This window comes from Heterocephalus glaber, unplaced genomic scaffold, assembly GCF_053883595.1.
Source record: "Heterocephalus glaber isolate CG9 unplaced genomic scaffold, H.glaber_assembly_v1.0 deba00001537, whole genome shotgun sequence".
Classification (NCBI taxonomy): domain Eukaryota; kingdom Metazoa; phylum Chordata; class Mammalia; order Rodentia; family Bathyergidae; genus Heterocephalus; species Heterocephalus glaber.
In genome coordinates this window covers 677,232-743,382 of record NW_028258332.1, presented here as the reverse complement: position 1 = coordinate 743,382, position 66,151 = coordinate 677,232, and the positions used below count along the sequence as shown (strand labels likewise).

Here is a 66,151-nt window from a genome sequence, read left to right as displayed (position 1 = left end):
GCCTCTGTCCCACAGGCCATGAAGTATCTGTCCTACCTCCTGTACCCTCTGTGTGTCGGGGGTGCTGTCTACTCGCTCCTCAACATCAGGTACAAGAGGTAGGTGGCCCTGTGCGTCTCCCTGTCCTCACTGCAGTGCAGCACACATCGTTGGAGAACTCAGATCTGGGCCCCAGGCGCTGGGGGCACTGCCTCAGCCACAGCCCGGCTCCAGAGGGCAGACGGTCCTCCCTGTCTCCTCTGGTGGAGGTGACAGAGCTCACCTCGGCTTCGGGGTCCTGGGCTCATGAGGAGCAGTCTCAGGCTGAGCTGGCTTTGGGAGCAGAGGCACTGTGTCACCCTGTGTCGCCTGGAGAGGCAGCTCGTCCTGCTCTGGCTTTTTGGGAGACAGAGGCAGCAGAGTGTAGTAAAGGAAAAGCCACTATAGACCAGTGGCTGAGTGTCTTGGGGCTTCCACCAGAGAACTCACACAGGGTCAGGGTCAGAGTAGGAGGGACAGGTGGTGGCTCTCTGGGCAAGATGAGGGGGCAGTGGGGTGCAGGCTAACAGCTGTGTGTGGGCAGCAGCTGTGCCCTTCTGCCATCTCGAGGAGCCCACGTTTGCGTGACCGGCCCCTGGGGCAGGTCCTGCTCTGGCCAGGCACTCGGGAAGGTTGTGCAGGGTGAGGGCACAGGGCCCGGACCCACCTTGTCCCAGGGTCCTGGAGAGCGTGGGTGTCTTATGGAAGGGTGGCATTTGCCTGTGGGACAGACGTCCCGCGACTGCTTGAGCTTTCCCGAGGGTCACAGCTCTTTCCTCCCCTTTCAGTTGGTATTCGTGGCTCATCAACAGCTTTGTGAATGGTGAGTCCTGGGTTCCCTGTGTCTGATGTGCCCCCTTTCCTGCGCCCTGAGTCTCACCCACTCCCCATGCAGTGCTTCTGCCCTGCTCAGCTCTCTGGTGCCCGGGGCGGCACAGGTGCCCAGTCTGTTCCTCCTGGAATTGGACCAGAGCATTCTGACGCCACCCAGCCGTCTGATTCCCCGAGCCACTCAGACCCCTAGGCACAGTGCGGCGTGCCACCTGTGTGACGCACGGGACACCCGCCAGTGTCCTGTGTGCGGGCCTGGCGCCAGCCATCCACAGGGCCCCTCAGGGTAGCTTCGTGTCACTTTGGGGAGGCGCGTGTGAGCATGGGGGCCAGTCTGCCTCCTGTAGAGCAGGCTCCTGCAAAGCCCTGTACCCTGAGTGAGTCCCAGACCGGGCCCCAGCCCCCGGAGGACAGCACACGCTGGCCCTTGCCACCTTCCCACAGCGCGGCGCCGTCTGTGCCCACAGGAGTCTACGCTTTCGGCTTCCTCTTCATGCTGCCGCAGCTCTTTGTGAACTACAAGGTAAGGCCGCGTGTCCGGTGTGGGCAGGGCCGTGTCTCCGGCTGTCGGACCGACCCGAGCGCTCTCCCTGTCGCAGATGAAGTCCGTGGCACACCTGCCCTGGAAGGCCTTCACCTACAAGGTCAGTGCTCGGCGCCAGGCAGCAGCGCTCCGCCGGGTCCCTCTTTGTCTGGGTCCCGGGACAGAGCCCAGGGCTCAGCGAGCCCCCTCCCTTTTTGAGTCAGGGTCTCGTTCCCTTGCCCATGCTGGCCTCAAACTGAATCCTTCTGCCTCAGCCTGAGTAGCGGGAATTACCTGCATTTGCCTCTGCACTCTCCCGGTCCTCTTCTGTGGTTTTGAAAAATATGAAGAAGTCCTTTGAGAAAATACGGAGGGCCACAGAGTAACCGTCACTGCCGTGCTGGAGGAGATTCGCTTGAGTGAATGGCCAGGGTCCTCTGGCAGCATCGTCAGAGCACAGCCGCCCGGCACAGTGACTTGGGGTCTGGGACCGCGGGCCTGGGCCCTCGACAGCGCCCCGCACCCGTGTGCAGCTGGAGTGAGAGCTCGGCACGGTTTTCCAGAGTGAGGGGAGCCCCAGCGGGAGTGCTGCAGCTCCGGGTGTGGAGAGCCCACCCCTGGCGCTGGCTGCGGTGTTTGTCCCCTTGCTTTCCCTGCCTTCATTTCGTTTTTTCCCTCAGTACAAGGGATTGACACCAGGCCCTTCCCGCTGAGCTACATCCCAGCCCTTTTATTTTTTACTTTGAGACCGGGTCTCCTAAGTCACTCAGTGCTTAGATTGGGCTCAGACTCGAGATCCTCCTGACCCAGCCTCCCAGAGTGCTGGGGTGATAGGCCTGCACTGCCAGGCCTGGCTTCTCGTTGTTCTTGTCTGTCACAGCGACAGGCCCGCACGTGTGTCTGCTGTGTGCAGCCCGCTGCCTGGGCTAGAGAAGCAGCAGGACTGCGGCCCGGCGCATTCTCACAGCCGTGCGCTGGCTTTGCAGGCCTTCAACACGTTCATTGATGACGTCTTTGCCTTCATCATCACCATGCCCACATCCCACCGGCTGGCCTGCTTCCGGGACGACGTGGTCTTCCTGGTCTACCTGTACCAGCGATGGTAAGTGGCAGAGCCCTGCCCGGCTGTCCTGCACAGGCAGTGGCTACCTCCAGGGGGTTCTGGTGCCAGTGGGGGCTGTGTCACCCTGGCATGGGAACGCCCTGCCCTGCCCTGCCTGGCTCCCTCTGAGTTGTGGTCCCTGCCCAGGCACATCCTGCCCCACTGCGGTTCAGTGTCTGGCGGAGGTCACAGCACGGCGTCCAGCGGGTGCAGGCCAGGCCCCCAAGGGCTGTGCGTCCTGCAGGTAGGGGCATGGTCTGCAGAGGGACTCGCCCACCTGGCCCTGCCGCTGCCAGCTCTGTCCAGCTGGTGTCTGGGCATCCTGGGTGTCCATGTGGCCCTGCTCTGTGCCGTGCCTGGGGCCAGGGGAAACGGTATCTGGGACAGGCCTGGCCCAGGTATGGGACACTGCAGAGGCCAGGGATGATGCACTGCCCTTGCCCCACCCTGACCCCAGGTCTGTGTCTCGGGATGAGTGCCACTTACCCCTGGTGGCCACTGAGTATCCACACTTCACCTGGGTCCCTCTTCCTCCCTGCCACCCTGGAGGCCACCATCTGCCCACTGAGGGAGGCAGCATTGCTTCTCTGCAGGCTTCTAGGCCATGGCTGTCCTCCGCTCAGTCCCTCTGGCAGGGCCTGCTCTCGGCTGGTGTGTCCGGGTGAGGGGGAGGCCGCACCTGCACCCTGGTGTTCGGGTCCACACAGTCCCCTGAACGGACAAAGGTAGAAAGGGCCTGTAGAGGGCTTGGCACCGTACCTGCTCCTGTGGGGCCCCACCTTGGGACTGGGCCCTGTCCTCACAGGCCCCAGGAGCCTCCACCCCTCCAGCTTCTCCTGCAGCCCTCAGGCTCTGCATGTGCAGCCCCTGGGCCCTGTGGGAAGTGGGTCAGGTTTTAAAGCGCTCTGTGGCCCTGCGTGGAGCAGCGCTATGGCAAGGCCCCGTGGTCCTGGGTGAAGGGAGCGACCGCCTGCAGGTGCCTGGGCTGGACAAGCAGGGAGGATGCCGCCCTGAAGCCCAGCTGGGCACCCTTCCGTACCGCTCAGACTCATTGGGCCCAGCCGGGCAGGGACGGCCACCCAGAGCAGGCGGCTCTCGCCTGCCCTGCAGGACCTGGGCTCAGGCGGGCTCTGTGTGTGCTGCAGGCTTTATCCTGTGGATAAGAGCAGAGTGAACGAGTTTGGAGAGTCCTACGAGGAGCAGCCCATGCAGAAGCCTCACGCAGAGTGACCACCGCCAGGTGCTGTAGGCAGGCCCCGCTCGCCATGAGGGGAATTCCTGACACCACCTCTTCCTCGTTGCCAAATCCCTCGGGACATCTCTGTACCTCCACAGCACCTCTGCCTTTGGGAGGCCGCAGAATCGCAAGGGTGCCCGATTCGCCTGTGAGCCTGTGTCTGGCACAGCGGCGCTGGCGGTCACCCCGGGCGGCTCTCGGCAGGAACCCTGGGGGCTGGGCTGGCCTCCTGGTGTCCCCACCCCACAGGCCCCCCAGACACTGCAGCCCTTGGAGGATGTGGGGTTCCACGTCGAGTTGTTTTAAGTGCTCCTTATGTGAACTTCAATGCATATGGAAAGTCATTCTAATACTCTGGGATCAAATGGCTTTTTCCTTTTTGTTTAAAAGTTGTTTTAAAGCTTAATGTATGTATGTTTCTATTTTTAAATAAATTTCTCTGGCTGTGATATTTTCTGACCTGGAGTGACGTGGAAAGAATTTCAGGTGTTTCGTGGTCATCCTTTCCCGTGGGTTAGCCCAGTGATGGCGAACCTTGTGGAGATGTCAGTGGAACAGCCAGCCTGCTGTGGCACACGTGCCACAGGTTTGCCACCCCTGGATTAGCCCATGAGCTCTGTCAGGCCCCGAGGCAGCAAACCAACCCCTCCTGGCTGAATCTCAAGTGTCCAAACCCCGGCTGCTCCAGTTGTGGCTGCTCACAGCACCGCTTTCTGTTGGACAACCACCGGAGAGCGCAAGTCGAAGGGGAGGTGCAGAGCCAGGACATGCTGGGGTGTCCCAGGACAGACGTCGTCCTGTCCCTGGCTGAGGAGCTGTTTCCAGAAGTGTGGCCAGGACTGCGCCTGGCACCTCTGCCCTCTCCAGCCCAGAAGTGCAGGCCCACAAGTGGCTGAGGCTGCTGGTGTCCCCGACTCTCCTGGGCACTGGGTCTGCTCCAAGTAGGACCCACGCGACTCCAGGAGAGTCCACACCAACACCAGATCGCGGTCCTGGGCAGGGAGTCTGCACTGACCTGTCACCAGAGGACTTGGAGGGAAGACCTGGGTCTCAAGGTGTCTCTGGTTTTATCAAAATGCTAATGCAGGGCTGGGTGTGTGATTGGCCCTAGGTCCCACCCTCAGCGTGGCAAAAACCAAACATATGGTCTGGAACCATTCTGAGTGGGGCAGCCTGTGGGATCCAGGGGTTCCGTACACCGGGTCGGGGCAGGATGGGGTGCGTGGGACAACGGGCCCGGCGGAGGACCTGCTGGGCGAGGCTGCAGCAGCAGCTCCCATCTCAAAGCCTTGGGGTAGGAGCTGTGGAGACCCCAGGTCCTTGCCCACACGCGTCCCTCCACCTGTGGCCTCCAGAGGGTGTTCTCCGGGCAGGGAGGCCTCACCGCGTGACAGCACGGTGCCTGTGAGGATCTGTCCAGCGCCTCGCGCCAGCTGTTAAAGCCTCTTGGCCTCGGACCAAGAGAACCTGGGTGGGCTGGCAATGCTGTGTTTCTACACTCCCCCGTCCTCCTGCGACTGTTCCAGTTCCCATCCCTTAACCTTACGGCCGGCTTGTTTTTGTCTCTTCTACACTCATCCCTTGTGGTTTTTCTCTGATGTGTTTGCAGATTCTTGATACTATGTTCAAAGTGGGCTATACTGAACCCGTACAGATCCTGAGCCCTAAAACGGCCTTCTCCACCAGACGAGTCCTGCGTATCGGAGGCACCAGGCTGGCTCAAGGGACCTAGTTACTTTCAGAACTTGGCAGGGAGGCTGCAGGGGACAGCAACACATTCACAAGGGGCGACGAGGAGCTTTCATCCCATGAGCAAACTCAACCTTTCCAATGCGAGTGGATGATTTTATCGCACTGCTTTGTTTGCTTGAATTTCATCCAATAACTTTAAACAGTCCAAAAATCCAAAGATGTAAAACAGGAACCTAGTGATATTTGCCAAGGTGCAAGGATTAAATAACCACATTGAGAGGGATTTTTGCCCTAAGCACTTTTTATTGGTTTTCATAAGGCAGTTTAAGGGGCAAGAGAAAGCAAACACGGGGATACACCAGGGGCAGCCAGATTAACCTAGCAGAGCCTTGCTGCTGGGGCTGGGACTCGGAAGACCCACTCACTGTGCCCCCCCAACTTGCCAGGCTGTGTGGTACTTCAGGAAGCCAGAGGCCCTGGCCTGCGACCACACAGAACACCTGTCAGTGCACTTCCTGGTTGTGCATGACAGTGAAATAATGTGCGTGAGACCGCAATGACAAAACTGTATAAATGAAGAGCACTGCTCCTACTATTATCTTGGCCACTGAGAACTGGAGAAGCACCTGGTAACCTCTGGTCCCCAACCACAGCAGGACAGCAAGACACAGAGCCCCGCCCAGGAGCCGAGAGGAAGGAGTGGGGCCTCAGCAGGGGCCGGAGCTCTCCATTGCCCCGGATTGGAGAGCAGGGAGAGGACTTGAGGGTCCCGGGCTGAGGGACAGACCCTGCTCCCCGCGTGGATCGCCTGTGCTGGGGGCAGTGCTGTCATCTCCTCTACCTTCTTCCTGGCAGGGAGCTGTGGTCCCTGGGAACCTCCTGGGGGTGGCCCTGGCCCCAGCCTGGCCCTCCTGGAGTCCAGGACCCACCTCCCACGCACTGGGTGGTGCAGGGGCCACGGGCTCAGGACACTGTCCTCAGTATGTTCCTCTTCACTGCCAGTCACCCACACTGAAGAGCAGTCAAGCCTGGGCCCAGCTCAGAGCCCATGTAGGTTCCTGTGCCAGCTGCAACTTCCAGGTGCCACCTCCTCCTGCGAGGTGTGCAGCTGTCCTCACGTACTACAGGTCTCATGCCTTCGTGGGTGCCTCTCTCATTGCATGTGGGGTGCCAAACGCCACAGCCCCTCTGCCAAGAGCCTGCCCACACTCCCCGAACCTGTCCAGCAGCTGCACTCCAGGACTTTTGCACATCCTAGGGCCACGGAAATCTGTCCACCCATACATCTGGGAAACAAGGCAAAAGGATTTATCCCAAGCTCGGGCTGAAGAGATGGAGGGCCCATTTGCCACACTTCACCGTCTCACCCTGCACAGGCGGGCCCCTCTGATTGGCCGGCATCAAGCAGAACTTTTGTACACATGAACTTGAGCAGCTGCTAACACACCTGCACTTCTCTGGCAACAATTTCCCGTATTAGCCAGCTTTCCTGTTGCTGGGCCAAAATACCTGACACCTGCAATTTACAGGAGAGGTTGAATTTGGCTCACAGTTTTGGGGATTCAGCCCATGGTCAGGTGATCCTAAGACAAATAGAGCAGAAGGGCCTGGTGGTGGACAGCTGCTCACCCCATGGCAGCAGGAAGCAGATAAAAGGGAGGAGTGGGGGACAAGGACGCACCTCCCAGCAGGCCCCACTCCTGACAGCACCTTCAGGCATGCATGAGCTCATCCATGGTGAGTGCGCGGATGACCCACTCACCAGCCCAAAGCGCCCACCTGCAAACACAGGAGGCTGGGGATCCAGACATAAGCCTAACGCGGGCTCCAGAGCTGGAGAGCACCTGTGACGTCCCCAGGGCCTTCACTTTCCTAATCTGCTGCCACAGCCATAGGAAACCAACACTGGGCTCATAATTATTTCAGAACACAAGTTTAAAGAGGCATCAGAGGGTTAGCACTGAGATCCTAGCTGGGCAGCAGGCAGGCACAGGGGCCACCTCACCCCTTGCGAGGGTGATGAGATTGCCGGCCTTCTCCACTTTGCTCTTACACCAGCTCGTGGTCAGCCCAGGAAGACAAACGTGCATGCATCCTGTTAGGTGCAGGTGTCGTGGGAGCCCAGGCAGCCAGCTGAGATGTGCCAGGGTCTGGGTGAGGCTCGTGCCTGCTGCTGTCCAGCTCCAGCCAGCTCCATGTAGGAGCAGCCTGGAAGCTCCAGCACAAGTGGCCAGGTCCGCAACCGGTGACAATGGCTTAGCACAGGAGGAGGCTGCGGCCCCACTCAGACCCTTCCACTTGCTGAGTGCATCCCGGGGCTCCAGACACTCCCCGGGCAAGAGCTCCCAGAATGCAACCCTCCGGTCTCAGATCCACGTGTAAGGCTTGCTGTGGTTCCTCACAGACAAGGACCCATCTGATCTCTGCAGTTTCCCAGAGCAGCCTGGAACACAGCAGTCCGAGTGCAGGGCCACAAGTGTCCCCTCCAGGGACAGGAGCCCAGCGTGGACCTGCTACTTGGTAGACAGCCCCAAGTGATGTGTGGGTACACGTGGATGTCACCACACACACAGTGACAGCACGGCGGGGCCCTTCTTGCCACATGGAGCTCTGTCCGAGGGTTCAGTGAGGGGCTGAGGAGCTGCACCTTAGGGCTCCTTGCTGCTGGTGCATCACCGGGCGGGAGGTGGGAAGCCCACCATCAGTCACTGGACTGGAGACATAGGACTGCACTGTGCTGTTTATTTTGCAGCACTTGGGGCTGAATCTAGTGCCTTTGGACTAAGCTACACTCCAGTTCCTTTATCTTTTTGAGACCTTTTTGAGACAAGGTCTTAGTTTCAGCATTGCTCAGGCCAGGCTTGAACTGCAATCCCCCTGCCTCAGGTCCCCGAGTGCTGGCATTACAGGTGCACACCACTACACCTGGCTCGTGCTGCTGTATTTTTTTTTTTTTTCCGTACCGGGGCTCGAACTCAGGTCCTTGCGCTTATGCAGTAGGAGAGGAAACTAAATCCCCGGCCCTCGTGCCGCTGTATTTTAAGCCAACACAATGTTTTCCTCTGAATGTTTTTCATGTTTTGCAGTATGATGGTTAAAGACTATCACTGCCTTTCAGAAAAGCACTGATGCCCAGGAGATGCTGGGGAGGCAATTCTGCTATCAGCGGTTTTCACTGAGGGCCCGGACTGCGCAAGGACACGGCACACATCTTGCCAGTGCAACCCGAGGCCTATTTCTTCCGTTCTTTGGCTTCCCTTTGCGGAGATCGCGTGCATACCAGGCAGGTGCTCTAGTGCTGAGCTACACCCCAGCCCTCTTTTACTCTTATTTCTGAAGTTACACTTTCTTTGCTGGTTTCTCTGGGGCACCAGAGTAATTTCTGGTTGTTGGAAAGAATTTTCCAAGCCAGTGGCGAAATGAAGCGGCCTCAAACACAGCTCTTAGAAGAGGAAGCGCCTCGTAGTCGGCTTCCCAGAACATTAACCTGTAATCCCGGTATTTACCAGGCCTGGCCGCTGGAGGGAGGGCAGGAACTTGGGCTGACTGCTGGGGAGGGCGCGGCGTGTTCGGAGGCCACTTCCGGACAGGCAATTCCCTCACCAAGTTCTTAGGCCTGAAGGGTTAGATCGGTCAACATTTTAGTGTTTGCCCAACCCAGGTCTGGCCCCACCTACCCTCCGGAGACCCACAAGTTGCCGCCTCTCCCAGGATTCGACCTTCAGTGGCCCAGCGCGGGCTGCCGGCGGCCTGGCCACCAAGTCCCCTGGGCAAAGGCCCCCACCCCCAGCCTCGGGGCAGGGGGTGAGGGTCCCCGCGCAGGAGCATCCGGACTTCCGGCCCTCTGCGAGGCTGCAGCCGGGTCCCTCGGGGCGTCGCTCTCCCACTCCGGCTGTGGACAGAGCGGCGGCTCCGGGCGGACCCCTTCATCCTTCAGCGCTGCTTGGTGGCCGGGAGTGGCGCGGGCGCAGTGCTCATGGCTGGGGCCCAGCAGCCGCCCAAGAGCCCGCAGAGGAAATCCAGCCTGGGGCCCCGAGACCCGGCCGGGGGGGGGGAGCCACGTCTACCCCTCCCCCGCTGGTGCGGGGCGCGCTGCCCGGCCCCTTTTAAACTCTTCTTACGGACCCCAGGGCGGCCTGGATGCTCAAGTCTCGGACCCCGAAAAGGTCGAAGGAGGGAAGCACGCACCTGATTCCCCACGCACACGATCCCCCACGCACCCCTCGTCACTACCGCCCTCCCTCCGTCCCTCCCTCCCTCGGCCCATCCTGCTCCCGGAAGGCGGACGCAGCGCGGCCGGCCACGCCTTGAAACCCCACAGGCCGGGGCGGGGCCAGCGGCGAGCCCGCCCTTTCCTCCGCGCGCGCCCCGCCCCGCCGGCCTCGTCTCCCAGTCCCTGCGCACGTGGGCGCTGGGCCTCCGCGATGCCACGCGCGCCGCGGTGCCGGGCCGTGCGCGCCCTGCTGCGCCGCCGCTACTACGAGGTGCTGCCGCTTGCCGCCTTCGCGCGGCGCCTGGGGCCCGAGGGCGCGCGGCTTCTGCGGCGCGGGGACCCGGCGGCCTTCCGCGCGCTGGTGGCGCAGTGTATGGTGTGCGTGCCCTGGGACGCGCGGCCGATGTATCCTGGGACCCCCTCCTTCCGCCAGGTGGGCCGCCGCAGGGGGCGAGGCGGGCCGGCCCGGGTCTTCTGACGGCCAGGTGACTCGGGACCCTCTCCTCGCCCAGGTGTCCAGCCTGAAGGAGCTGGTGGCCCGCGTGGTGCAGCGGCTGTGCGAGCGCGGTGCGCGGAATGTGTTGACCTTCGGCTTCGGGCTGCTGAACGAGGCGCGCGGCGGGCCGCCCCTGGCCTTCACCACGAACGTGTGCCACTTCCGGCCCAACACGGTGACTGACTCGCTGCGCGGCAGCGGCGCCTGGGGGCTGCTGCTGAGCCGCCTGGGCGATGACGTGCTGGTCCACTTGCTGTCGCGCTGCGCGCTCTACCAGCTGGTGGCGCCCAGCTGCGCCTACCAGGTGTGCGGGCAGCCGCTACACGAGCTTGGCGGCCTCACGGCGTCCCAGCGCTGCGCGCCACATCCCCGCCCGGTCCTCGGGTCCCTGCGCCGCGCCCCCAGCTGCAGCGCAGGTGCCAGTCCGACCCCGCCCAAGAAGCCCAGGCACGGCCTGGGAAACGGCGAGCCGCGCGTTGTGTCGCCCGGAGCTGCGTCCCTCGAAGGCGAGCCGTCGCGGTCGAGGGACAGCAGAAGCACTACCGGGCCCCGTGAGGCCACCGAGACCAAGCGCTTCCTCTACTCGCGGGTGGGCGGCGGCGCGGAGCGGCTGCGCGCCTCCTTCGTGCTCAGCGCGCTGCCACCCAACATGACCGGGGCGCGCAGGCTCGTGGAGGCCCTATTCCTGGGCCCACCGCCCGTCAGGCCCGGGCCACCCTACCGCTCCCGCGCGCGCCGCCTGGCCCCGCGCTACTGGCGGATGCGACCCCTGTTCCGTGAGCTGCTGGCCAACCACGCGCGGTGCCCCTACGGCGCGCTGCTCCGCGTGCACTGCCCGCTGCGGGTCTCGGTCGACCCCGAAGGCGACGCGGGCGCACAGCGCCTGGCTCAGCTGCTGCGCGCACACTGCAGCTCTTGGCAGGTGTACGCCTTCCTGCGAGCCTGCCTGCACCTCCTGGTGCCCGCCGGCCTCTGGGGCTCCAGGCGAAACGAGCGCCGCTTCCTGCGGTGCACCAAGAGGTTCCTCTCCCTGGGCAAGCACGGCAAGCTGTCGCTGCGGGAACTCACGTGGAAGGTGAAAGTGCGGGACTGCGCATGGCTGCGCGCGAGCCCAGGTGGGTCCCGGCGGGTGGGCGGTCTCCTTCCCCTCGGTTTCACAAACCCAGGCGATTCGGGTTCCTGCTTGCCTGGGCTGAGGCAGGTTCCAGGCCCGGGGCACAGGTGACGGAGCTCTGCTGACAGTGGCAGGTGCTTGGGACCCGGCGACCTCAAGGTTGGTCCGGGGAAGTGGTGCCTGCCCCTGTGGCAGAAGTGGGAGGTGCACACCTCTGAGAGTGGGAGGAGAGGCTCCTGGATCCCAGGGTGCCTCTGCTCACCAGTGTGCAGCTGTGCGTCCGCGCTCTTACGTGCGGGGCAGGCTGTCCTCGAGCAGAAGCCCTTTCTTTAGGGAAGCGCGGGAGCAGCCACTGCCTGCTGTCCGGACTGGTGTTTATGCTGAGCCTCTCAGCCACCCTGTCAGCCTGCCACGCCACATGTGGCACAGGGTCACCTCCCACCACACGTGCAGCGGCAGCCCAGACAGACCTGGTCGGTTGGATTTTCTGCCTGGCAGTCTGCCTGCCTGACTGCTTTCTGGCAGCCCTGGGGTACAGCTTTGGAGATGTCTGGCCTCACCCCAAAGATATTGGTAAAGGTCCCAGTCTCAGCCTGGCTCTCTGCTCAGGGCTCCCTGGTCACTTCTTTACCCTGTGCTGTGGCTACAGGACTTTGCAGGCCCTTGCCTCTCACCGCCTGGAGGTCCACGCGGCATCAGGCCTCCCACCATCCCGCTCCTCTAGGCTGAGAAGCTGCCTGCTGGCTCCTTTCCTCAGCCTCCGTGGACCGTGTCGCTCCCCGCTCCAGCATGGGGGCCCTGGGTCTCCATGGAACCTCGCGGTCCTCAGTTAGGGTCTGTTTGGAATCTTCGCTTTTCCCTGGTGTTTACATCCTCCCGACTTCTGTAGGTTTAGTCATTCTTTTTCTGACTTCTAGAGTTGCGGGTGTGGCTCTGTGCTTCCCTCTGAGTGTCGCCTGGGCTGTGCTGTAGTCCTTTCAACACCAGTGGATTTGGGTATTTTCTAACCCCTGATTTCTTCTTTGATCAGTGCGTTATTTGAGGAGTCTATTTCCAAATCCCACAGAGCATCTGGATTAACTTTTGTGACTGGTTTGGAACACACCGGTGTAGCGCTCTGTGTAATTCCGGTTACCCGACGTTGGTGGAGGCTTGCTCAGCAGTCTGGTGTGTGCCCCTCTCCCCAGTTTTTGTCCTGTTCGAAGCTCTGCGGCTGGGTTCCCCGCATCCCCATGATGCAGCAGCTGCGCAGAAGCTCTAAGTTCAGATGCGCCACAGCGCCCCCTTGGGGCGTGGCGGGCTTGCTGCTTGTGCCCCAGCCTGTTCAGGGTGGGTGTCAGCAGGTGCACGTGCGTGAGGGCTTGTGTCTGGGCGAGGGGAGCCCGGATCACAGGACCCTCGCTCACCCTCGTGCTCTAAGCTGCCTGGTGCTGCTGTGCCCGGCTGGCTTTTGCTTAGTATCTTCCTGTTGCATTTTTTCCTCCCCTAGTTTTTTGTTTTGTTTGGTTTTTGGGTTTTTGTTGTTGTTTTTTGAGACAGGGTCTCGCTTTGTAGTTTAGGCTGGCCTCGAACTCGCAGCAATCCTCCTGCCTCTGCCTCCCGAGTGCTGGGATCACAGGCGTGTGCCACCACGCCGGGCTCCCTAATTTTTATTTTTAACTTTTTCATATTTTCGCAGTTCTTTTTAATGTCTTTTTAATGGCATACCTTCAGATGAGTTTTATTTATTTATTATTTTTATTTTTAAAAAATTCTTCTATTGGTACATTTTAGGTATACAATACGTTTACATTTATCACTGAGTGCTTGTACCTGCACATGATGCATCTTGATTCTTATTTTTTTCCCCATTACCTGTGCGCCCTTCACCCCCCCTTCCCTATTTACATAGATTTCTTTTCCCTTTTTTTTTCTTTTCTCATAATTTTTCCTTTCCCTTCTTTCCCTTTCCCCTCCTGCCACCCCTAGACCTTTGGACCTTTTCTTATTTCAAATTATCAATTATTGATTTTAATCATTTTAATCCTTATTTACACTTTCAGTTTCTCACACTAGAGAAACTATTCAGTATTGACACATGTGTGTCCTATTTATTTCACTTAAGAGTATGGCCTCCATATGCATCCATTTAGCTATAAATGACTAGTTTTTTGTTCTTTATGGCTGAGTAGTACTCCATTTTATTAAAAAACCACATTTTCTTTATCCAGTCTCCAGTTGATGGACATTTGGGCTGTTTCCCAGCTTTAGCTATTACAAACTATGCCTCAATAAACATGGGTACACATATATCGCTGTGGTATGACTCTTTTAATTCTTTTGGGAAGATCCCGAGCAGGGGAATAGCTGGGTCAAATGGGACCTCTAATCCTGGTTCTTTGAGGTGTCTCCATACTGACTTCCACAGTGGTTGCACCAGTCTGCACTCCCACCAGCAATGGAGAAGGGTTCCTTTCTCTCCGCACCCCCGCCAGCATTTGTTATTTGTTGATTTCTTGATAGCAGCCATTCTTTGTGGGGTGAGGTGGAATCTCAGTGTTTTCATCTGCATCTCTCGAATGACCAGTGATGTGGAACATTTTTTCATATGTTTATTTGCTGCTTTTACTTCTTTGTCTGAGAAATGTCTGTTCATTTCAGATGCCCATTTTTTAATTGGGTCTTTGAATTTGAGGGGGCCTGATTTTTTTCAGTTCTTTATATATTCTAGATAGTAGTCCTTTGAGGTACAGCTGTTAAAATTTTTTTCCCACATTGTAGGTTGTCTCTTAGCTCTGTTGGTGGTTTCTCTTGCAGTACAGATTTTTGCTAAGATGAGATCACAGTTGTAGATTCTTTGTGCTAGTTCCTGTGCTGCTGAAGTTTTGTTCATAAAGTCTTTTCCTATGCCAATGTCTTCAAGAGTTCTACCTAACTTATCTTCCAACAAGATTAGTGTTTCTGTCTTAATATTTAGATCTTTAATCCACTTTGATCTTAGTTTAGTGCATGGTAATAGGTATGGGTCTTGTTTTCATCTTTGGCTAGTTGAAACCCAGCTTTTCCATTTTTTAAATAGGCTATCTTTCCTCCAATGAGAGTGGATGGCTCCTTTGTCAAAGATGAGGTGGCTGAGTATGTCTGAAGTTGTTTCTGCATTTTCTAATGTATTCCACTGATCCTCGGGTCTGTTTCTTTGCCAGTACCATGCTGTTTTTATCACAGTAGCTTTGTAGTATAGTTTCAAGTTGGGGATTGTGATACCCTCAGCCATGTCTCTGTTGCCTAGAATTGCTTTTGCTATTCTAGGTCTCTTCTGCTTCCAAATGAATTTTTGGATTGTTTTCTCTAGCTCTGTGAAGTATATTGTTGGAATTTCAATCGGCATTGCATTAAATGTATATAGTAGTTTTGGAAGTATGGCCATTTTCACTATATTGGTTCTTCCTACCCAGGAACAAGGGATGTCTTTCCATTTTCTTATATCCTCCTCAATCTCCTTTTTCAGAGTGCTGTAGTTTTCAGTGTAGAGGTCTTTTACTTCCTTTGTTAGGTTGATTCCTAGATATTTCATTTTGTTGGATGCTATTTTAAAAGGAAATGTTTCCCTGATTTCTCAATGAGTCTGTTATTTGTATATAAGAAGGCTATTGTTTTTTGAGTGTTGACCTTATATCGAGCTACTCTACTGAATCTGTCAATTAGGTCTAGAAGACTTTTGACCGAGTCTTTTGTGTCTTCTTTGTAAAGTTTCATATCATCAGCAAATAATGACAGTTTCACTTCTTCCTTTCCTATCTTTATTCCTTTTATTTCTTTCTCTTTTCTAATTGCTGTGGCTAATGTTTCCAGAACAGGAATGGTGACAGTGGGCATCCTTGTCTTGTTCCTGATTTTAGTGTGAAAGTTTTCAGTTTTTGACCATTTAGTATGATGTTGGCTGTTGGTTTTTCATAGATAGCCTTAATCAGGTTGAGATAAAGACCTTCTATTCCAATTTTCTGTAGTGTTTTTATCACGAATGGTGTTGGATTTTGTCAAATGCCTTTTCTGCATCTATTGAGATGATCATATGGTTTTTGTCCTTGACTGTTAATATAGTTTATTGCATTTATTGTTTTATGAATATTGAACCATCCTTGCATCCCTGGGATAAATCCGACTTGGTCAGGGTGTATGATCTTCTTGGTGACCCTCTGTATTCTGTTTGCCAGTATCTTGTTGAGGATTTTTGCATCTATGTTCATTAGGGAGATTGGCCCGTAGTTCTCTTTTTGGGTTGGATCTTTCCCTGGTTTTGGAATCAAAGTAGCACTTGCTTCCAGGAATGAGTTCGGAAGCCTTGCTTCCCTTTCAATTTCTTTGATGAGTTTAAAGAGTAATGGTGATAGTTCTTCTTTAAATGTTTTATAGAGTTCAGCAGTGAAGCCATCAGGACCTGGGCTTTTCTTTGTTGGTAAATTTTTTATTACATTTTCAATTTCACTCATTGTAATTGGGGTGTTTAGAATTTCTATATCTTCTTCATTTAACTTTGGCAATTTGTATGTATCTAGGAATCTGTCCATTTCTTCTGTGTTTTCCATTGTATTAGAGTACAGGTTCTCGAAGTAGGTATTGATGATGCTCTGAATTTCTGCTGGGACTGTTGTGACTTCACCTTTTTCATTCTTAATTGTATAGATTTGAGCCTGTTCTTTTCTTTCCTTTTTTTGATAAGGTTGGCTAAAGGTTTATTGATTTTAATCATTCTTTTGAAAAACCAACTCTTTGATTCATTAATTTTTTGTATCGTTCTCTTAGTTGCCATTGCATTGATTTCTGCTCTGATCTTTATAATTTCCTCTCTTGTAGGAGCTTTGGGTTTATTATGCTCTTCTTTTTCTAGGAGATTGAGGTTCTACATTAGGTTATTTATCTGAGTTCTCTCTTGTTTTTCTAATATGGGCATTCACTGCTATGAATTTCCCATGTAGAACTGCTTTCATTGTGTCCCAGAGATTCCTGTATGTTGTACTGGGATTATCATTGACTTCTAGAAACTCTAATTTCTTCCTTAATTTCCTCTGTGACCTATTGGTTGTTCAGGAGGGTGTTATTCAATTTCCATGTGTTTGTGGAAGTTTTGCAGTTTTTTATGTTATTGATCTCCAATTTTATTGCACTATGGTCTGATAATATACAGGGGGTAACTTCAGTTCTTTTACATTTACTTAGACATGTCATATGAGCTAGTATGTGGTCAGTTTTGGAGAATGACCTGTGTGTAGCCAAAAAGAATGTGTATTCTGATTTTGTGGGGTGGAACACTATATACATCTATTAAGTCCATTTGTTCAGTAGCTTGGTTCAGCTCTAAAATTCCATTGTTAATTTTTTGTCTAGATGATCTGTCTATTTGTCATAGTGGGGTATTAAAGTCCCCCACTACAATTGTATTAGAGCTTATTTGGCTTTTCATGTCCATTAATATTTGTTTTGTATACTTGGGGCCATTCATATTTGGTGCTTATATATTTATGATTGTCATCTCTTCCTCTTGGATTGTTCCCTTCACAAGGATGTAGTGACCATCTTTGTCTCTTAATTAGTTTTGGTTTGAAATCTATTTGGTCTGCAAATAGGATTGCTACCCTTGCTTTTTGCTGGGTTCCTGTTGCGTGGAGAACTGTTTTCCATCCTTTTACTTTCAGTCTTTGTATTTCTTTTTGAGTTAGATGTGTTTCTTGTATACAGCATATTGCTGGATTTTGCTTCTTAATCCATTCTGTCAGTCTGTTTCTTTTGATTGGTGAATTGAGGCCATTACCATTCAGAGTTATAACTGATAGATATTGACTCATTCTTGTCATGATATTTTCCTGTTGTTGGCTCTTCTGTTTCTTATTTTTCCCCCTTTCCCTTCAGTGTCTTACCTCGCCTGGTGGCTTCCCTCTGTTGGGCCTCGTGGAGTTGTGACCTTCATTGTCTTTTTCTAGGATATTGCTTAGAATTGTTTGGAGTGCTGGTTTGGTGTTTATGAAATTTCTCAGGTGTTCTTTGTCATGGAAGTATCTAATTTCCCCATCGATGTTGAAAGATAATTTTGCAGGATACAACAGTCTAGGTTGGAAATTATTTTCTTTTAGGGCCTGAAATACTTCACTCTAGGCTCTCCTTGATTTGAGGGCTTGTGTTGAGAAATCTGCCATGATTCTGATGGGCTTTCCTTTGTAGGTGATTTGTTTCTTTTCTTTAACTGCCTGTAGGATTTTGTTCTTCAGTTGGGTTTCTGGTATCTTCACAAATATTATATGTCTAGGTGTAGATTTTTTTTTTTGATCATGGCTAGTTGGGGTTCTATGTGCCTCACTTATCTGTATGTCCAATTCTCCACCTCTGTCTGGGAAATTTTCTATTACTTCTGTGAACAGTTTTTTTTAATGTCAATTGTACTTTCTCCTGTTTTTTTGTGGACTCCTATCAGTCTTACGTTATTCTTCTTTGCATCATCTAGCAGCTGCTGGATTGATTTCTTGTGGTCCCTTACTATCTTTAAGAAATTTCTGTTTTCATGGTCCTTAACTGCAATCCTGTCTTCTATATCTGATATTCTATCTTCAGATTCCTTTAATCTGCTGTGCATGCTTTCAATGGAGTTTTTAATCTCTTGAATATCTGTTTGAATCTGTTTCATGGATTCCATTTCTTATGTTGGCCGATCATGGTTTCCATTTCTTTCTTATGCTGGGCATTCATGGCTTCCAGCATGGTTCTGAGCTCATCTATTTTTTTATCTGTTTCTGTTCTAGAGCCTCTAATCATGTCTTTCACTCTGCTCACCATCTCTGTAGTTACCTGGGAGATTATTTTTGCTTTGATTTTTTTTTTACTAGAGCCTCATTCATCTGTTTTGTTACTTTCTGTGCTATCAGTTCAGGGTGTCCAGATGGTTGATTATCACACTTTTCTACCTCTTTTCCCCCAGAATTTGCCTTTTGTGGGGTAGAAGCCTGAGTTTGTGCCTTGCTTAAATGTCTTCTCCTTTTTGTTTTTGGTACTGTCCTTGGTTTAATTCCTGGGTTGATACTTTGAAGTTGTTTATTGTAAGTGTCTTTGTTGATGTATTTAGAACCCTTATGGAATGGTTGCTTCTCAGAGGTGTCTTCCAGCTACAGCTGGTCTTTAGGTTTTGAGTCTCTAATGACTCTGAGGCTGTCTCATTTTCATTATACCAGGAAGGACAACTGATTAGATCAATCACAGCACCTTAGCCCAAGCGATACAATCAGCAACACAATAGCATCAAGTACCTCTTTGAAAATGACAATTTGTGGTAGTTATTAACCTATCACCTTTAACTGTGTGAATTAAATAAAAATCAAGGACCAACCCAACATATGTTTATAGTGAATAAACTCTTCAACATAGCAACTTTACCCTTCGGGATGGGAAGTTGGAAGAAGTTGGGGAGGGAGGCATGGGTAGGTAGAAGGATCAGGAAAGATTAGCAGTGAGGCCAGAGGGCACAGCTGAGAGAAGGAAAGAGAAGCAAAGAAAGATAAAGAAGAAATACGAATTAGGGGCAGAGCAGGAACACAAAGGGAGATGAAGAACAATGTGGGACAGCAAGGGAGTGAGGCAGAGAGAGAGAGAGAAAGAAAAGAGAAAAGAAAGGAAAAAAGAGAAAAAAATTTTAAAAGAGTAGCAAAGAAGAAAAAAAATAAGAAAAAAATAGTGCTAATTTTGAAAATAACAAATAAAAGATAAAAATAAAAATGCCCAGCCTCCTTCAGGGTGTGTCTCTGCTGTCACAGTAGACAACGTGGGCAGCAGGGTGCAGTTGTAAGTCAGTGAGTCTCAGCGAGCCAGTAGCAGACCCCTGAGATTCAGGCAGATTTCTGGCTGCAAGTCCCAAGCTGAGCTCCCTGTCCTCCTGCAGGGTTGAACTCTGCCAGGTTCTACTGCAGGTTCCAGCTGCCCTTCCCCTGAACATAGTCCAGGTTCCGATGAGAGGTGGTGATCCCTCTAACTTACCAAGCACGGTGGTCTGGTGTGTCTTTGTTGCAGAGATTCTCTTCACTTTTCCAGTGGGCTTCAGTTTTCACGGAGGAGCCTGAGAAGCCCTCTTTCTGCTGCTCACTTCTGCTCTATCTTCTGGAGCTCAGGACAGTGGCCTTTATGTGCCTCTGTAGTGTGGATCCAAGTAGCTGCACAGACAAGAGGCCAGAGGCGGGGCGGGGGGGGGGTCCACGCTGGAGACTGGTGGCCATACCCAGGCGTCCTCACCTGCCCGGTCTCTGGCTCAGACTCCTGGTCGAAAGTGGGCGGAGCGAGCCAGATGGAGCAGGGCGCACTCAGCCCGCGCCTGCTCTGCCCGCGCACACGGCCAAGCTCCACATGAGTTTTAGTTGTCCCATAATGGGCTGATGTAATTTGTTGCCAGTTCCATGAGTAGAAACACGTCTGGATGTGTTGTTCCGTCCTCTTTCCTTGCCATCTCCGGGGTCATGGTCTGAATCCCCACCCAATGTTTCCATTCTGGTTTTGCCTATGCGTGGTCAAGGTGTCTGCACTGTTCTCTGCATAGTGGTTCCCAAACTTCCTCCTGAGCCATGGCCCTGCCTGGGCCCACCCCCGGGCACCCTCCTCCAGAGCGCATCCCTGCTGACCTGGCCCCACCCCAGGCCTGCTTGCCGTGGGGAGCATCTGTTATCCTTGCTGTCCTAGGCCCTCGTCCCTCTCTGCTCCCGTCTGCTGCCGCCTGTGACTCCCTGACCTCTCTGTTCCGAGCTGATTTCTCATTTGCTGCCGCTGGTAAACCCGGCTGTATCTGGGCCGTGGCTCCCACTGAGGCCCGTGTGGGGTCTCGTCACAAGCCACAGGGTCGGACCCAAAGGACCGTGGAGGAGAACAGTCCCCTGGCCTGTGGCCATGTCCAGAGAAGACCTCACCAGCACGACGGGTGTGTGCTCTGCTGGGGCTGCCCAGGGTGGAGGCCCCAGGTGTTTCTGGGTCTCGCAGCCCAGTGGTGATGCTCTTGTGTCCTGCAACCCAGCAGTGTCCCCAGCACTGCCCAGGGGTCCCCAGGGGAGCGTGTCCTGCCCTCTCCATGGGCTCACAGACAGGGCCAGTGATGAGACCCGAGTCAGCATCACTCAGTAGGAGCAGAACCTGGGCCACGTGTGAGGTTTTAACATTCCAGCAGCCCTGCTCAAACAGCGGGAAAGGTGGCACTGGTTCAGCAACGCCGTTGGCATCTCACCAGACCCTGTCACAGCACAGTGTCTTCACTGAGAACCTCCCTGGGCTCCGGAGCGCGGGCCGTGTGTGCTGCACCTCAGGGTGCACCTGCTGCTCGCCCAGTGCTGGGCGCCCCAGGGCAGGGTGAGGTGCTGGCTGGCGGGTCAGGTGCCCGTGTCCCTCGCTGCAGGGGATGCCTGCGTCCCGGCTGCCGAGCACCGCCTGCAGGAGCGGCTCCTGGCCACCTTTCTGTTCTGGCTGCTGGACACCTATGTGGTTGAGCTGCTCAGGTCCTTCTTCTATGTCACGGAGACCACGTTCCAGAAAAACAGACTCTTCTTCTACCGCAGGAGCCTGTGGCGGGAGCTGCAGAGCATCGGCGTCAGGTGTGGTGGTCATCGCGTGACTGTCCTCGTGGGGTTCTCGGTGTCCGCGGACGGTGTCGACTCGGGGTGTCCCGCTCGCCCGGCCCTGTGGGTACCGACTCGGAAGCAGAGGGATGTGTACCGAACAGCAGCCGCGGTAACGAGCCACTGCGGTCCCAGCCACGGCTGCAGCTGTGTGACCCTGCGGTTAGATTCCGTGCTGTCTGCAGGAGGGGCTGTGGCAGAGCAGGCCACCCGTGCACCCAGTTCGGGGTGCAGACCCAGCAGCCACTTCTCTGTCCTGCGCTTCGGTCCTCCGTGCTCCCGGGTCCCTGGCAGCCCGATCGCGGCTTCTGAGTCTCAGTGCCTGCAGCTGGGTCTCTGGGGCTCCCACTGTGTGAACCAGGACGTCGGCAGAAGGAGCCTGGTGTCCTGCTGTGCCAGAGGTGTCGGAGACACCATAGCCGGCAGGGACCGAGATGGGTACTGTGGACGGACAGATGGACGGAGGGGTGGGTGCCGGAGCTTGCTGGGGCCCCCATCTGCCAGGCTCCATGCTGACCTCCACACCCGGGAAGAGCCCCCGGGGCTGACCAGCGGACTCCTGTGTGCTCACCACTGTGCCCACCATGTGCCCCGGCACCCTCTGTTCCAGGCAGCACTTTGAGAGGGTGCAGCTGCGGGAGCTGTCGGCTGCGGAGCTCAGGCAGCACCAGGAAGCCCGGCTGGCCCTGCCCACATCCAGGCTGCGCTTCGTCCCCAGGCTCAGTGGGCTCCGACCCATTGTGAACATGGACTGCATGGTGGGCACCGGAGCCACCCTCGGGGAGAGGAAGTGACTGTACATGTTCCCTCACCCCGGGTAGGGCCGCGAGGGAGGCAGGGCTGGCTCCTCCAGGTGTGGGGGTCGGCATGGGGACCCCGGCGGGAAAGGGCAGCCTAGAGCCCAGGGGGCTGCTCCTGCCATGGCCACGGGCCTCAAGGTGCCATGGAGCCCTGCCATGAGGCAGCAGGCACTGTGGGTTCTCTGGCCACCAAGGGCTATGTGATGCCCCAACACCAGGCCCAGCAGTGCACCCCACGCATCCGGACCCTGTTCAGCGTGCTGAATTACGAGCGGGCACGGTGGCCCAAGCTCCTGGGCGCCTCTGTGCTGGGCCTGGATGACACCTACAGGGCCTGGCGGGCCTTCGTGCTGCGCATGCGTGCCCAGGACCCTGCACCCCGGCTGTACTTCGTCAAGGTGAGTGCTGCCCCCCTCCCACATCCGTACGGGGCACCAGGGCTCTGTGGAGCGACCAGTGCTGGCGACCCTGGGGTTCCTCCGGCACCGGGCATGCTGGGCTTGGATTCTGCCCTGAGCAGGGCACAGGGGACCCATCCCCTTCTGGGCACACTCAGCCCCAAGGACAGACACTTTGATCTTGCACGGGGGCCTGCATCTGGCCCCCAGCTTCTTGGGGTCCCCCGGCTCAGGCAGGATCTCCTGGACACCGGACCACTTCGGAGGAAGGACCGCTCAGCCACCAGGCTTCTGGGAAACTTGGGGTCAGAGAGGGGCACGCCCTGCCCCACCTCAGGGTGGTCAGCATGGGTGTGGCTCCGGCAGAGCCCACAAAGGCACGCGTGTGTGTGCACTGTGGTCCCCGCCCCGACGTGCCCTTCAGGGTTCCACAGTGGGCTGAACATGGGCCTTGCACTCCTGACACTGAGGCGGTGCTCAGCGGCCCTCTTGCACCCCGCAGGCAGACGTGTCTGGGGCATATGACGCCCTCCCACAGGACAAAGTGGCAGAGGTGGTGGCTAGTGTCCTCAGGCCCTGGGAGAACACGTACTGTGTCCGCCGCTACGCCGTGGTGCAGAGAGCCGCCAGGGGACACACGCGCAGGGCGTTCCGGAGACACGTAAGGCAGGCGTGGACCCTGCTGGGGACGTTTGTGACACATGTGCTCAAGTGCAGGTGTCCTGGGGGTGGCTGTCACCGCGACTTTGGTCCAGGCGCAGGCATGACCGTGGCGTGTGTGTCAGGTGTGGGCATGTGGGACCTGACTCTCTCCGCTGGGGTCGTGGTGAGGCGCCCTCTGTCCCTGTCCCAACATGCTGGTGGCCCAGTGGTGCCACCCGGGTCCTGGTCCTCTTCCAGCCCTGGGACCTGCACTGTGGAGGGCTCCCAGGCTCAGGCCGGGGCGGCACAGATGGCCCCAGGTGCTCTGCCTTTTCCTGAGACGAGCAGGGCAGGAGTTCCAGACCCGAGTGTGCCCAGCTGTGGCGCTGCCGTGGGGGCTGTCTGAGGCCACTGATTCCCGGGGTGAGCACTGGCTGTGGTCGGTGCCCCCACCACAGTGGGCGTGTCCCCCTGGGTTGGAGGCTGGACCAGGAGTGGAGCCGCCACACTGGTTTGGGTAGCTGTGCAGTTTCCCCTCCCGCCTGTGCTGCACGCACCCCCACATGATGCACGCACTCGACACAGGCAATGTGTTGCTACCTCAGTCAGGCCCCAGGCACTGGGAGCCACTGTGCATCCTGTTGACCATCTTGCCGACTGTCAGGTGCTGAGCCTGCCGCGTGTTGTGCCCACTCCGGGATCCCGTGTCCTGTCGGGTGGATTCCGTGCATCGTGACAGCAGGGCCTGTTGCTGATGGTGGTTTGTGGTGCTTGTTACACCTTGTGGACCCAGCCTCCCATCAGTCCCCTGCTCGGTGTGCCTGCTTTGTCAGTCCTGGGCAGAGTCCTCCCATGCACACAGCTGCCAGGCCTAGGGACGTCCCTGTGTCTGCTCATGGCTGAAGCCTTTGTTCTGCGGGGGGGACCCAGTGAGGCAGCCTCACCTTCAGGCCTAGGAGTCCTTTGCGCAGTCTCTGTGGGGTGGCACCTGCACCCGTGTGAGCCTCGGGTGAGTCGGAGTGTGTGGGCTCCAGTTCCGCTTGGGAGTCCTTGCTCTGGGACCCTGGGCTCCACTGGGTTCCCTGGAACCATGGATTCGCTTCCCTTAGATACTGCAGAGTCCCACGCACCCCCCTTTCGGCCCCAACACCAGCAGTCCACTTCGTGGCCCAGTGATTGTGGCCAGGGCTCCCACCGAGTGGTCTTGGAGGATGACCTTCCAGGTTTCCTTTCTCCTCTTCTCTACGCGGTTGGGCTTTGCCCTGTTCTCTTTCCTGTCTTCTTCGGGTTAGTGTTGTCCTCCTCGATTCCCGAGGTGTAGCCCTGGTGTGGGTGTTAGAGCTTCCTTTCCTGAACAAGCTCCAGAGGGACCCTGGTTGCTTTGAGAGGCACATTCTTCATGGCCTGGGAAGCAGTGGCTTGCCGTCGTGGCCCAGCCGCTGGACGGGGCAGCCGGTCTGAGCAGAGCCGGCCTCGGCCCTGCTGCTTCTGCCCAGTTCACAGCAGGAGCCTCTCATGCCATCCCCACCTCTGCTCCCATCGGGCTGGCCCCTTGGGGTCCACGTGTGCCCCCATGTCCTCCCTCCTCTGGCTGCAGGTCTCCACCCTCCCCGACCTCCAGCCGTACATGAGCCGCTTTGTGGAGCACCTGCAGGAGGCATGCAGGCTGAGGGACGCCGTGGTCATCGAGCAGGTCCCACACTCCCGCGAGGGTCCGCACCCCGGTGCTCTACTCGCCAGGCCCACCTGTGGCATCTGGCATGGCACCGGGCCTGCCGCTACAGGACCCGCCCTCTTCCCGCCTTGCTGCCCCATCCCCTTATTAGGGACTTGGTGACAGTGTCTCCCTCGCTCTCGGTCTCCAGGCCACAGGAAGGGGTCTCCTTCCTTGGGAGGACCAGGTGGATCTGACCGAGGCCCTGCAGTTTGCCCGAGCCAGGGGTGGTGGGGTCCACCCAGGGCCCCACAGCCTTCCAGAACCTGCATTGGCACTCGTTCCAATGATGGGGTGGTCATGCCCACTGAGGATGCTGAGGCCCCCAGAGACCCAGACACAGGGCCCCAGGGTTGAGATGGCACCGTTCAGTGTACAGCAGACTGTGCAGCCTGTGGCAGACCCTGCCCACCCACACCCAGGACCTGGACGCCTGTCCCAGCCCAGAGGGGACGTCTGTGACGGCCGTGGCCACGGGTGCTCACAGCTGGGCCTCTGCCGTTTGCTTCTCCAGAGCTGCTCTCTGAATGAGACCGGCTGCAGCCTGTTCGACTTTTTCCTGCGCTTCCTGCGGGGCAGCATCTTGAGGATCGGGGGCAGGTGAGTCGGGCCAACCACCCCCTTCCCTTGTGGCCCTGCTCGGACCCCAGGGCCCTCGGGCTCCCCTGCCTCGGTGTCCTGGCTAGAGGCGAGTGTGCACCCATGTGCATGTACCTGTCTGCCAGCTGTGAGCAGCAGCCCCTCGGTGCCCGCCCACTTCTAACTCTGTCGCCAGGTGCTATGTCCAGGGCCGGGGGATCCCCCAGGGCTCCATCCTGTCCACGCTGCTCTGCAGCCTCTGCTACGGGGACATGGAGAACATGCTGTTCACCAGGGTGCAGCAGGACGGGTAAGGGCCCCTCCCGTTCTTGGGGCCGTGTGACCCACAGAGCATCCTGGGTGCTGGTGCTGCAGTCGCTTTGTCTTGAGTCAGGCCAGGCCGTCGCCCCTTCCTCAGGGGTTTCCAGGGCCGTGGCATGCAGCCTTGCGTGGCCCCGTCTCTGGGTGGCAGGCGGGACAAAGACACACAGGTCAAGGACATCTCTCCCATGTGCCTTTCGCCTGACTGTTTGTGGGACCTGGGCCCAGTGCCGGCTGGTCACCGACCCATCAGAACCGGGGTTTCAAACCCAGCCACGTTGTGCTCCTGCTCATTGGTTTGTCCCAGTGGCTCTGGCTGACAGCAGCCGACTTTGGTGGGAGCCTGTGGTCTGGGTGGACGTGGGTGCGCCAGAGGGAGCAGGTACACTCAAAGCGGTCATTTCCAGTTCTGGGTTTCCAGGGCATCCTTTAAAGCCCAGTTCTAACGCTTGCGTGTTGACGGAGGGGTTCTTAATGCTCGAGTTCCAGGTTGGCAAACGTTTAGGTAAAAGGGAAAAATTGAACTCTGCCAATGCAGCCTGGTCAGGAGCATGGAAGGCTGTGTCCCCAAGCTGACCACGCAGCGTGTGGCCATCAGCTGGGACGAAGGCCTGAAGCGGGACCCCCACGACCCTGGGCGGGCATGGGGGGTCATTCTGCGCTCACCCGGCGTGGGCTGCAGGCTTCCCAGGACCACGCAATTGTGTGGGCAGAGGCCCCACGGGGCTTGGAAGAGGGCAGGGCACCCAGCTCCGCACAGCCCGGCTCAGTCATTTTCCCCTGTGAGGTGGAGTTTCAAAGGGCAGCTTTGCAAGTCTGTCTGGCCAAAGCAGAGTCCCACGCCTGAGCTCCCCTGGGCGCCCATTTGCACATAACCCCTTGGTTTGGCAGTCAAGGACATTGGTGTCGGCTAAAGGAACTTGAGGTGTTTATTTCAAGCACAGCCTTTTATTCTTTGCGGTGTGAATTCGGAGGTCTGGGCTTTGGGCTCCCTGGCAGGCTGCGTCAGGTGTGTGACCGGAAGCCTCTCCATGCCTCCTCGTTGTAGGGTGCTCTTGCGCTTGGTGGATGACTTCCTGTTGGTGACGCCTCACCTGGCCCAGGCGAGAGCCTTCCTTGGGTAAGGACCCCACCCCTGGGTCACCCTGCGTTTATGGCTTGCATGTGCAACCCTGACTCGTTTCATTCACGAGTGTTCTGTACACCGGGGCTGAGCTGTTCCCGGGGCTGGCAGTGTCCTTCCTGCACCATGCGGGCACCTCGCCTGCACAGAGAGAGGCCTGGGGTGCCCATGGGCACCAAGGATGGTGCGGCCCACGCCTCCCCTGAGTCTCGTGGGAGCTCACTGGCTGGAGGCTGGGCGAATCTGGACACTGCCCAGAGCTCCTTCCTGGAGGGGCTGTGTTCGGGGAGCCCAGACACACCCCGGCCTGGCAGGCACAAGGTTTCATTCTACACTGTGAGCAAGGAAGTGGCTGGGAGGCTCCTGCAGCCCAACAACCTGGGTTTTCTTTATGGGATCGGTAGGACTCACTGAATGGTGATGATTTGCGTTTAGGGGTGTTCGGGAGTCTTTGCACAATGATGGGTGCAGTGTGGCATTTCAGGACAGTGCAGTGCACTGGTCACTGCATACCCCAGGGTTGGCCTTAGAGTTGTCAGCTCACGTGACCCTGCCAGGGAGCAGGGCTTGTAGCGTGAGCCCCCTTCCAAGTAGCCTCGGGCTCTGTGGCTCTGACCTTTTCGGGCTGACTTTACAAGAGGAGAAACTTGGAAGTGCTGAAGGTTCACCTCCAAACTGTTGCCACCTGAGAGGTGTTTCTGGTGGCCACGAGGCATCTGCGGTGCAAACACACTGGGTGCTGGGCTCTGTGTCCCCCTCCATGCCCTCGAGCACAGCAGGCCACACAGGTGGTGCTTGATGGGATTGGTGAGGGGGATTGGGGATGGGGTCAAGTCCAGGTGGCCCTGCTGTGTCCACCGGGCACAGGCCAGTGACCTCTGGGGACAGAGGACACTAGAGAGTTCTGGGGGCAGCTCTGGGCTGAGGGTCTTGGTCCAGGGTGTGGCTCTGGGTGGGTGTTTGGTCCCCAGAGGTGGGCCAGCTGAGGGCCCGAGGAGGACACACGGGAGATGCAACGCAGACCCGATGCAGTGGCAGAGGTGACTGTGCCGGGCAGTGTCCCGAGCTGGTGGCTGCACGGTGGGTGCTGTCGGCTCCAGGGAAGGAACGTGCAGGGCACTCACCGAGGAGGCCCGTGCTTGGGGAGGAAGTCCCTTCCTTAGGGCAGACCGAGGTGGACGCTGGCCACGCACGGTGCTCACAGTGGTGCCCGGGTGGGACTGTGTGGGTCACTGGGGACAGGACCCCACAGCCCTGACAGGAGCGTGCAGGTCACCGGGGACAGGGCCTGCCGTGTGGACATCTGAGACCCGTCCGAGGTCCCCTGGCCCCCCATTCTCAGCTGGTTCGCTGCTCAGTCCTCCCCTCTTACCCGAGTGGGGAGTGGGGCTGTGTCCGCCTCCCACTGCAGCCCTGCAGTTCTCTGCACCCAGGACACCCTGGGGACCCACGTCATGGCATAGAGAACTCGCCCTGCAGCTCACCCCCACTCTGCCCCAGGACCCTTGTCCGTGGCATCCCTGAGTACGGCTGCACACTGAACCTGCAGAAGACGCTGGTGAACTTCCCCGTGGAGGACGGTGTCCTGGGTGGCCCTGCCCCGCTGCAGCTGCCCACGCACTGCCTGTTCCCCTGGTGCGGCCTACTGCTGGACACCCGCACGCTGGAGGTGCGCTGCAACTATGCCAGGTATGCGCACCTGGCGGGGGCAACGGGCAGAGGCACTGCGGACCGGCCCTGTCCTTGTCCCCTTTTGTACACAGCAGGCAACCATGGGCCTCGGGGTGACCCTTCCCATCTGGGGGGCAGAAGATGTTGCACAGACCTGGGGTATACCATGTGTCCCCAGAGATGCAGCCCGACCCTGAGCCGAGGTCCCGGCACCCGCCTGAAGCTTGGGGAATCAGATGCAGAAGTCCAGGCTGTTGCTTTTAGGAGTGAAAAATACAAAAGCCATGGTGGGGCCTTGCTGCTCTTCACATTGGCAACTCTGGCTGTCTGGGCTTCGTCACCCAGAGCTGGACTTGCTGTCCCCACCGTGCTTTCGGGAAGTGGCCTCCTGAGTGGAGGGAGGGTGGGTGTGGCGCTGCTGGCCCCCGGGCTGGAGTCCTCATGCAGGGGCGGGCCTGGTGTACTCGGCACACTCAGCCCTCCCGCAGCCGGCCCGGTGCTCCCTCGGGACATCAGGAGGGACACCCAGGCAAGACGGCCAGGTAGCATCTGCAGCGGGAAGAGTTTGGCATTTTATCCTGCCCCGAGCATGGCTCAGGTGGCAGTGTGAGGGACACTTGACCGACAGGACAAGAAAACAGTGGAGCGCCACAGCCCCCCGTCAGGGCTCGGGACTCGTGCCGGGATCCCCAGCCATTTAAGTGACGTGTCCCCTTGGCCGTCGGGTGGCTCACAACCCCTGACGCACTGTGGGTGCTGTTGGCAGTGGCTGCGCTGTGGCGCTTTGGGAGAGTGAGCAGGGGAGGCAGCAGCATCCAGAAGAGACGCAGTCTTTCCCGACTGTCCCCACCCTGCAGCTGGCATGGTCTGTGGAGGGCGACCTGGGTCGGTGGGCTACGTGGGTCAGTCCGTGAAAAAGGGGTTGATGGTTGAATTTTTTCCAAAGAAAGCTGATGGGAAGAAACTACGTCTTTCACTGGCTGCATAGACTAGAACAAACCCTGGTAGAAGGGTCTGAATACAGACAAGGACAGTAGGAGGAAGAACAAAAAAGACTCAGAGAAAGCAAGCAGGTGTTCCCGCTGTGGTGTCAGAAGGGGAGGCAGCAGCGTCTGGCAGGAGGGGAGCGTCCGACGCCGGCTGTCATCTCCGGTCTCCTGCGGGGGAGAGCGGCTGGGCCTCGGTGCCGGGCGCCATGGTAGCCCGGTCACCCGGCTGCTGTGGGCTGCGCCCCGTCGCCCCATCACCTGGATCCCTGCCCCCACCCCCCATGGCCTCCCACGAAGGCCCAGGGCAGAGGCTCACGCCAGCTGGGCAGGTGGGACTGCGAGTGGTGGGCGGTCGCGGAGCTGCAGGAAGGAGCATCGCGTGTGTGCGCACCGTGGTCGTGCCAGCCTGTGGGGCAGTCTCTCAAAAGTGGCTCCTGGGGCGTTTGCATGCCTTCCAGAGCCTCCATGCCAGCGAGCAGGTCCTAGACAGGTGCCCGGCCACCCCAGTGCCAGAGCCAGCCGCGCGCCCAGCCAGGGAGACAACTCCGCGGTGTCCGGCCATGCAGGGCTCGTTTGGTGCTCCTGCCGTCCACCTCAAGTTTCCAGGAGCGCTCAGTCACACGAAGGAAGCACGTGTCGAGCCCGGGCGCACGCAGGCTGGCTGCAACGGAGCGTCTCCGAGTGGATTGTGCACATCGGGCACAGTGCGCGCAGGCGGGCTGGGGGCTGAGGGATGCCCACGCGCCTCTCCGTGCTCTGTGCGAGGCTGGCCTTGTGGCTGCGTGGCACGAGGACGAGGAAAGCCCTGCAGGCCTCGAGCAGGTGATCTTAGCGCCGGGCTCCAGGCCTTGTCCCGGAAGTATGACGTGGCCTCTCGGGCGCAGCTCATTTCTTGCGGGGGTTTGTACTTTGGATGAGTCCTGTGGGTTTCGGCAGCCTTGTTCGTCACCGGTGAGGGAACGTGTACAATGGGGTCCAGGGCTGGGGTTAAGTTGACGCTGCTGGGTCCCGAGGACTGGTGGCCCTGGGTCCGGGTCGTGCCGCGGGCCAGATGGAAGTGGAGCGTGTCACCTGCACCCTGGAAGCCCCACTGGGTCCCACACAGGGAGCTGGTTTCGTGGAGTAGGTCGTGGGAGTCACACCCCTGATGCCACACCCTGTGCTGCAGTTACGCACGGACGTCCATCAGGGCCAGCCTCACCTTCGACCGCGGCATCAGGGCGGGGTGGAGCATGCGCCGCAAGCTGCTGGCCATCCTACGGCTGAAGTGCCATGGCCTCTTTCTAGACCTGCAGGTGAGCAGGGTGGCGGCCCCGGACTGCACCATGAGGTCGATTCGCAGGGCTGGCTGTCCAGTGCGCGTGGGCCTGTGTGTGTGAGATTGCATCAGAATCGTCCACCTGCTCACGCAGCCGTTCCTCTGCCTCCTTGGCCCCAGTGCCCTTACTCACGTGGCGGTTCCCAGCCCTGGAGCCTTCCGCGGTGGCTCCGCCTTTGTTCTGTGCCCTCAGTCCCCTTAGTGGCAGCACTCCCTGGCGAAGCCTGGCTGGGCTTCTGGGGAGAGAGGTGGCTTCTCCACGCAGCCCTTTCGCTCTGCTTAATGACGAAGAACATCATCCCGGGGCACAGCTGACACCCTGTCTCTGCGCCAGGTGAACAGCCTGAGGACGGTGCTCATCAACATCTACAAGATATTCCTGCTGCAGGCCTACAGGTGGGTCTCGCGTGTGGCCACCAGGTGGCAGTAGAGGCCTGGCAGTGCTTGGCCTTCATTGTCCTGAGACTCAGGCTTGACAGGTGGAGCTGCCTGACTCGGGCCATTGAGGGACTTGGGGTCCCCGAGAGCAGGTGAGGCTTTGCAATGGCGTCACTGTCCGCACCCCACACACTGGCTTTGCTCTGCTGGCTGGAGCTCCCGGGACACTGTGTCTTTGGCAGGTCCCGAGGGTGGGGCTGGGACGGGTGATCTGCAGGTCACGTTCCACCTTGTGCATCACCTGGGCACCTCCCCTCCCCACCAGACTCGCTGAGGCTTCCTGTAGCAGCCTCTGTGAATGTCAGGCCAGCAGTGACTTGTATCCTGCTGTCATGGGAAGGGTGCTCTGCAGAGGCCGCAGCAGGGCCAGCGTCTGCCTGACCCCGGGCTGGGCAAAGAGCTGCTGTGTGGCGTGGCAGACCCAGCCTCTCCTGCAGGGTCCTTCTGGTCCAGGGCTGAGTGCAGGGAAGCGACCACCCTGCAACACGGGCGTGAGTTCAGTGTTGCACACCTGGGCTGGGTGTGTTTGGTGTGGCACAAGATCACTGTCACAGCTCCTTGGTGGGGAGCAGAGAGTGGAGCCAGAGGTCCAGCCTGAGCGCCTTCCCTCGCCCTCAGCCCGCCATGGGGTTCGGCGTCCTGTCCTCCAGGGCTCAGTGGGGCCTCGTCGGATGACAGCCACACAAATGAGGACATGACACACAACACGTTTGTGCTCATTGTGCGTAAACACCCGTGCACGCACAAGCTGTACACAGTACACGTGTAATTCACGTGTGTGCACACAGACATGCACAGGTGTGCATGGTACCCACGGGAGTACATTCCAGCCAGGAGACACAGCCAGGGGCCACACGTGCGCACACGTGTGAGCACGCTCCATCTGACCACGTAGGTTCCACGCCTGTGTGCTGCAGCTGCCGTTCCACCAGCCGGTTCGCAAGAACGCCCCGTTCTTCCTCCGCATCATCTCCGACTCAGCCTCCCGCTGCTACTCCATCCTGAAAGCCAAGAATGCAGGTGTGCTGGGGCCCAGGCACCAAGATGCCCACAGGGCCCAAGCTGTGTGGGAGCCTCGGGCCAGGCGGTATTGAGAGGGGCTGTCCTGCAAGTGCGGGGCGCAGGCATGCCTGGGTCCTCAGCCTCATGTGCTCCCCAGGGGTGTCTCTGGGGACCAAGGGCGCCACTGGCCCATTTCCCTCTGAAGCTGCCCGGTGGCTCTGCCACCAGGCCTTCCTGCTCAAGCTGGGTCATCACCGTGCCACCTACAAGTGTCTTCTTGGCCCACTCAGGACAGGTGAGCACGCGCTGGGGAAGCGGCCTCCTGGGGCCTGGCCCTGTCTCCATCCAAGCACCTGGGTTGCCCCCCACCTCCTGCCCTGGTTGTTCCTACACCTGGCCAGGCCATCCTCAGCCCTGCTGCCCCTTGGCCACTCTTGGGGCCCGGCCCCCATCCCCTCAGCATGTCTCAGGCCTGGCTGAATACAGTCACCTCTCCCAGAGGAGCCTGAGCCCTGTCCCTCTGGCAGCCCAGACTCAGCTGCGTGGGAAGCTCCCCAAGGTGACGATGGCCGCCCTGGAGGCTGCAGCCGACCCTGCCCTGACCATGGACTTCAAGACCATCCTGGACTGAGGCCAGCACTCCACCACCCTCATCCGTACCTGTCTCAGGAGGGGCCTGCCTGCCCGAAGCTCTGGAACTGCTGAGGCTGCTGGGGTGCCGGCAGGGGTTTCCAGTGCCTCCTTGGGGAAGCACAGACCCCAGCCTGGGTCCTCCTTCAGTGCTGGCCATGGGGATGCACGTGGGCTCTCTGTGGATTTGCGGCAGAGCACCTCCACTGCGAGTGTCTGCAGGAGCCCTCTGCACATAGCTCAGGGGCTCTGGCCGGCAGCGCCACCCAGACTCCAGACCGCTCCTGAGCCCTCAGCCTAGGGCAGTCGTGGCAGACCCACGGCGCATGCTGAAGCAGGCTTGTGTGTTGAAAGCTCTGAAAGCTTCCTGCTGCCGGCCCAGGCTGGCCCACTCCCTGTCTGTTGGCTCCCACATGGAGCTTTCAGGGTGGCGGGGGTTAGTGGAGGTTGCCGACACACAGGGCTGGCAATAGCCTACCGCCCCTGTTGGCCCTGACCTCCGTCCGCGCCCCTGTGCCAGCGCGGGGATGCAGCGTGTGCGGTCGGGTGGGGGGTGGTCCTGGCTCTGCATCCCCCACTGCCTACTCTGTTGTCTCGTGCCAAGTGCTGTGGCCTTGTTTGTCCATCTCGCAGGCCGCCTGAAGCACTGGCCAGGGGAGCTTGGGCTGGGCACACGGGCAGACCTGTCAGCCAGCAGGCGCTTCTCATCACAGGTGGAGGGACTGCAAGGGAGGGCCAGGGGGCCGGTGTGCACGGACAGGGGGTTGGCGGCAGGCAGGTGGTGGCATGGCCCCAGGAAGGCAAGGTGGGGTCCTGCTCACATGGGGGCAGTGGCGGGAGAACGCAGGGAGGTCAGGGCTGGACCTGGTGTCCTCTGAGGTCTGGGTTGGGGGCTGGCTCTGGAGGGTCCTACTGAGTGCCAGGAAGGGAGTAGACAGTCCCTTGTCCACCAGCCAGCGTGCAGGGCCAGCTCCCAATGGCCTGGCTGTGGAGTGAGGTGGGCTCTGCAGCCTGGGGTGGGGCCTGGGAATTGCATGTTGACAGGTTCTCTGTGCTGTTGGTGACCCTGGTAGGGCTCCGTGTGCGGCCCCGGAGTGGAGCAGTAGCCCGGCACTGCCTAGTCAGCTCTGGACTCTCAGCGGGTGGGGGTGCAGAGGACTCAGCCGTGGACGTGAAACCAGGGACAGGTGCAGTTGTCTGGTCCTGCCAGGGCCGAGGGCCAGGTGGAGCCGGGAAGGGCCGCTCCCTGCAGCAGCCTCCAGGAACCTGGCCCGGTGCTCTGGTGCTTGGGTTACACCTCCCAGAAGGGAGCTGTTCTGGTGGCTCCTGGGATGTTGCCGATGGCCGGAGTGCCCCTTGGACGGGGCTTGCAGTTGATGCCACGCGGTGAGCGTCCTGCCAGGGTTTAAGGCAGCCAGGTGTGGCCTTGTCTGTCACTGTCACCATGAGTGCATCCCAGTGACCCGAGCCCAAGCCCACGGGGCGCGTTGCAAACGTAGTGGGGCCCGGATTCCCCGCGTGGCGCATGACAGTGAGTGCTGGGCCCTTGGCAGCTGGCCTGCTGGAGCCAACGGCAGACACCTGCAGCTGACAGAGCAGGGCGAGGGTCCTGGAACAGGCACGGCACACTGCCAGGACAGTGGATCGGGCACCGCCCTTGGTTCTGCAGGGCTGCGGCACTGTTTCTCCAGCTAAGCACATATTGCTTTGGCTTCACGCAGAGTCCCTGGTCCTGCTGAAACACTGAGCTCCTCGTGTAGGTGTGTCCTTCATAGGGTTCCGCTCACCTGGCGTCCTGTGAGTCCTGTCTCACACTGCTAGGCTGGGATGTGGCTGGGGGGATCACTTGCCTCCTGTGCAACACCTAGTACAGCAAAAAGCAGAAATAAAACAGAAAGAGCCAGAATTCCTTGGGGCCACGTGAAAATAAATGTTTGAAAAAACTGGTTGTTTGGCTTCCCAGTATCCAAGCTTCCTATTAAGCTCAGTGTATGTCCCATAGAGAAGGGGAAATCGAAATGGAAAAGGAGGGAGAAGGGCGTGTGAGTGGCAGTGGATCATTGAAGGCCCTTGTGGAGGTCAGGGGAGTCCCCAAATGAGGGGCTGCGTCCCTCCTGCAGGCTGCTTCCTGGTGGTCCCTCCATCGCTCACCCTCAGCACTGGCACCATGCCCAGCTGCCTGGATCCTGACCAGTGAAGGATGCCCTGGACGGGGTGGGGGTGCCGTGAACTTAGGGTATCAGACCCCCAGGAGCTGGTGGCAGAAGCCCGGGTCTCAGCCTGTGAGTGTCACCTCAAGTGGCAGGTGTGAACTAAAATAGGTGGGATGAAGCCTGCTGACCTGCTGGCCTTATGGAGCACTTCCTGGTGCTATAGTGCTCACCAGCAATCAGCTACTCAGGAAACAGGCTCGAGGATTAAGAGTTTGGGGTCCGCTTGGGTAACTGCGTCCCCTGCCTCCAAAAGGGTGGGGGTGGAACTCGCTGCTTGGGTTCTATCACCTGCACCACAGAGAGACCACCCTGAATTAACCTGGGCAGCCCAGTGTCGCCATCTCTCAGGTCCCTAGAAGTGCAAGAGGGGAGCTGGAAGGAGTTCGGGCAACACTCCACCAGTCATTCAGGAGTAGGGGTGCAGGGCGGCACACACCCAGGGATGGGGGCTACAGGCTGGAAGAGCAAGCAGGGTGCCCAGCCCTGCCAGTGTGGACTGGGGAAACGAGGCCCGGTGCCTCCCTTTTCCAGCTGACAGCCACCAGCTGTGTCTCCACGCTTACTGCTATAGCCCTGCGGCAGCCATGTGCAGGTGCCACTGGCACCTCAGCGGCAGTGGAGGACCTGACGGATGGCAAAGACCAGGGAGGGACTGGCACTCACTGCTGGTTGCTCCAAAGTCCCCAGCCCCGATGGGCCCTGAGGAACACAGCTGCTTGGAAGGGTCTTCCTGACTTCAGATCCGTCATTTCCATGGGAGCGCCAGAGCTGTGGATCAGACTGCTCTGGCCAAGCAGTCCTGTGGCAGGGAAGGTTTCCTAGGCCCAGCCTGGGAGGTTTCCACTTTGGCTTGAAATGTAGGCCTCAGATGACTCCACCTGGTCCTCCAAATGACTTCTGCCATTGCTTTGGAAGTTGCCACGTAGGACTGTAACACAAGGATGGCACATGCCCAGCCTGCTCCTATGCACAAGCAGCGTGCCCTCGGGCCACTCTGGGAGGGTTCCCCCTGTGCACTGCCCAGCAAAGCCTCCCCTGAGCGGTCCTGCTGCCTGCTCTCGATGTTTGGGGGTCACGGGGTGATCAGGCTGCACTAAGGCCTGCTAGCCCTGCAGAGCAGAGAGCAGCAGAGACCACAGAAGTGTCCCCAGAGAGCCAGCAGACATTGTTGGCAAAACCCCAGGAAGCCTTCAAGGGCACCCCAAGCCCTGGCTGCTGAGGCACAGTAGAGCAGCGAGGAGCTGCCGAGAGAACACCAAGAGCTCATGGGAGCCAAGGGCCACTGGCACGCAAAGCCCACAGCTGCGACACCCGGAGGGCTGGGCTTTTGGCAGCTCATGCTGCCTATCTCAGTTGAGCTCAGGAACCCCAGCCTGCTGGTGACAAGACGCGTCAGGGGCCTCTAAGAACAGACAGGGCCGGGGATCTAGCTCAATGGTGCCACGGCCTGCCTTGCAAGCACCAGGTCCCCAAGTTTGATCCCCGGTAACAAAACAACCCCGAGAGGTAGTGATAGGCCCTGCCCAGTGGCTTGTTGCATGGCAGGGCCCTGTGGCTGCCCTGGGGACCCTGTGTATGTGGTGACACTTCCAGCCCGGGTGGAGCTGGTGCCCTGGGAGCCCGGCCTGGGCCCCTTGCCCCTCCTGGGTCTGAGCACCTGTGCCTGATGGGTTGGAAAAGCTGACTCGGGTCTGGGTGATCTGGGTGCAGCTCCATCGCGCTCCGGCCAAGCTGAGGCTGCGGGCTAGAGTCCTCAGAGGTGGGAATGGAGCCCTTGCAGCGTCTGCTGGCTCAGGCCGGGCCCCCCAGCCCGTTGGCACACCCAGGATCCTGGAGCCTGTGGCCACAGGGATGATGGGTCTGGGAGATTCTGTGGACTGTGACCTCTGTGGTTGCTCTCCTGCAGCCCAGGTGTGACAGGGCAGGCCTGAGTCTGGGCACCCGGCTGCCCCGTCCCACCTGGGCTCATCACCTGACAAGGCACCGTGCTCCTTGGGTGCTGTCGTTTGTGTTCCTGCCCTAGACTGAGCGCTCCCACACCCTGGCTGCCGCTGTGGGGCCCCCATGTGGGTCCCAGCCCGCGCTGTGAGGGAGGGGCTGTTCCCCAGAAGCTGGTGGCTGCCCCAGAGTGAGTGTTCCAAAGAGCTGTGTGCGTGGTTGCCTCTGTCCCCGTAGTTGAGAGGGTCCCTCTGCAGAGCTGGCCCTGCCCTGGTCACAGGACAGAGCAGGCCTGAAGCTGGCAGGCAGAAGGCACCTGGGGCTCCGTGGCTCCTGGACGACAGCTCTGTTTGAAGCTGTTGTACCCCAGGCCCTCAGAGCTGTCCCTGAGAAGGGAGCGGGCTGGGGGGGCCGCTGTTCCCCCACTGCTGGTCAGGTGCCAGCCCGGCCTGCCTGAGGGACCAGCCTGGTGTTCCCTGCGGGCAGGCCCAGGCCTGCTCACTCTGCTCTCAAAGCTGCCCTCAGCTGCTCCTTCCTGGGCTGCTAGGCAGCCTCCCGGGCCCCCAAGGCATCTGCCCGCGGCCCTGACCAACGGCATGTTGGGTCGGGCAGACACACTGCACCATGACCGGGCCACCTGGCCACGCGTGTGCCGACCTCCCAGACATCCTCCACCCTGCCCTGTTACTCAGGCTGTGCCAAGCTTGTGGGCAGAGGGGAGTTTGGGAGATGAGCATCCTGGGCCCCCTGTCCCCGCCTTCCTTGCTCGGAGGCTGCAGATGCCGTGGTCTGGGAAGGACACAGACGCTGCCATTGCCAACCTCCCCAGCAGGCTGCTCTCCTGCAGTGCCACTTCTGTGACATCTCACACCAAGTCTCCCCAGGCTGAGGACCCGGGCCCTGCTCAGCCCCTGGGAGTTTTCAAACTGTGGCACAGATGGGAAGTACAGCTGTGGCTGAAGCTGCTTGCTGGGCATAGCCTGCTGTCAGCAGCCCTTGCCTGTGCCGTTCAGGGCCCGTGGCAGGACTGGCAGGCCCTGCAGTAGAGTGGGACCGTGTCCCCAGCCACTGTTAGGGCCACACCCCAACCCCTGTGCGCTTGCCAGCGGTCACAGTGCCCCTGTATCTGTTTGTCCATGGCAACACGGTGGGCCACCCGCTGTCGGACTTACCAGGCACCCTCCCTCGAAGAGGCTGGGGACGCCTCGCCCTCCCGTGTGAGCCACAGCCCTGCCCCTCCTCCCACGCCCCAGGCTCAGCGACCAGCCTCCCCTGCAGCTTGCCGTCCAGACTAGAGAGGGGCTCTCAGTCGGGCCACAAACCGGAAAGGATGCTGCGACGTCCAGGGAGAGGCCCAAAGCAGAGAGGCGGGCTCTGGGTCCGGGGGCCTGGTGCCCACCTTTGGGCTCGGCCACCTGAGTGCCCTGTGGCTTGTCTCGTGTCTGTTGTGGCTGAGGGCTGGCTGGCAGAGGTGTGTGCTGGGTTCCAGTGATGGAGCAAGGTGGCTGTGGGCCGAGCCTGGGCACCAGGCCCCCTGTCTCCTGGCTGCCCTGTGCAGCATGCTTGTCCCCACGTGCTTGCCGCCTTCTCAGTGGGCCTGGGGAGGGTGGTGACCGTGGGTGGGGACACCTACAGGATGCCCCTCCGAGGCTCAGGGTGCTTAGTGGGGACACCTGGGATCGGCTCTGTGCTCTGCAGGTGAGCGGCCATGGCTGTGCCTTTGTTTACCCTGGGATCTGGGCTGGGTGTGGACCAGGCACCAGGGACCTGCCCCCAGCCATGCACCCAGGCCCACAGCCTCCCTGGTCCACCCTGCCTGGTCTCCAGCGCCACGGACAGCGCTGCCCAGCCAGGACTTCCTGAGGACACCCAGGTGGGTCTGTAACCTATGCTTCCCTGGATATGGAGGTGAACTGCACGTCCAGGGCCCTGCGCTGGCACCTGAGCCTGGCTCCGCGGCGCTGCTGGGGGAGGGAGGGGATGAGGAGCCGGGGTGACAGCTTCCCAGGGCTTGGCAAGGAGGAGGAGCCGAGAGTGAAGGAGTGAGTGAGCAAATGAGCAGACGAAGGTAGTGCTCGCCTGGTCCTTGCTGATCACCAGCTGATCACCAGCCTTTTCGTATCACCACAGACAAGTTAGCCGCTTTGGAAATAAAAGCAGCAGTGTTCCATGCTTCTCGGAAACAGCATGGGGTCATCAGCCTGTGGCCCTGGTGACCAGCAGGGACAGCCCTTTGGGCCCTCTGCAGCACCCCACTTGCTGGACGTGCCGACTGCTTGGGAAGGACAGGCACCTTCTGCTGGCTGGGTCCCTGCCAAGCCCAGTGGGCTGCCCCTGCCTCGTTGCTGGTGGGACTGCTCAACTCTGCCCCTGTCAGTGTGGATTCATGGGGTGGCAAACAGCCATGCTGCTGTGCCCGGGGCCTCGTGGGCCTGGGCAGGCACTGCTGCCGCCCAGACCGGGAGTTCCCAGGGCCAATCTGTCTCCCGCTTGGGACACCATTGAGCCGGACACCGCTGGGGAGCACCAACCGCAAGGCCTCAGTGCAGAGCATGTAATGGGGTTGGGTCTGGGGGCTGCAGGCTGGGAGGGCCCCATCTCCACCCTGGCTGCCCCTGCCCCAGCCCCTCAGCAGCCACTGCTGTCCTGCAGCTTCAGCCCAGTGTCCAGCTGCGTGTCCTCCCGCCTCTGCCTGCGCCGGGGCAGCAGCTGGGCCAGGGCGGACGCTGGGACCCACAGCAGGGGCAGGAAGGACAGGAGCATGCAGACGGCCTGCACCCAGCCAGGGTAGATCTTCTCCTCCTGAGCCGGGAACAGCTCCTGCGGGACAGGAGGGCACACTCAGCCGCTGTCCCCCAGGACACAGCAGCACGCAGGGGCCAGTGCTTGGCCACCGGAACTGGAGTGGATCAGCAGCGTCCCCTCCTCCCCAGAGCCCAGGAGCGAGGGCTCTGGAGTTCCCGGTTGGGCGGAGCTGCTTGGGGCAGGGGACCACAGAGACCTGGCTGGGCTGCTCTGTCCCCACTCTGTTCCGACTGCTGAGATGCCTCGGCTGCTCTGTGTGGATTCGCAGAACCCTTCTGGGCCCGTCTCTGCCTTTGCCACTGCTAGGCTTGGAGAGGCGCTTGTGCCACCCCTGGAGGGCACTAAGCTGAGGCCCTGCTCTGTGGCCTTCCCTGCCTGGCTGGACCAGCACCAGGACCCTCTGGGGACCTCCCTGTCAGACCCAGACCAAGCAATTTTCCCTGCTTTCTCCTGAGGGAGGCGGAAGGGACCGGGAGGCCCAGAGTTCAGACTGCGGGGTCCCCACTCCCCTGATCCAGGCCCTTACCCAGGTCCCAGGGTTACAGTTGGCTCTGTCCCACCAGGGACATTGGAGCCTGGTGTTCTCAGGCCTCGCAGTGGGCACAGCTATGTCCCTAGCTGCCAGAAGTGGCCAGGCCACATTACCACATAGGGCATAAGTGTCCACATGTGGGTTCTGCCCCCTGCCAGGCCACGCCCAGGATCCCAGGCCCCCATGTCCCTGCAGGGAAGACCTACATATTGGGGGTTCCAGGCCTTGTAGCTGGGTGACCTGAAGGCCAGCAGGACGATGTAGGACAGGAGGATGCCCAGCAGCATCAGGGGGCTCACCACCCGCCACGACACCCGCCAGTAGAGGCTGGGCCACTGCCCGGTCATCCACTTGACATCAGCACAGAACCTGTGGGGGAGCAGGGCTGAGGCTCGGGCTCCCGGTGGGCCCAGTGGACCTCGCCTTCGGAGGGAGGCGGGGATGACAGGCCCTATCAGCTCCACGGCACCGGGCTGAGCCTGGGTCGGGCAGCCCTGTGCCGCCCAGCCTTCAGGCCCAGGGGCGTGCTCGGTAGGAAAGCACTCACCGCTTCATACCGTACACATAAATGACCCCGACCACCTCCAGGAAGGCGAAGGTGACCAGGTTCAGGGAGGCTGCGAAGTTGTCAAAGACCTCGAGCCAGTAGCTTCCAGACTGCAGTGTAAAGCAGGTGGCCGAGAGGAAGCACAGCAGGCAGGCCAGCCCTGGGGACAGCAGAGTGGGTGGGTACACAGGCAGGTGTCCTCGGCTCCCTCGGCCCGGGCCCCTGCCTCCCAACCCCAGGCTGTCCCTGTTGGCCGCTGGGACCCCTGGAATCCATGTGGAGCATCGTGGCTCAGCCTCCCACGGGGCTTGGGCATTGGGCAGTGAGCAGAGTGGGCAGCAGCCCTGGGGGCTGGACGTGGGGACAGTCCCTGCAGGTGGCCAAGCATCCACTCACCAGTCAGGACCTCCTTGGGGACCCACCGGGGCAAGACCCCCATGTCCAGGAGCGGCGTGATGATCCCCTCCATGTTCCCGAACATGGAGGACAGCCCCAGGCTGAAGAGCATCCCGAAGAAGAGCACAGCCCACACAGTGGCCCCTGGCATGTGCAGCACAGCCTCGGTGAAGACGATAAAGGCCAGGCCGGGGCCTGAGGCTCCCTGCAACACGTGCACGCCTTGGTGAGAGCCGACCTGGCCCTTGGGGACAAGGGGTCATTGCTCCTCTTTTCCTAGCCTCTGTGAGCAGGGGAGAGGGGTCCTGGAGCTCAGGACCTGGGCAACCTAGCCTGGGTCCCAGGCCCACAGTCCCCATGACCCAAGCCCGGACACTCCCTGGGTCAGAGCACCTCGGTGCCCGCGCCCTGCCATCATCCTGGGCCCCAGACCTGTGGCGGGGCCTCTCCCTGGGCACAGGTGGACTAGGATTCCCAGCCCCCCGGCTGGCCCCACGGGCACCTGGTCCAGGAAGTCCTTGAGGCTGCAGGCCCGCAGGGGCAGCCGGGCCACCCTCCCCGGCTGGGTGGCATTGAGGTGCAGCAGTGCGGCCGGGTAGCTGTCCCTGGAGATGCTCTGCTCCGGGAGGCTGAACTCGTTGATGAGGCAGAGGATGTTCCTGCATAGACAGAGAGGCTGGCCAGTGGGGCGGGTGTCACCATCCCCAGGCCATGTGGAGCCCGCTCAGCTGGCAGTGGGCCCTCACCCTCTGGGCCTGGGACGGGCACTGCTCTGTGGGCACCAGGGACGCACTCACCGGTCCAGGCACTGCCCGTGGTCGTTGGTCGCCTTGAAGCCCATGATGGAGAAGATGGTGACGGATGCGTACAGGGAGGTCACGCTGTTGACCAAGGCGATGATCACGGCGTCCCGCCTGCAGTCATTCCTGGGCACAAGCACCCGCCATCAGGATGCTGTGGACACAGCCTGTCGCTTCCTGGCCTGTCGCCCCACCAGCAGCTCCCTCGGCCCCGCCCCGCCCTGGCAGTGGCGGCTGTTGCAGTGCTGCAGGGGCACGGGGCCTCCACTCTGGTCCCCGACCACCAGGACGACGCACACCATGTTTATGCTTTTATGGCCCGTGTGTCCGCCACCTTCTGGGTGGGTGTGCGGCCTGGTGTGAGTGAAACGCGAAGTTGTCATGAAAATAGAGTCGCTCAGGTTGGCTGTGAAAAGGCAAAGCCAGGAGGTTGAGAGTGCTGTGTGGGCCTCACGAATGATGGTGACAGGAACTCTGGCAAAGGACTCGGCCAGGGCCACAGGCAGCAGGGCCTGGACCTTGCTCAGGACGCCTGCCCACAGCAGGCTGCCTGCCAGACCAGGATGAGCGCTTCGGGGCATCCTCCACTTCCTCATCCTCTGCCGTCTCTAGGGCTCCGGTGCGCCTCGTCCCCTTGTAACACCCGGCCGGCCCCAGGAGACACGGCTGTTCTTCGGAGCCTTAGGGCTGACACGCGTGAGGGCCCCCCGCCCGGGACAAGCTTGCCGTGTCGTCCTGGGAGCCTGGGCTGACGCCCAGCTGGGCTCACAGGGGAGCAGCTCCGAGAGAGAAGCACCTGGTGCCTGTCCCCAGGCCCTGCTGCCTCAGCACCTGGCTGTAAAGCCGTCCACACCCCTGCCGGCCGCCTACCTGGGCGGGTTGTAGCTTGCAAAAGCGATGTGTCCTCCGAAGGCCAGGGACAGAGAGAAGAAGATCTGTGTGGCCGCGTCCAGCCACACCCGGGGGTTCAGGAGAGTTTGCACCTGGGCCGGGCAGGGAGGCCTCAGTGTGCAACAGGCCAGCCCCGGACCGCTGGACAGCCTGGCCCCCCGACCCTTCCCCGGCTGCTTCAGCCATCTTAGCGGGTGAGCAGCTCTGTTGCCAAGGGCAGCCCAGACCCGTGGGGGCGAGCGGCCCGAGAGGCCACAGGGCCCTGTCTGTGACCGCTCTGCTGGCTCCTCTGCCCCGGACCTGGCATTTGGGACCACTGAAGGCCTAGCACAGGCCACCTGCACATGCGCCTCTGCCAGGTCTCGGGCAGACTCAGTGCCACCAACACCCCGTGGCAGCCCTGGAGTCCCCGGGACAGGACAAGATGGCCCGGGAGGGCACAGGGCCCCCTGGACCTGAGCCCTGGAGCGAGGCTGGTGCTGGCCACTGCGACACCTGGGAGCCCAGCGGCACCCTCCGAACCCAGTTCCTCCTCCCAGGCCCCGTGCGCCCCTCTTCACCCGAGTCTGCTGCCTGACCACCGTCCTTGGGCCAGGGCCCTCTGCTCCAAGTCCTCTCCACCCCACCCCCGCTGCCTGGGAGCCGCTGCTCGGGCACCTCCCAGGGAGGGAAGTTGCCGGCGGGACCCCCGTACATTGGGGGTGAAAAGGTAGGTCAGGCCCTCCGTGGCGCCAGGCAGGGTCAGGCCTCTGACAAGGAAGATGGTCAGGACCAGGTACGGGAACAAGGCCGTGAAGTAGATCGCCTGTGGGCAGAAGGGGGGTCTGCACGTGGGGCCTCACAGCACAGCCTCAGAGAAGCAGGCGGGGTGGGGCGAAGCACCGGGCCAGCAGCAGGCCCTGGGGTTAGGCGGCTCAGCCGGCTCAGGCGGGCTCAGGCGGGGGTTGGCGGGCGCAGCTCAAAAGCTTTGAGCTCAGCGTGCATGCCTCAAGGGTACAGTTTGTGACCGTGTGGGCACCGCTAGGCACAGACCTCGGACTGGCAGCCTCAGGATAGGGCAGCCCTCTCCACGGCCACCCCCAGCTCTGCTCCAACCCCCACCAGCCAAGGTTCAGGCCCTGACCCTGCTGCCAGCACCCTCCACCCGCCCCTTTGTCCACAGCCCTGTCATCGGCTGGGCCTGGCCGACCCCGCTCACGTGGGCCCACACCAGAGAGCTGCAGTAGTGAGTGCTGGGGAGCAGCTTGGTGGGGAGCAGGGCCTGGTACGTATGGGGCTCTGGCCCCGAGGCCCAGCACCACGGAGGAAAGCTCCATGCAGACGGGTGTGTGGCGTCACAGAGGGTTGCTGGGAATTCCCAGCTCTTCGTGCGTCTCGGCTGTCCACCCCTCGCTGAACAGGACTTGTCACCTGGGCAGCAGGCCGGGAGCCACTGCGGCTGGTGGCCGTAGGTCCCTGCAGTGGCCGTGTCGGGAGGTGAGGCCCAGGTGCAGGGACTCGGCCGCTGCAGGAAGGAGCTGCCTGTGCCCGGCACAGGCTCAGCAGCTCCCAGCCTCGGTGCTGCCCCAGGCAGACACTGGGTGTCTAAAAGATAAACTGCCTGACGCTCAACCCTAGCAGCTTTGCCGGAAAATGCACCTGGAGACCACAAGGCTCAGTGAAATAAAACTGGGACACAGCTTAAACAGCACATGGCCGCTCACGTGAGAAACCCAAAGCGTAAATAAATCAACGAGCAAAGTGAAACCCAGATAATAGGGAAGGCGGAGACAGATCTTTGGCAAGAGGGAAAGGAACCAAAACACTGAGGGAGGGGCAGAGAAAGGGCATGAAAAGGGGGTGAAGGTGCGTGCAGCTCCCCTCGGCGAGTGTGCTTATTATGTACCGCAAACATGCGTCCGTAGAACAGTGAAACTTAGATAAGAGGGTAAAGCAGAAGCCACGGCCGGGACCGCCACTGGCAGCGCATTTGCATTCGCATTCTGCAGTGCGGGAGGATGCCAGGATGGAGCCCGGAGGGAGGAGCGGGGGGCCTGGAGGGAAGGGCGGGCCCAGAGCCGCCCTGGCCCTGGGGCACAAGGGCACCCTGCTCAGGGGCCGTGCCTGTGGCAGAGTTCCGCCAGCCCGGACGCGGTCGCCGAGGGTTCACCTTGCCCGTGGTCTCGATGCCCCTGCTGATGCACAGGTACACAACCGCCCAGCTGGCAACCTGGCCCAGCAGCAGCCGCCGCTGCACGGTGCCGCTGTCCGAGATGTCGGCAGTGATGTTCAGCGTCTGCCGGTACCAGAAGTAGCTCACCGTGCCACTGGCCTGGCACTCCGCCACCAGCCCTGCGGCGGGGCGGAACACACTGCTCGGAGCCCTTCCTGGCTGTGAGGGGCCGCCCTTGGGGTCTGGAGGCCCCGGGAGGAGGAGCCCGGCTCCTACCCCACGCTGCCCCACCTGTCCTCCCTCCTGTCCCTCACCGGTCCTGTTGAGGTTGGGCGGGCAGGTGCTCCAGGGCAGCGGCTGCTGGAAGGAGTTGAGGAAGTACCACAGCACCCACACGAGCACAGTGTTGTAGTACAGGCTAACCAGGAAGGACACGGTGAAGCAGCCCAGGCCTGCGCCCGCACATGGAAAGGTGGACAGCCACACGTGAAAATGGAAGCCTCCCTCATGCAGCTCCTGGGGCCTGCGGGGTCCCCCAGCACCCAGCACCCGTGGCCTGCAGTGGTCGCCCAGTCCCGCCCGGGTCCCACCACGCGCACCTACTCCGCCCAGGTACGGGGAGATGGCCGTCCACACCCCGATGCTGCCCCTCCGCAGGCGCTGGCCTATGGCGAGCTCGATGTGAAACAGTGGGATCCCCTCACAGACCAGGGCGATGAGGTAGGGGATGAGAAAGGCACCTGCGTGGCACGAGGCCCCCACCGTCACCCGCAGGCTCTGGCGGGGCCGGATGCCGGCCAGGGCTCAGTGGCATCACCACTGACCACAGGGGCCGGGACTGGGCTGGACGAGCCCCGGCTGGCTGAGTGTCACCGGGCTTCCCTGGCTTTGCTGGTGGAGGCCCCGCCCAAGTCCTCAGGGGCTGTAGGTGGCCGGGGTGAGAACCCAGCGTCTATCTGGGGACACCTGTGAAGCTGCCGCCCGGGCGGAAGTAGCTCCTGCTAGGAATGCAGGTTCCCAGCCCATGAGTTTGCAGAGATGAAGGCTGAGTGAGGCCCCAACCCTGGCACACAAGGCTCCTGCTGGCCTTTCTGCGGTCCCTGGGCAAGGGCTGGCTTGTCTGTGAGTGACACCACTCAGCCATCTTCCTGCCTCTGGGCCTAGGTCCCACAGGCAGGATGTCCCCCGTCCCTGGGGAGTCAAGAAGGGCCACTTCGCTGACTCTTCACCTCCCTTTGCCTCTGTCCAGCTGGATGTGGAGAGCACACCACAGAGCCGGCTGGACAGGGACCCTGGTCCCCAGGAAGGATTCTGTGCCCTGGGCCGATGCCCCAGCAGGACCTGCACAGGAGGCAGCAGCTGCGCCTGTGCAGGAAGAACCGGGCAGATGGCGCAGGGCTCTGGAGGTCACAGGGACAGCTGCTGCATCCTCTCCAGTGAACTGTCACGGGGACTCTGCCTGGCCCCCTCCCCACCTGCGGGCAGGTCTGGATACAGTCTCCAGGCAGCCTCCAGCCTGGACATTGAGCCATGCGGGCTGCAGCCAGGCTCTTGTCAACATTAATAAGCAGCAGGCCACACCTGTCCCTGACGGTCAGCCTGCCGATCAGATCCCCTGGGCTCAGCCTGCCACGACCCGCCCGAGCTGCCCCAGTGAAAGGCGCTTGGGGAGAGCAGAGGAGATTGGTGAGCGGGAGGAGGCTGAGCCTGTGGGGTAGGAAGTCCACACCACACGGCCAGGAGGACACGGTCCCTGCCGACAGGCTGGCACTGACCGCCGACTGCCCCGGAGACCCTGGCCAATGCCCTCGAGCCCACTGAGGCCCCGAGACACTGTTGTGGAGGAGAGGAAGTTTTGTGGCAACTGCAGAGCTGCATGGGGACTGGGAGGCCCATGAGAAAGTGGGCAAGGATCAGGATATGCGGGGGTGTTCTCATCTACACTGAAGCACACTGGCTTCACCACACACACACACACGCGCACACACACACACGCACACACACACGCACACGCACACACACGCAGAGCCCAGGCGCACCCTCGCAGGGAGGGACCTGGAGGACTCGCTGCACAACTGCGGGACCCTGCGGAGCCTGAGTCAAGCATGAGGCAGAGGCAGCAGACAGCTCGAGACCATGGCTCTTGGGCCAGCTCGGTGTACAGTGTGGAGAAGCCTCCAGGCTGGAAGCTGCAGCTGCTGCAGGTGCTGGGGGCGCCCTGGCCCTCACTCACCTCCTGCCACCCATCACCGACTCAGTGCTCCGGCAAATAAACAGCCCCACGGCGGGCGCTTAGTGAGAGTCACAGCAAACCTTTTGGCCGTGTCGGTGCAGAACTGGGGATAGACCCCAGGGTGCTCTAATGCCAAGCTACCTCCCACCCCTTTTAAAGGTTCTTTTTTTAAAATTTTGAGTCAAGGTCTCCATGAGTAGCCCAGTCTGGGTCGGAACTTGCGGTCACCCTGCCTCAGCTTCCTGAGTAGCTGGGATTACAGGTACACGGCCCCTGAACCTGGCGGCTGTACGTTCTATTTAAATATCTTGCCACATTTATAACAGGTTGCTTTGACAGGCTTGTCTTTGAAGAGCATGTGTCCCAAGCTGAGTAATTACACCTGGGAGAGGAAATTTTGCCCTTGGTAGTGGTGGGTTCATGCAAACTAAAAATGCAAACATCACCAGTGCTCTGTCCACCCGAGCTGAGGCACCTGGTCACCCTCAGAAGGGCCAACTTGCTGCCCACCCTGAAAGCCTGCCCCATCCACATTGCCTGAGCCCGGAAATGGGTGAGAAATGGGTGCCCTGGCCCTGAAGGTGACGGATGCTGCCCCATTTCCAGCCGGAGAACATTTCTGTCGCAAAAGCCCGAGGCGCCATGGGGCAGGAAGACAGCCCTGAGAGGCCCGAGACCCAGGGTCCCAGGCCGGCCCGACGGAGCAGGCCTGTCCCGTCAGGGGGGACACTGGGCCCCATTCACATCAGCTCCTGAGGCGGCGGTGCCTGTCCCCTCTCATGACCCAGGCGTCCAGCGGTGACCATGGGGCCTGCAAGTTTAACGACTAGCACAGCATTACCAGCAGCCCTGCGGGTGTCGTACAGCCGGGTTCTGGGAGGACCCCGTCCCAGGGAGGCTGGTCTGGGGAGGTGCATCCTGGATGCCACCCTGAGAACCCGGGGAGGAGTCAGCCCCAGTGCCCCCGACACTCCGTGCAGCAGGAAAACGTGGTCACAGGTTCTTCCAAGGCTGATGGCCCTCAGGCCGGGAGGACACTGCTCCTGCCCAGGAGAGAGAGCCCGAGGGGGTGCCCGGCTGCTCACCTCCCCCGTAGGTCTGGCACAGGTATGGGAACCTCCAGATGTTCCCCAGCCCCACGGCGAAGCCCACGCAGCTCAGGAGGTACTGGAACTTGTTGTCCCACTGAGGCCTCCTGTCCTCAACCGTGTCGACAAGCAAGCCCGGGGCCAGGGCCTGGGCCATCCTGGCTGGCACCCCGGGTGCAGGGTGGGCTGGGCAGACACCTTGCCAGCTGTAAGCCTGGCTGCCTCTGAGCTGGTCAGTGGCAGCTTCCTCGGCGGATTTTCTCATTTATTTAAAGGAATTTGGTGAATTGGTAACTAGGCCTGGTTCCTAACTCAACCGCAGCCCGTTCCCAAGGGCGGTGTCCCCAGCCCTGTCCCACATTTCACAGCCAGGCCCTCAGCACGGCTGGCTGCCAGCAGCATAACTCAGGGCTGTTCAACAGCAGCCGCCGGCCCTGAGACCTCCCCGGACTCCCAGGAAGCACCCCCAGCTGGTGTTTAAAAACTGATTTGTTCTGAGAGGCTGAGAAGGCAGATTGAAAGTTGGAGCCCTACCTGGGTAACTTAAAGACCCTGTCTCAAAAACATTAAATTAAAAAGGCCTGGGGTTGTAGCCCAGTGTGAAGACCCTCGGTTCAATCCCCACTACAGTGTAATGTGCCTGCACACACACACAGGCACACACACCCACGCCAAACACAAACAAAAGCAAAAACCCTGTTTACTAGTTTGGTATTTTTGTACCAGGGATCGAACTCAGGGCCTTGTGCTTGCGAGGGAGATGCCGGTGCCACTGAGCTAAATCCCTGGCCCCCCTATTTACTATTTGGAAACTAAGCTTATATATGTGAGACCGCAGAGGTGCATGCCCCAGGGAGGTCACACAGATGCATCCCCTGCTGGTCCCGTGTCCCCAGGGTGGCTTCTTGCAAAGGCCACAGACCTGAGCCCGGGTCCACTGTAGGCAGCCACTGCCTGCCATGGATGGGAGCTGGCGAGCCAGCTGGGGCTCCCCCTACCCAGCTGCTTCCTGGAGGCGGGGGCACCCCACTCCTGTGCCCTGCAACTCCTAAGTTGGTGTCAGTCCTCCCCGTGCTCGGGCCTCCTGCAGGGGTCCATCCCAGAGGCCCCTGCTGAGTGCTCCCTGAGCTCCGGGTCATCCCTCAGCGCCTCTCCCAGGGCCAGGCCAAAGGCCCTGACCCAAAGCTCTCACACTCCAGGATGCTGGCCTCCCAAGGGAGGCTGGGGTTCGAACATGTGCATCCTAGATCACAGCCCATGGGTGAGAGGCCAGGTGACGAAAGGGTCGCAGAGACGCAGGGAGATGAAAGGAGGGCGGGCAGATGGGGCTGGTGGGTGGTGTCCCCTGGGGCCACAGGTCCCCTGCAGCCGGGCACTGTTGTCCTTCCCACCTCCTGCCCTGCCACCCTGCAGCCCCTTGTTCAAGGCCCCTGTCACCTGCCTGAGGCCAGGGGGTGCCACCTGCCACACAATCACAAGCCGAGAGTGAGACAAGAGTGGTTTATTCAGATGGAGACACCCCTGCCCACCAGCCACACCCAGTCCCACGCACGCACAGACACGCACTGAACGCAGGGCGGAGACCGCAGGCTGGGCTGCCCCATGCCAGGCCACACACAGCCTCCCCGGTGCACTGGGCAGGGCGCTGTGGTGTGCTCAGTTGCACACCCCCAGTCCAGGGTCAGAGTCTTCCAAGCTGTGCCCTCGAGGACAACCAACCCAGCCATCCTCCTCCATTGCAGGACTCAGGCCATGGAGCTGAAGTGGCCAGCTGGCATGGCCTGGGGCGAGGACTCGCGGTCCAAGGGCTGACCCTGAAGTCTAGAGGGGAGGGGCTGTGGGCCCAGGACCCGCCACTGTCTCCCCTGCTGTGAGAATTCCCAGAGAGTCCAGTTCGATTAAAGCTTTGATTTTCCATGGGAAGCGGGGTGACCGCTGTCAAATCAGCACTGCCCCTGGGAGGACAGGGGCTGAGTCCAGCTCCTGGGCAGTGTGAGGGTTGGGGGCGGAGTGGTCACCGCATGTTGGGACGAGAGGAGCCTCTGTGAGGTACCAGGGTGAGATGTCCTCCCGGCCAGGGCCCAGCCTCCAGCTGGAAGCTCCCAGGGTCAATGTCTTCTCAGGAGTCTGGGGGATCCCGCTGAGCTCCGCTGAGCTGCTCACCCAGCTGTGCAGCTGGAGCAATGATTAAGTGGCTCGGAATCCTCTAGGCCAGACTGCCAGGCCCAGAGCCACTGCAAAACACCCCGGGCCGTCTTCTCTGCCTCAGGCCTCCGTCCTCCTCGGGCAGCAAAAGGGCCTTGACTTCCACTCTGGGCTGCTGCACCAGGCCCAACAGCCAGGAGTGGGGGTGGGTGGGTAGGCTGCGAGGGCCGCTCCAGGAAGCCCTGGCCCTGGGTGCGGACGGAGCAGCAGCAGCCTGCAGCCCTTGGCTGTGGACCGTGGTGTGTGCAGGACCGGGCCAGCCCACTCTAGGGCTGCCGGGCATAGTCCATGCCTTGCCCCTGCAAGAGCAAGTGCAGAGGGCAGCTGGGCCCCAGGGGTGGGAGTGTGTGCCATGATCATGTAAACACACATGCTTCACACATGTGTACAGTAGCCACACACATCCACAAGTGCCTGCATATGACACACAAACTCGCATGAGATGCACATGTGTTTATATGCACAACACATGCCTCCCACACTGCTTACACATATGTATGAATAAGTATACATGCGCAGGGTTGTGCACACATGTATAATGCACATGTGCATACATGTGCGTGCACAACACAATCCATAGGTATGCACATGCTAGCTCACACATAAATATCTTCACACATGTAACACATGTGCATATGGACACAGAATCAGAAATGCAGACACATGCTTGTATGCACAAGCGCACTGGGCATATATACATGCGGACACCTGTATACACACAACATATGCATGCTGTCATTCACACACTCAGACGCACATCCACACCCATCGGTGTTGCGTGCACACATGCAGTACCCACATGTGCACTGCCACACACGCACCCCTGCACCACATACACACTTGTACATCTGCACCCTGTGGGCTGGGCCCACTCAGCCCTCCAGGTCCCCTTTCATGGAGGCCGTGGACAGCGCGCTGACCAGCCCCTGGCGGTCCCCCGGTCTCCGCCAGTAGCTGCGGATGAGCTTGTAGACAGCAAAGCCGGGAATGATGAGGGAGGGCACCCCGGCCACGACCACCACCACGGCGGTCACCCAGCCCGGGTACAGGGTCTTCTGGGACTTCGGGAACTCCTCCTGGGGAGAGGGGTGAGCAGCTAGGAGCCCCTGCAGCCCTGACACCCACCTCCCGGCCCTGGAGGGAGGGACCGGCGCCCACACCCCCTCCTCCTCCCGCCTTCTCGGGGACCTGTGCCCTGCACCCGGCACTCACGTAGCTGGGGTTCCACACGCTGTACACGAGCTCCTTGCTGACCTGGATCACAAAGAAGAAGAGGAAGATGACCAGCATGATGAGCGGGCTGACCAGCCTCCACATGACCTGCCAGAAGATGTTGGGCTTGTGTCCGATCATGAACTCAATGTCCTTGTTGAACCTGCAGAAGCCAGAGGAGCAGTGTCACCCGTGCCTCCTCGCCTCAGCCCACCAAGGCTCTCCACGCTGGATGACGGCGCCTGGACACTCTCCACAGGGCGGAGCGGCAGCTCGATGCCTCAGAGCCCTTGGCGCGCCCCCTCAGCCACCGCCTGGGTGTGGCGAGGGGTCAGGGCTTCCAGGGAAATGGAGGAAGGCCACCAGCTGGCCCCCCATCCTCCTCCCATCACCCCCATGCGCCCGACTCTTCCCGCAGGGAGTTCCCTGTCAGCAGAAATCAGGAACAGGCGGGGTCTGTCCAGGGCCTCCAGGACCCCTGTGGAACTGGAACCTGGACCCAGCTGGTGCGGGATCTTGGGAGGCTCAGGCAGTGAGTGTCCCTCAGCCTTGTGCCCGCGGTCCTTGCCTCCTCCGGCTGTCCAGACCGACGTGGGCACATGGCACGAGGCCACTATGCTCAGACTTCAGAGTGCCCTCCCGTACACAGCCACCCCGTTTCCACCTAAATGTTCCTGGCTGAGACCCGGCGATACCATGACACCGAGGGGCCACCCCGACCCTCAGCCATCCGTCCCTGCCTCTGCCGCTGCTCATGCTGACACTCCCTGCCAGGCACCATGGACTCACATCTCAGTGCTCTGGAAGCACTCACACTCACTTGATTCCGCACGTGTGGCTGCGTCAGCCCCACCTGGCCGTGGCAGAGGGTGCCGAATGGGCTCGGACAGTGGCACTGGATTCCGGGTGCTGTCCCTGTTCCTCAGGAGGCCTGAGCACTCCCCTGCCTTACCCCACTGTCCAGCCCCCGGGCCCAGAGGGGGTGCAGCACCCAGCTGCTCCCCATGGGACCCCGAGGCCCAGGCCTGCTGCTGTCCCCCTTGTGCTGCACCTTCAACTGCTCCCTGTGCCCCAGCCCCAGGGCCGTGTCTGGGGACCTGACAGAGGCCCTCACGGGGGAAGTCGGAGTCTGTGTGGTTCTGTGGCCCTGTGTCTGCTCTTCCCTTCTCGCTGCTGTCCTCCTCCCTGGATGCCCCAGGTCACTAACGCTGCCTCTAGCCAACTCCTGGCCCTGGAGCAGGGGCAGGGGCAGCAGGAAGAGAACGGCTCCCACCTGGATGGGAGCCTGTTCCCCAGCCTCTCCACCTGCATGATGCACTGTGCTCGCACGGAGGGAAACTGCGAACTGCAGCAGAGGAGCCCACTCCCCAGGTCTCCCTGCCAGCCAAGCCGGGCCCCGCCCTCCTACCTGTCCACGCCGTATATGTACACCACGGCGAACATCTCACAGAAGGCAATGATGAGCAGGGGTATGGAGCCTGCGTAGCTGTCCAGCAGGGACACCCAATACTGGCCCGAGTTCAGCGTGAAGATGAAGGCGATGAGGTAGTTGCTCAGGCAGATGAGGCCTGTAGGCCGAGGGGGCAGAGCTGCTTCAGGGCGGAGCCCCAGGTGTCCCTGCCCTGGGTGCCCGTCCATGGCCCGCGGCACACTCACCTGTAAGCAGCTCCTTGGGCCACGTCTCAGGGAAGACCCTGAGGTCCTGCAGGGGCGCGACTATGCCCTCTATGTTCCCAAACATGGACGAGAGGCCCAGGCAGAAGAGCATGAGGAAGAAGAGCACCGACCACAGAGGGGCCACTGGCATCTTGGTGACGGCCTCGGTGAAGGCGATGAAGGCCAGGCCTGTGCCCTCCACACCCTGCAGAGCAGCACAAGTCACCCGGCACCCCCTGCAGCCATCCCCACAGCCCGACTGCCATGCCTGGCCCAGCAAGGACAGGTGGATCCGGGTCATTCGGGGAAATAACTGGATCTTGATTTTTGTCCCAAAGCGCGTTTTTAAAAGTGGACGTGAGTGGGTCAGAGAGCCAAGCCACTGAGAATGCCTGCCACCGTGGGCTCCAGTTCTCCCACGTGGCCCTGCACCGGAGTGCAAAGGCGACGCTGAGCACATCCCGAAGGACTCCAGATCCAGGCTGCTGCAGGGGGTGTTCAGCAGGGCAGCACCACCCTGTCCCTGTCCCAGGGCTGGTGGTCCGGCCGTCTCCGTCCCACCCTCCGGAGTCGGTGGGCGCCCCGAGGCTGAGAACCTCAGCGTCTCTGCTCTGCCAGGCCAGGTGCTTGGCCAATCTTTTGTTCCTGGCACAGGCATTTCACAAGGGCCGCCAGAGACAGACCGACAAAGGGTCACCATCCTCCAAGGCCCAGGTGGCTCCTGGCCGACAAACTGCGCGATTCAACTTAATAAATGCTGACCTATAGAATGTAATGGTAGCTAGGCGTGCTGGAGCACACCTGTCATCCCACCACTGTGGGAGGCTGAAACAGGAGGATCACAAGTTTGAGCCCAGCCTGGGCAACTTAGCAACAGCAAGACCTTGTCCCCAAATTTTAAAAAGTTCTGGGAGTGCAGTTCAGTGCCAGGGTCCTCAGTGCCAGTACAGCAACAAACAAAAACGATCAAAAAATAGGTCATGGTGTGCAAACTTCATTAACCATTAACGTGGTGCTCAAATGCTTCAGTTACTACACCGGCAACTCCTGGCTTTCCCTGGCACCCCAAGGGCTGAGAATCCCCAGTCCCCAGTTAGTGTGGTGCTGGTCTGGTGCATCCAGAACCAGGGTTAAAAATTCTTTCCACTTAAACAGAAGAAACTGCATGACCCACGGACGGTGGGGGTCTGTGTGGCAGTGAACAAGAGGGACAGGTGGCCTGGTCAGGGGAGAGCGAAGGGGGACCCAGCTCTGTGCACAGTGCGGAGCCCCTGAACCCCTCACAGGCCACCCCATGGGACCCACCTCGGACAGGAAGGAGTTCATGTCGCAGGTCTGGAACTGGAGCCCCGCATAGGTGGCAGGGTTGGTGGCGTTGAGCCACTGCTGCATGGCGGTGAAGTTCTCCTCTGTTACGTTGCCCTCGGGCAGGTCGAAGGCATTGAGGAGCACCAGGATGTTCCTAGGGCGAGGACAGGGCTGATGTCGGCCGAGGAGTGGCCTGGTGGGGACAGGCCGGGCCTGGCGCAGGGTGGGACTCACTGGCTGAAGCAGTCGTCGTATTGCTCGGTGGCGCGGAAGCCAATGATGGAGTAGACCACAGTGGCCGCATACACAGACGTGAAGCCGTTGATGACAGACACGATCACCGCATCCATCTCACAGTTGTTGCTGTGGGCAAGAGCAGCGTCCTTAGGGCCTGCGGTGCTGTCCCTGGAGAGCAGGCTGCATCCAGCCACGGCCCACCCAGAGTCAGAGCATGGGCTGCGCCTCCACCAGGTCCAGGCCCAGGACACAGTTGAGCCCGGCCCAGAGTGCCCGAGAGACGGGGCACCCCTGGGGACTCGGGAGGGGCCCGGAACCCACCGTCCTCCCCTCCCGAGCAGCACTGAGGACGCAGGTGGACAGAGAGCCGGGCTGACCCAGACCCACAGCGGGGACCCTTGCTGCTGCCTCTGTGCATTTCCGCACACAGTGGCTGCAGAGACCCTCCGGAAGCCCAGGACAGACAGCAGCTGTCACTTGGGACCAGGCTGGGTCCTAACCCTGGCCCGAGGCAGGGGAACAACAACCCCAGAGGGAAGAGGAGGCCAGGCTGGGCCCGCCGTGGCATACATGCCCCCAGGTCTCCAGGGCCCGGGATGGCTGCCTCTGTCAGCCAAGGAAGTTCCGAGGAGTTCAGTCCACAGCCCCCAGCACCTGGTGGACCCCAGGCCACGAGGAGCAGAACTGGAAGCCACCAGGGAGCTCAAGTCAAAGGGAGTGAGGCACCACCCCACCACTGCGCTGGCGACTCCACGAACATCCGACAGTGCAGGAGTTGGCATGGGGCTGGAGTGGCATAGCCCTGCAGTCCTCCAGCAACTGACCCAGGGTGACCAGCCCAGCAGCCCATGCCTGTGTCCACACGAATGCCCACGCACAGTGCCACAGCACCAACCACCACACTCCAGAGTGGAAACACGACAGCTGGATGTGCCCAGTAGTCGAGTGACTGGCACAGGATGGCCGTCCACGCAGAGCACACCATCTGCAGAGAGGAGGGAGGCGGTGACACGGCACACGGGACACTCTGGCCTCGCGAGAAGCTGGAATGTGCCCATCACAGTGTCCAGGACCCGATGACCACAGGTGGAAGGCAGAGCAGGGTGGGGCCGGGCCCGGGAGGGTGAGGCCTGCTGGGGTGGGAACCTCTGGATCCATGGTCGGGGCGGGGCTAACGCTGTTGTGAAACTGGCCCGCCTGCAGTGGCACCTGCATGCCCTTCTAGCACCTGCGCCTTCTGGAGCTGGAGCTGGGACCCGGGCACCTCCGGCCCCGCAGGCCCCGCCCCCACAGGCAGCGCCCCTGCCTGATCCTCCAGCCCCGCCCCTGGCCACGGCCAGACCACGGCCCCGGCTCTAGGGGCACTTCTGGCCTCTTCCTGCCCTCACTACGGGGCCTCCCACAGGCCACGCCCCACACCCTTCCCCAGGCCGGTTCCCCCCACAAGTGCAGGGCTCACTGCCGTGTCCTCCCCAGGCACCCGCCCGCGCACTGCCCCCTGCTCCCTGTTGGCCCTCGCAAGCCTCACCCCAGCCCACTCAGGCCCTGCCCTCACCCCTTTCTCTCCAGGGCTTCTGCACCCCCTCGCACCAGGCCTTCACACACAGTAGGGCTTTGTCTTCCTGATCCTGTGAGGATGCCTGATACACACTGGCGCGCTGCCTGAGTGCCTCCTGGTGCCCCCTGGGGCTCATCACACAGGGCCCTATCCTGGTGGAGTCTGTCGGGGGCATGGCCTGCAGGATCCCACCTGGGTCTGTGGTGGGCTTCGGGCCACCACAGACCAGATACCGGGGTCCCAGGGTAGAGCTGGGGTGGTCCAGGGGCTCCCCGAGAGCCAGCCTGCCCTGTGGGCGCTGTGTGTATGCATGGCCCCAGCAGAGCTGCTTCCCCCAGACACGCAGGGACCACACTGGCTGGCGTTGGCAGAGGAGCTGGGCCCCCCAAGCACCTTGCGTGCTTTCCTGCCCATCCTCACAACTGGGGAGACTGAGGCACAGCTCCCTGCGCCTGGGGACCCTCCCACGCCGTGGACTCACTGCACGGGGTTGTAGCTGGAGAAGGCGATGAGGCCCCCGAAGGCCAGTGAGAAGGAGTAGAAGACCTGGGCGCCTGCATCCAGCCAGGTCACCGGATTGGCCAGCTCTGTCACCTGCGTCGACAGAGACCTCGCTGCACACTGCACCCTGAGGCCGAGGAGCGTGCCCCGGAGCGGGCTGGGCGGGAGGGAGGTGGCAGCTGGCTCCCCCCCGGTGGTGGCTGCCCTTGCACGTGGACAGCAAAGTCAGGCTGAGCAGCCCCTTCCCAGCACACAGCGTGAGGACCGTGGACAGCCAAGCCTCAAGGCCCGACCAGCACAGGCCTGGCCTGGGCAGCAGCAGGCCGGCTCCACCTGTCTCTGGGAGCTGCACCAGGGCTCAGGGCAGACTCTGCTCCGACTGTGGCCTCTGAGCCACGAGTCTGAGCCCAGGGTGGACACAGGCACTCACATTGGGTGTGAAGAGGAAGACGATGCCGCTGGTGGCACCCTTCAGCGTCAGGCCGCGGACAAGGAAGATGGTTAGCACGACATAGGGCAGGGTGGAGGTGATGTACACGGCCTGCAGGGCAGCGTGGTCAGTGCGTGGGGACGGGCAGAGGATGGACCTCAGGGCGGTGCCCAGGATCGCCCTCCCTCTACTGTCCTTTGTCACTGCTCTTTGCCTCTCCCACCTGGGCAGACGGGTAGGGCTGCCTGAGCTTTAGGAGGGTGTTCGGGAGCTGTCTGAGCCTCCAGCTGAGCCATCCAGCAGACCTGGGGCTGTGGCGGCCTGAAGAGAGGCTCTGGGAGCCCCGGGACCAAGGCCGAGGACCGGGCCCAGCAGGCAGTCCGACCCGTACCTTCCCGGTGGTCTCGATGCCGCGGATGGTGCACACATACAAGATGCAGCAGGTGCACGTGAGGCAGAGCAGGATCCACCACTGGATGGAGCCCGAGTCATTGATGGAGGTGGAGATGTTGAGGGTCTCGCGGTACCAGAAGTAGTCCACAGGGGAGCTCCTGGCACACTCGTCCACGTAGCCTGTGGAGATGGTGGTGTGCACACTTCAGCATGGGGTCACCAAGAGGATAGGTCCATGTGGACAGGCAGCTCCGGGCCCCAGGCTCCAGGAACACCAACCAGCCAGAGGCATGGAGCAGGACGGGCACACAGGTGCACACACATGCATGCAACACAGCCATGCATGGATAGACACACACTCATGTGTGAGTGCACCTGTATGCTCACACAAGCATGCCCACAAGCATAGCCGTGCACACACATGCACACAAATTTATGCACATGGGTGCGCCTGTATGCTTGCACACATGAGTACAAGCACAGCTGTGCACACACACACACGGATGCATCTGCATGCTTGCACACACCTGCACCAGTCCACTCACATGTGTGTACACACATGCCCACAGAGGCTGTGGGTTTCGAGACGCCATTGTAAGTGTGCTATGTGCCTCTGGCCTTGACGGCCTCCTGCTGCTGTTTCCTGGCTGCTGTGGGATTGCCCAGCAGTGCAGAGGCTATGGGGCTTTGGGGCTCCCTGGCCGGCCTGGGCCCATACTGCCCAGCTGCACATCCTGTTGCCACCGTGGGCTTCTTGGGGCTCCAGGAACCATGCTGAGCCCTGCTAGGGGAAGAGTCCAGCCTGGCATGCAGTGAGGGGCACCTGGATGCGTCTGCCCTCTCCTGACCGTGTCTCCTCTGCCCATCACGTGGGAAGAGCTTGTGCAGCATGCCCTGCAGCCGCTCTGCACCTACTGGGCTCGAGGTCACCAAGTAGACCGCTCATGGCCCTCTGTAGCCGCGAGCGTCACTGTGAGCTGAGCCTGTGTCTTCCTCTGCAGGGCCGGGGCCCAGGGTGGGGACATGGACACAGGCAGCAGAGCGGCTCTTGTGCAATGGTCCCTCTGTCACAGCCCCTGCTGTCCCTGCAGCTTCTCTGAGGGTCTCATCTGCCCCAGACGTGAGGCCTAGGAAGTCATAGTGCTCACGTCTTCTGCGAATGTGGTGGAGCCTGTCATTGCCCTGCTGCCTGGAAGGGGCTCTGGATTCTTCCAGCTCTGTCATGTCCAGGTCTTAGGAGAGTGCTGGGTGACTGTGCACAAGACATGGTCACTGCTAGCAAGGCCAGGTCAGAGTGGGGACGGAGGCAAGCGGGGGCCGCCTCACCTGTCCGGTTCCCGTTCAGTGGGCACTCGCTCCACGGCAGGGGCTCCTGGAAGGAGTTGAAGAAGTACCACGTGATCCAGGCGATGATGGTGTTGTAGTACAGGCCGACCATGAAGGTCGCCAGCATGGACGCGATGCCTGTGGGTGCGGGGCGTCACTGCGGGTGGCGTCCCAGGTCCCCGTGGCTGAGTGCTGGGCTGCGGGCCCTGGGAGGGCTGCGGGATGCTGGGGCCTGTCTGATGTCACTTGTGTGACCTGGGGTGGGGGGTCAGGGTCCCACCCCCTCCACCTTCGCCTGCAGCCCGTGGTGTGCCAGGGTGGTGGCTGTAGGCCCTCTCAGGGGCTTGGGGGAGCGGGCAGGGTGCTGCCCAGTGGGCCAGGCCCCAAACAAGCCGTGTCCTCACTAGGGACAGGAGAGAGCATCAGGGAGCGCAGTGGGCAGTGAGTGGTCTCAACGTTCAGGGACAGCCAGGTGGGACTGTGAAGGTGGTTCAGGCACCTGCTCTCCAGAAATGTGACATTCAAAACCAATTCTGGGGGCCGGGGATGTAGCTCAGTGGTTCTGCCGCCTGCCTCGCAAGCACAAGGACCCGAGGTCTATCCCTGGCACCAAAAAAACCAAACCGAATGTGTGTGGGGGCCAGGGGTTTAGCTCAGTGGCACCATGCCTGCCTGGCATGCACAAGGTTCTGAGCTCAATCCCTGGTACAGGAAAACAGCATCAACCACCGCCACCGCGACAGATGTGTGTGTGTAACTGGGAGTGAGATGCGGGGAGTGAGGGAGACAGGGAGGGGGAGAGAAGCAAGGGGAAGGGAAAGTGGAAGGGATGGGGAAGAGAGGGAGGGCCATGTGAGCAGAGGGACGGATGGCGGAAGCAGGTGAGCCTCAGGCCTGGCTGCTGTGCGGGTGTGGGTGGGGCGGGCCCTGGGCTGGGCTCTGGGCGTGTGGACCCTGCCCTTCGCTCTTTGCTGCCCGCTGGTATTTTGGGGCCCAGGTGAGCCGTGTCCCTTGGTGAGGCCGTAGGGGCCGCCCAGGTCAGAGCCGTGAATGAGTGACCAGCCCTGGGTCGGGCCCTGGAGCTGGTGTGGTCAGGAGGCCTCTGGAGGGTGGGCGGCCAGCGCCCCCTTCTGGCCCGGGGCCTTGCGGAGCCTGCTGTGGGCCGCAGGTCAGTCCCTCTGCTCCTCCCTGTGGAGCTGCCCTCCCGCCCTGCCGGGCGGTGGGGGTCAGGGTCACTGCCGACCTCCTGGGTCCTGGAGAGTAGGACGGCCCGGCCCAGGGGTGGCCTCCAAGAAAGGTCCCAAAGGCCTCTGGAGGGGCCAGCCTGGGTGCTCTCGCCCAGGAGCGCCCGGGAGGCCAGGGGCCTGGGACACACACCTAGGCCCTTCAGGGCAGGGTGGATGGAGCTCCACACGCCCACGCTGCCCTTCCGCAGCCGCTGGCCAATGGCAAACTCCAGGTACAGCAAGGGGATGCCCTCCAGGACCAGCAGGATGAGGAACGGGATCATGAAGGCCCCTACGGGGAGAAGCACACACATGCGTCACAGACTTGGAGGCTACTGGGGAAGGGCCCTGCCTGAGAGGCCGCGCCGAGCACAGCTGCAGCCCCGACGTGCAGCGAGCTGAGCTGTGGTCCCTGCGGGGCTGGAGCGGACACTGCTGTGTCACTCCGGACGGCACCTGTGTACTCCGAGCACCGTGATCAAGGGTGTGCAGGGGAAGGCACAGGGCCAAGGTCAGCCCCCGCTGGCTGGGAGCCCCAGAAGTGGAGGGGCTGCCGCACAGGCCTGGAGGGGTGCCAGCCTCCGCCCTGCCTCTGACGCTCATGGGCTGTGTCACCACTCAGCCTCATGGACACTGGGGTCACGTGAGACAGGGCAGCTTGCTGGTGACGCTGGACCACTGCGGGGCGATCTCACAGACGTCATCTGTGTTCTCTACACAGTCACAAGCATGGGGACGACTGTGAGGGCTGAATTTCTCACATCCTGTCTGTCACCTGTGCAAGCCCACCGTCCTCGCCTGACCCAGAGGGCTGACAGGAAGCTGTCCCTTGGGCACCTCCCTTCAGTCCCTCCAACAGTGACTGTGTTTATTCTCTTTCTACAAGAACTGGGTGAATGCAGAGATTTTGATGTCATGTATCCTGGCGGGGCGTTGTGCACACCTGTGAGTGATTCCAGCACTCGGGAGGCTGAGGAAGGGAGAACACTGTGAGCTCAAGGCCAGCCTGAACTGCAGAGTGAGACTCTGCCTCAAAAACCCAACACAAAATGTGTCTCCAAGAACAGCGGGGACAGAGTACGAAGACGACCCATGGAGCATGAGAAAATACTCACAAGTTATGTCTCTGGCAAGAGATTTGTGTTCAGAACATGCCTGAAACTCAATAGCAACCAAAACACAATCCAAACAGTGCACAAGACTCAGGCAGCTGTTTCTCCAAGGAAGACACAATGGCCAGAGAACCATCGAAGGCTGCACAGCCTCCCTTACCAGCAGGAAAATGCAAGCCAGAACTGCAGTGGAGCATCACCTCACCCTGTTAGGACATTCCTATCAAAAAGTGAGCATGTGGGCCAGGGATTTAGCTCAGTGGCGCCACGCCTGCCTCGAAAGCACAAGGTCCTGTGTTCGATCCCTGGTACCAAACAACAACAACAAAAGTGGGCACGTGGTGCATATCAGTCATCCCAGCTGCTCTGGAGGCTGAGGCAGGAGGACGGGAACTTCGAGCCCAGTAGGGACAACATAGCAAGGCCATATCTCAAAAATACAAAGGGCTGGAGGTGCAGTTCAGCATGCAATTCCTGGGTCCAATCTCCAGTACTAAAAAAAGAAAAAGGAAATAAGCAGAATAAGAATGTGGAGATGCTGGGACCTGTGCGCTGTCAGTGAGGGCCTGAGAGTGGGCGGCTGCTATAGGAAGCGGTTTTTGTTCATCAAAAACCCAGGCTCAGGAGTTTCTGTGGGACCCAGCAGCGCCACTTCCAGGAAAATCCTGAAGAACCGGAAGCGAGATCTCAGAGCCTCTCGCACACACCCTGTGCGTACAGGACCCAGGAGGTGGAAGACCCCAGAGGTCCCCCTGTGGGTGACAAGGACAAACTGCCCATCTGCATGGTGGAAATCGTATCTCTCAGCCTGTGGAAGGAAGGAACCCAACATGGAGCAATGCAGGCTCCACAGGATGTGCTGGTCAATGGGACAAATGCTGATCACCTTGGGTGTCTCCACAGACGTGGAAGGGAGGCTGCAGGCTGGGCACAGGGCGGAGCTCTGGGTTGGGGGGTGAGAGGGCTCTAGCAGTGGGCCACAGCTGTGCTTAGCGCCTCGAAAATGGCCGGCAGAGAAAGCTTTGCTGTGTGTCTTTTCCCACTGCACAGAGGTGAGGAGAAAGAGTGCATCAGGTGCCCCCTGAGGCCCCGGCCACTGTCGCTCTGCCCTCAAGGGACACTGTGCATGGTGCTGGGGGCTCAGGTTGCAAGGCTTGGAAGCAACCTGGAGACGTGGGAATGCAGGCGGGAGCAACGTCTCGGGGACTCAGGCATCCGGGGCGGGGACAAGCCGGGCAGGATGGTGACCTTGCCCTGCAGCAGGGACAGGGACATGGTCCCTCTGCCCGAGGTGGGCTGGGGCTTTCAATCCACCAGGGAGTGAAGAGTGGTCGGAAAGGAACGAAGATGAAGATGAGCCAGACCTAAGCACTGTTCCTCTAAAGATGGATGGGGTGTGTGGGACGCACCCCGGAAGCAGAGTTGGCTGGTGGTGGTGTCCAAGGGGCTGGTGAGATTCGGGGTCACAGAGGAGTTGGAAGTCACATTCCTTGTGACATCTTGGAATTCTCAGTCTCTAGAGAAATCTGAAGCGAGGCTGGCCTGAGGGGTCCTGGGAGAACCCTGTGCTCCTGCAGCTGCCTCTGCCTGCTCTCTAGACCCCAGTGTGGGGTGCAGGGGCCACCCCAAGGCACCTCTTGTGTGCCCCTCACCCACCTTGCCCCACCAGGCAAAGCAGGGAGGGCAGGGGCTCCAGGCAGAGCCAGCCTCCACCCTCGGGGCAAACCATCCCGGAGCAAGGGCGTCACATGGCAGACCGTGTGGGCTCAGGCAGTGTGGGCACCCCCAGGGGCAGGAGGGAGTGGGCTCCATCTGGAGGAGGCTTGGGGCTGACACCCCAAGACTGTGGTGTGCAGCCTAAAACTCCGCTCCCTGGACACCACAGGCTCCAGCGGGGGCTGCTGTCCACTGGGACCCCTTGCCGCCCCCAGGAACGGGCCCCACCCAGAGCCTCAGGGCACCAGCTGCTCCACATGACCCGGCACCCACTGGGGCTGCTTTCCTGGGGGAAGGGGAGGGAGGAGGAGCCACAGGAGGGGGTTAGGGTGGGGCCCACGTGGGCAAAGGTCCCTGAGCCCAGCCGTCTGCGCTGCCCGGAGTCCCAGGCATCGGCTCCTCACACAGATGGATGGACAGCAGGCGGAGAGGGGCGGGCGGGGCCCTGATGCCAGGGAAAGTGCCAGAGCGGGGAGGCGAGCTCAGCTCGAAATGCAGTTCTGTCGGTCTGTCTGGGGAGTTGTGAAACCCAGAGGAGAGGCAGGAAAGGCAGGAAGAGGGGCGGATAGAGGGGGAGGAGGGGGAGGCTGGGGCAGCCGGCAGGTGCTCAGCAGGGGAGGCCAGGGTCTGCGCTCCGCCCGGCCCGGCCCGCCCGGCGTCTGTCGCCCCATCCACTGCCAGTCCCACCACTCTGTGTCCACACCGGCCTTAGCCTCGAGCCCCCGGGAGCCTGTGGAAGGGGCCTGTGTCCCCCGAGGCCTTCTAGCTGCTTCTCTGAAGTCCCAGCTGTCCCTGCGTCACTGCTGGCCTCCTCTGCTGGCCCCGGCCGGCTGGGCAGAGCTGCAGCCTGGATTGAACCCACTGTGTGGCTTCGAGGGAACTTTCAGGTCCTGCTGCCGCCCTTCGCACAGGTGAAGTATCCTGGCTTCGTCCCTTCAGGCTGTCCTCTGCCTGGGGACGTGGTCGGCAGCATGTGGAGTGACTGTGGGGACTCGTGTTCGGGGGGACAGCAGGCCCCTGGTGCGCTGCCAGCGCTCAGCGATGTTGGCAGGGGAGGAGCAGCCCCAGAGCCCGGGAGGTGACCAGGCCTGCGGTGAGCAGCCTGCAGTGTGCACTCAGCGGTGGGGCCCCACAGCCCTGGGCTTCCCGGGACCCTGCTCTGCACTCCCCTCCAGGCCTTGACCCCGCTGTCCTTTAAGGGTCCAAGCACCAGTCCCCCAGCCCACCACCCTGGGTCCTCAGAGGTCCTCTGAGCTCTAAACTGCCATAGTCCCCGGCTTTGTGCCTTGGAGCAGCCAGCGGCAAGGCGGGGGTCCCCACCAGGCCTCTCCCAAGCCCAGACTGGAGACTGAAGTGACTGCTCGTGGGGTGGCCAGGCTGGCCCTGCTTCCCTGGCAGGCAGGTGTGAGCCGAACCTGCACCCTGGTCCACTCCACGTGGTCCTGTCCTGCTTCTGCTTGTGGCATGGACCCCAGAGGCAAAAAGGCAGGCCCAGGACTGAGAGATCCCAGAACCCAGCCCGCTTTTGCTGGGGCTGGGAGCCCTGGCTGGAGACAGAGATGGTGCCTGGTGCATGGCCTGGGCAGAGCCACGGGCACCACCTGGCATCTCTCCGGGGAGCTTGGCATCCCAAGCTGCGGGAGTGGCCAAGCATCCTCATCTGGCTTTGGGCAGAGTGTCTGCAACCTGCGACACCACCCCCCCCCCCCCCCGAGGACAGCCGACACCTGCTGAACGGGTTCCAGGCCAGCACAGGCCTGCCCAGACTCCCACCCCCGGAGCCTAGCATCTGAACGCAGCCGCCCCAGGCCAGGCGTGGTGTGCAGTGTCCCACCACAGGCCCCACCAGGGGCCACGCCTGCTGAGCCTCACAGACAGCCGGGGACCCACACTGAGGTGGGCCTGTGCAGCCCTGTTCCCTCTTCTGCCCACTCTCAGACTTGGCTTGGCCCCAGATTTTCGCCTCTTCCTCCTCTCTCTGCAAATGGGGTGCTGAGGTGTGTGGGGACCTGGTTCTGCCCCTGGGTACAAAGGGACCCCACCTGTGACCTCAGGATGCCGAGGGCGTGTGGGGCCCCACCTGCAGCCCGGGCTGGCCCTCCACGCTGGCCGCACTCCCTCAAGAGGCCCGGTGTGGCCTACCTACCTCCTCCGTGGCTCTGGCACAGGTAGGGGAAGCGCCACACGTTGCCCAGCCCCACGCAGAAGCCCACACAGGTCAGCATGTACTGGGTCTTGTTGTCCCACTGAGGTCGAGAGCTGGCCCCTTTCTGCTCTGTGGCCTCCAGGGTGTCCAGGGATGGGATCCGGTCCTCCAGGCCGGGGTTGGGCAGCACAAGCCGCACCATGGTGGTCACTGGCTGGGCTGGGCTGGGCTGGGCCGGGCTGGTGTGTCCTGCAGAGTAGCAGTGGGTGAGTGGGGCTGGGAGCCGGGTGCTTTATAGAGAACCTTTGGCACCTTGCCCCGGGCACCTGGGCAAAAGGAGGCGTCAGCAAATCCGTGGGGTGCGTCCAGCACTGTTAATGCCTTATCTTCGAGGCCCTGCTGGGCCGGAGCCGCCCGCCGTCCATCCCTCCCCCTGGGCAGACACCCATCAGCCACCTCAGGAGGGACCCCGCCTCCCAGCTCCTGCTGTGGGAAGCCCCGGCCCAGCCCCACAGCGTGGGCAGCAGATGGGCCTGAACCCGGGCCTGGTGGGGGGCCACGAAGGGCTGTGCTTGTGGGAGCTTCTGTCTGGCTCCAAATCCTCTTGAGGGCTGGGACCTTGACTAACGGAAGAGGGTTCCCAACCAGGAAGGGTCAGGAGGCAGAGTCCTCGGGGCCGACTGCTGGTCACTGGAGAGGCTGAAGGACGACCCCTCACCTGGCCTTGGAGCCAAGGGAGAAGGAGGGGACCCCCACCCTGCAGTTGTCTAAGCCAAGATGGAGGCAGAGTGGGTCTGCTGGGCCCCTGCGGCTCCCCCAGGGCTCCCAACCCCCTCCCCGCCCCAGGTGAGTGAGGGCCACGCCCTGCCCCAGGTGTCCCTGCCCCTTCCCAGAATCCACAGGCAGCCTGTGAGGATGGTTTCCTGATGAGCTGCAGTGACCTCGTCTAGGCGGGGGCCGTCCCCACAGGGAGCAGGGAAGGGGCGCTGCTCAGGGCAGCAGGTCCAGGCCCCGACCTTTGCCCCTGCCCTTAGGAGCTCAGAAGGGGTGGAGGCCTCCAGAAGAGAG

The 66,151-nt window shown here is 60.6% G+C and overlaps 4 protein-coding genes and 1 long non-coding RNA gene across 16 annotated transcripts in view; 2 read left to right on the top strand and 3 right to left on the bottom strand.

Annotated features, from left to right (window-relative positions):
• The window catches only part of Clptm1l (CLPTM1 like), a 16,649-nt gene extending 12,489 nt beyond the window's left edge, over positions 1–4,160 (top strand). Inside the window, exons 12-18 of one of the 3 annotated variants that reach the window (XM_013072407.3) lie at positions 16–98; positions 807–841; positions 1,317–1,372; positions 1,449–1,493; positions 2,359–2,474; positions 2,622–2,718; positions 3,620–4,160. In XM_013072407.3, coding sequence (XP_012927861.1) covers positions 16–98; positions 807–841; positions 1,317–1,372; positions 1,449–1,493; positions 2,359–2,474; positions 2,622–2,718; positions 3,620–3,637 — 450 coding nt within the window. In that variant the 3' untranslated portion in view covers positions 3,638–4,160. Of the gene's footprint in view, positions 1–15; positions 99–806; positions 842–1,316; positions 1,373–1,448; positions 1,494–2,358; positions 2,475–2,621; positions 2,719–3,067; positions 3,596–3,619 lie in introns of those variants that run through there. The other 2 variants (XM_021258583.2, XM_004845137.3) reach the window with 2 other exon arrangements.
• Positions 4,161–5,686: 1,526 nt separating this feature from the next.
• Positions 5,687–9,645, bottom strand: LOC147824588 (uncharacterized). Its single transcript, XR_015442151.1, has 2 exons — positions 9,592–9,645; positions 5,687–9,019 (listed from the first exon to the last, which is right to left on the bottom strand). It is a non-coding gene; the product is annotated as an uncharacterized LOC147824588 (long non-coding RNA).
• Positions 9,026–39,077, top strand: Tert (telomerase reverse transcriptase). 8 transcript variants are annotated; one of them, XM_021258580.2, is made up of 16 exons: positions 9,026–10,049; positions 10,129–11,227; positions 20,618–20,813; positions 21,448–21,607; positions 21,832–22,035; positions 22,538–22,696; positions 24,275–24,370; positions 24,906–24,991; positions 25,167–25,280; positions 26,340–26,411; positions 27,915–28,103; positions 30,243–30,369; positions 30,727–30,788; positions 31,726–31,850; positions 31,990–32,127; positions 32,360–39,077. In XM_021258580.2, the coding sequence occupies exons 1-16, from the start codon at positions 9,828–9,830 to the stop codon at positions 32,461–32,463; spliced, it is 3,153 nt and encodes a 1,050-aa protein (XP_021114239.2). In that variant the 5' UTR covers positions 9,026–9,827; the 3' UTR covers positions 32,464–39,077. The 8 variants fall into 8 exon arrangements, 7 of the variants coding, with proteins under 7 accessions (XP_021114239.2, XP_087045303.1, XP_087045299.1 ...); XM_087189177.1 differs by having other exon boundaries at positions 21,448–21,626; positions 21,854–22,035; XM_087189173.1 differs by having other exon boundaries at positions 20,618–21,275; positions 21,448–21,595; positions 21,856–22,035; positions 32,365–39,077.
• Positions 39,078–39,151: 74 nt separating this feature from the next.
• On the bottom strand, positions 39,152–48,235 carry Slc6a18 (solute carrier family 6 member 18). 2 transcript variants are annotated; one of them, XM_021258581.2, is made up of 12 exons: positions 48,055–48,235; positions 45,336–45,476; positions 45,051–45,188; positions 44,734–44,915; positions 43,279–43,389; positions 42,564–42,676; positions 41,691–41,819; positions 41,396–41,552; positions 40,894–41,098; positions 40,498–40,657; positions 40,157–40,319; positions 39,152–39,433 (listed from the first exon to the last, which is right to left on the bottom strand). In XM_021258581.2, the coding sequence occupies exons 1-12, from the start codon at positions 48,212–48,214 to the stop codon at positions 39,242–39,244; spliced, it is 1,851 nt and encodes a 616-aa protein (XP_021114240.1). In that variant the 5' UTR covers positions 48,215–48,235; the 3' UTR covers positions 39,152–39,241. The 2 variants fall into 2 exon arrangements, with proteins under 2 accessions (XP_021114240.1, XP_021114241.1); XM_021258582.2 differs by lacking the exon at positions 43,279–43,389.
• A 2,548-nt stretch (positions 48,236–50,783) lies between these two features.
• On the bottom strand, positions 50,784–65,365 carry Slc6a19 (solute carrier family 6 member 19). Of its 2 annotated transcripts, none has more exons than XM_004845130.2 (12): positions 65,084–65,365; positions 60,261–60,401; positions 58,884–59,021; positions 57,556–57,737; positions 57,165–57,275; positions 56,715–56,827; positions 54,673–54,801; positions 54,436–54,592; positions 53,131–53,335; positions 52,883–53,042; positions 51,475–51,637; positions 50,784–51,338 (listed from the first exon to the last, which is right to left on the bottom strand). In XM_004845130.2, the coding sequence occupies exons 1-12, from the start codon at positions 65,283–65,285 to the stop codon at positions 51,135–51,137; spliced, it is 1,905 nt and encodes a 634-aa protein (XP_004845187.1). In that variant the 5' UTR covers positions 65,286–65,365; the 3' UTR covers positions 50,784–51,134. The 2 variants fall into 2 exon arrangements, with proteins under 2 accessions (XP_004845187.1, XP_012927863.1); XM_013072409.3 differs by having other exon boundaries at positions 51,475–51,516.
• Positions 65,366–66,151: the final 786 nt, after the last annotated feature.

Excerpts from the sequence above, each read along its gene's own strand:
- Tert (XM_087189172.1), top strand. The coding sequence starts at position 9,828 with ATGCCACGCGCGCCGCGGTGCCGGGCCGTGCGCGCCCTGCTGCGCCGC. Across the intron at positions 25,281-26,339 it reads ACCAGGGTGCAGCAGGACGG|GGTGCTCTTGCGCTTGGTGG; the intron begins GTAAGGGCCCCT and ends TCCTCGTTGTAG. Across the intron at positions 31,851-31,989 it reads CCTGAAAGCCAAGAATGCAG|GGGTGTCTCTGGGGACCAAG; the intron begins GTGTGCTGGGGC and ends TGTGCTCCCCAG.
- Slc6a18 (XM_021258581.2), bottom strand. The coding sequence starts at position 48,214 with ATGGCCCAGGCCCTGGCCCCGGGCTTGCTTGTCGACACGGTTGAGGAC. Across the intron at positions 45,477-48,054 it reads GTGCCAGACCTACGGGGGAG|GTGCCTTTCTCATCCCCTAC; the intron begins GTGAGCAGCCGG and ends CGTGCCACGCAG. Across the intron at positions 40,320-40,497 it reads TATGTGTACGGTATGAAGCG|GTTCTGTGCTGATGTCAAGT; the intron begins GTGAGTGCTTTC and ends GCTCCCCCACAG.
- Slc6a19 (XM_004845130.2), bottom strand. The coding sequence starts at position 65,285 with ATGGTGCGGCTTGTGCTGCCCAACCCCGGCCTGGAGGACCGGATCCCA. Across the intron at positions 53,043-53,130 it reads GCCCAAGGAGCTGCTTACAG|GCCTCATCTGCCTGAGCAAC; the intron begins GTGAGTGTGCCG and ends CTCGGCCTACAG. Across the intron at positions 51,638-52,882 it reads TACATATACGGCGTGGACAG|GTTCAACAAGGACATTGAGT; the intron begins GTAGGAGGGCGG and ends TGGCTTCTGCAG.